The sequence below is a fragment of the Vicia villosa genome, linkage group LG5, assembly GCF_029867415.1.
Source record: "Vicia villosa cultivar HV-30 ecotype Madison, WI linkage group LG5, Vvil1.0, whole genome shotgun sequence".
In the NCBI taxonomy this organism is placed as follows: domain Eukaryota; kingdom Viridiplantae; phylum Streptophyta; class Magnoliopsida; order Fabales; family Fabaceae; genus Vicia; species Vicia villosa.
In genome coordinates, this window is record NC_081184.1 from 5,912,537 (window position 1) to 5,984,625 (window position 72,089).

At 34.5% G+C, this 72,089-nt stretch overlaps 1 protein-coding gene and 2 long non-coding RNA genes across 4 annotated transcripts; all 3 read left to right on the forward strand.

Moving 5' to 3' along the window:
• Positions 1-25,870: 25,870 nt before the first annotated feature.
• On the forward strand, positions 25,871-27,575 carry LOC131604098 (F-box/kelch-repeat protein At3g23880-like). Its single transcript, XM_058876587.1, has 3 exons — positions 25,871-26,569; positions 26,672-27,141; positions 27,527-27,575. Exons 1-3 carry the CDS (start codon positions 25,871-25,873, stop codon positions 27,573-27,575), a joined length of 1,218 nt encoding a protein of 405 aa, XP_058732570.1.
• Positions 27,576-31,389: 3,814 nt separating this feature from the next.
• Positions 31,390-34,226, forward strand: LOC131606182 (uncharacterized). 2 transcript variants are annotated; one of them, XR_009284755.1, is made up of 7 exons: positions 31,390-31,877; positions 32,289-32,363; positions 32,561-32,665; positions 32,766-32,807; positions 32,990-33,070; positions 33,701-33,779; positions 33,877-34,226. It is a non-coding gene; the product is annotated as an uncharacterized LOC131606182 (long non-coding RNA). The 2 variants fall into 2 exon arrangements; XR_009284754.1 differs by having other exon boundaries at positions 31,392-31,877; positions 32,279-32,363.
• A 1,482-nt stretch (positions 34,227-35,708) lies between these two features.
• Positions 35,709-50,743, forward strand: LOC131601235 (uncharacterized). The gene is made up of 7 exons (XR_009283597.1): positions 35,709-40,561; positions 44,793-47,550; positions 47,627-47,749; positions 47,839-48,104; positions 48,288-48,516; positions 49,149-49,981; positions 50,543-50,743. It is a non-coding gene; the product is annotated as an uncharacterized LOC131601235 (long non-coding RNA).
• Positions 50,744-72,089: the final 21,346 nt, after the last annotated feature.

Consider the following 72,089-nt stretch of genomic DNA (forward strand, 5'->3'; position numbering starts at 1 on the left):
TTGAATATCAGAGTCTTCAACATTGGTGCAGATGCAACTTCAGTCATCAGACTTTGGAAGTTATTTGTAGCGTGATACCATCAGATCTTCAGAGCCTTGTTCATGGTTTAAGAAACCACGGATATAAGGCTCAAAATTTATTTAACCCACCCCTTTCTCCTTGATGTTCTCCAATCCTAAAGTTCGTTTAATCCAATGAATGCATTTCATTTGCAAGAGAATTGTGTCAGTTCCAATGATGAGCAGAAGCATTAGTGAAGATCCAAGCACCGATGAAAAATGTTGTAGAGATCCAAGCATTGATGGGAAGCTTCGATGATTTAGTAGTCACGAGATTATCCTTTGTATTTTGCTTTTGTTTTTCTATCCCTTATTTTTGCATGAGCCAATTCCTTTAAATTTGATACATCGGGATGCCCTAACTTTTGCCTAAGTCATTTTTTTGTTTTCTTTTATGAAATTTTCCATTTTGACTTAGCAGGCGCTTTCCTCCTTTTATTTTGAATGCTCCTTTTGAAATATTGATCCTTGGATTTTGAATATTGTGACTGCCATATTGACTTTGATTTGTAAGCTTCGACTTTGATACGTCCTCGATGATGTATTAAGGAAGAAGATGTTGTGAATATTGTTTCCATTGCTTCCTCATTTTTTATGGATGCGAGGAAACAGATGTGCTTGCACCGTTTGCTTGATCCTTATGCTTGATCCTTTGTTTGAACCTTTGCTTGACCCTTTGCTTGACCCTTTGCTTGAACCTTTGCTTGGATTAGTTTATTCTCTTGACAACCAAATACACCATTGAATTTATCGAAATCTACCCCGCCCCTGGTTAAAATTAAGTTTTATTTGAAAAATAGAAACAAACTCCAACTCCTAGCTCGAGGGGTTGACTACAGATTATATCCTTATGTCTCCACTATTTAGGGATTTGAAACAATGCCTTACATCGTCGACTCGGTCTTACCTTAAAAGCATATGTTTAGCAAGATTTAGTTATTTGTTTTTCGTTATTCTCCTTTAAGTTTGTTAGTAATCGGATATCGAAATTAAAATAGAATAGAACGGTGCGAGTGGAAAGTCGTAGTAGTGATAGAATGAAGCGAATGAATTGACTCCAAAACCTGCATGGTTATCCCATTAGAATTGTTAATCATAAGGTACAACTTTTATCCCAGGTAACACTTAGCGATCGTAGGGGTTGCAATTTTGACATGATAAACACCTATTAGCCATAGGGACAATCTCCTTTGTTAATCTAATGACTTTGTTTTACTCCTTAGTTCCTAGACTTGTAGAAGTAAAGGGTAACCCCGAACTCTCCTTGGGCATGTCAAACCTGTCGGGAATAAATTGTTAGCGGTGAGTTTTCGTCGTTCGAAACTTCATGTGTTTCCTTTGACTGAACCTCTTTCACTTTTTCTAAGGGTAGTATCACATCGTTTGCAACCTTCAGTGTTTGTAAATTGATATGGAGAACCTACAACCATTTTTTCCCCTTGGTGGGGAGTTAACAATTGTCGCCTTCCCTCCATCATAATTATGCATCTTTGTTCAGGATATTGCCCCAGTTGGACTGACCCTTGCCCCCTAAGTTATCGTAGAGCATCCTTGTAAGTTTTGCTATGTTCTAAGATGAACCTCTTTATGACTAGATACCTCTTGAGTGTATCTACGGGGGAACTTCTTTGTGGAACTAATCCTTGCTCGATGATAACCTTTATTGTATTTACAATCCTTTTACGGAAAGGCATGGACATGTGGCGGTCATGGCGGAAGACATCCTTTTTTCTTCTTGTAAGACCAAGTTCATTTTCATCTCCTAATAATTTATCCTTCTCTCTTCATAGTTTGTGATCCTCTTGATTTTCTTCGTGAGTCTCGGGAAATCGCTAGCACGGTAAGTATGGACACGGGCGAAGGTAGAAATGCAAATGTATATGTATGAATGTAAATGCAAATGCATGCGTATGCAAAAGGCTCCTCTTTTTTTTTGTATATTATGACTCCTTATATGTAATGCAATACAGATGTGCGTCAGATATAACCCTAAGGATAGCCTATGCGGATTTAGAGGTGACATTAGACCCTAATGAAATCCCTGCAAGCTAGATGTTATGACGCGCCAATGGAAATCCCTTAGAGTAAGGAGTACGCAGAAGGTAGCAACTGGTGACCGTTCAAGACAGTCACCAAATCCCATGGCCATCGAGAGGCCGTTCGACGTGTACTAACAAAGTTGTCCCTCGTGAGAAGGTTCTCTATGCAGAACACAACCTATCTAAGGACGATGCCAGATGAAATGAAATCCCTACAAGCTAGGGATGAAAGATGTATAAATGTAAATACAAACCCTACGAGTTAGGGGGTACGCGGGAGAACGCATGGGGTGACCGTTCGAGACAGTCACTAGATCTCATGGCCATCGAGAGGCCAATTGACGTATGATAACAAAGTTATCCCTCGTGCGAAGAAGGCGATCTTAGAAGTAGAATCCCTACTGGCTAGAGAGTGCGTAGATGTAGGCACAGGGTGACTGTTCAAGACAGCCACTAGGTCTCATGACCATCGAGAGGCCAATTGACGTCCATAAATGGAGATGTCCTTCGTGGGAAGGACATGGTCTTGGAAATAGCATCCTTACGGGCTAGGGAACGCGTAGGAAGACATGCATGAATAAAACACAGATATTCGTAGTATATAAATTGCAAACATATAAAAAAAACTTAACCCTAAGTACATAGGTTCGACGTAACGGCTTAGGGAGTCTACCCTTCCCATTGGTATGTTCTAACAAGGGTCTCATGGGGCTGTTCGTAGCCTCCGAGACTTTTTGTCTCTTTGGATTTTAGAACAACTCATTTTCCCATGAGGTTCAAGTTTTAGGGGTAGGTTCTCAAAGAGATCAACCAAATACCCAGTCACGCCCTCAACAAAGTCAAGCATCGTTTTGGACATTTCCGAATATTCAACCCACTCTGAGTGGAATTATCAATAAGACTCGTAGGCAATGCAAGTCTCCTCTGGTCTTAAGGATAATTCCTACACTTAGGTATTAACAGCAATTTATATATAACCCAAGAAATAACAAATATGCAATTAAACAAATGAATATTTATTTAAATTACTATAAAAAATTAATGTATATAAAAAACTGTAAATAAATAAATAAATAGAGAAATAAATATTTAAAAAAACCTAAACCATAACCCCAAGATCCTAACCCTGAAAATTTAGCCAAACCCTGATAATTAACCTGTACCCAAAACCTTAAACCACACCTAGGAGCATAATAATTCACCATTTTTGTTTTATCCCCAGCAAAGTCTCGAGCTGTAGTAACCTGCCCTAAATATTAAAGAATTTTAGAGTCGCCACCTATTCTACCAGGGCGAATAGGAAATCCTACGAAGTTATTAAGAATTCTGGGTAAGTTATTATAATCAGGTCAAGGGAAGGTGTTAGGAACCCTTAACCCTTTCCTAAGGTTTGCATTTAAGGTTTATAAGAGTATTATGGTAAGGTTTGTGTTTTATGGCTAATGACAGAAAGTGAATAGGGTTAAAAGTGAGATTTAAACCTAATTGAGATTTTGGGGAAGGAGACTCACCTTGTTGCCAAGTGCCTACGTACCTCCTTAGGGAGGATCAGAGTCAACGTAGTTCGGGGCAGGGTTGTACGCCTTAGAATTAATATGAGGTTGTTTGAAGGTATTTTGAATTACCTTATCGCAGTTTTGAAATTCGTGGTTTGTAAGGTATTTTGAATTACCTTATCGCAGTATTGAAATTCATAATTTGAAATTTTGTAAAAAAGAAATTATGTTTTAATGTGGCGTACAACCTTGATTAATGTTTTAAACCTTTGTATTATTGTCATACCCCAAAATTTGCCCATCATATTTTTATATACTCAAGCTCATCCAAGTATCAACAAATCAAGATGCAAAGCTCCAAGGCACACTCTCCTAAACAATGCTCAGAAATTAGGGTTTTGTTGTTCTGAGAAGAAATTGATGGATCAAAACCTCCAAGGCCTCCCGTATGGTCTATGATACTCCACATCACCTCCATGACAAAGTTCAGGGCCCAAGTCAAAATATTGATCACTCAATTGCTCAGAAGGTCAACAGTCGACTAGGTTGACCTAAAAGTCAACTGTGGTCGAAGTACAGTCAAAACTCTTGATCTTTTGTCAACATCCTCATATTGAAGTATCATTCACCATTTGATCAAGAATTGATCATGGTTCATCAAGGAAAGATCAGAAATCAACAAATCCAAAAGATTCTAAATTAAGGTTTTCATAGGAGAAAGTCAACTGAACTTTGACCAGCCATAACTCCTTCATGGAACATCAGAAATTTTCCATCCAAAGCTCAGTTTGAAGGAAATTTGATTCTCTACAATTTTTTCTCTCACATGCCAAGTCTAAAAATGCTTCATTTGAGAGATATGGATCAAAACACTATAGATCCTTTTCAAAAGTCATCTTTTTCAAAAGAGCACACAAGGAGCATGGAAAATTATTTTGACATGAGACCAAAAACATCTGCTAGAGGACTCTTCAAGGTTTCCAAAAAGTTCTATAACTCCTCCATATCTTAAAAATTGAGGAAAATGCGCCTTGTCAAAGTTGGCCAATTTTTGGTAAACTACATGAAACAAATAAGGGCCTAAATTGTTTTTTTGCAAATGGGCCTGACTTTTCATAACCCAAACTTGATTCTAAGCCCATCCATGGTCCAAAACAATTTTTTCTTTACTTTTATTATTTTTTATTTATTTATTTATTTTATATTGGAATTTAATCACTTAAAAATCAATATAAATTAAATAAATAGTAAAAATAGTGAGAGATTGGTTTTGACTTATTTTTATCAAATATCTCATTCCATAATAAATTTTAAATCAAATCAAAAGAAATTGGAGAGAGATTGGATTCAAATGGACCAATTTTAGAAATCTTTCAATCAAATTTCATTCAAATTACCAATGATTGATTCATCAAGATTGAGTCAAGTTTTGTCACCCTAATTTGATCTATTATATATACATAACTTGTCAAGAGCATAAGGGGATTTTTTTCTGGAGATTTAGCGGCCAAGAACGCGAGAAAAAAGTTTGTTGTTCTTCACAAAAATTCAAATCGGTTTTTAAGTTGCAGAGAGGTTCAAGAGGTTTTGGAGATAAAATCGTATTCCTGGAGTCTCTCTGAATCGACCTGGGCCGGGATTGAAGCATAGAGCATCACGCGTACCAACATATGAACTCGGTTTGCAGTCTCTTTTTAAAAGTTTCGATTTCATTTATTTATGATTCATAAACATAATTTGATGGTATATTCATGCTTGTCTTGCCTTATGGAACGTTTCTGTATAATTTAATTGGTGTTTGAGTGCAAAAGCCATGAAACACCATGGCTAGGGTTCTTGGATGGTGAATTGGGGCTATGCAATTGGAGACCGAATTACCCTAAACCAGTGGCGTTAGCATGCTTAGGGAATAATATGTGACCGATCAGGGCTTTTAATTCAAGTTTTCCGTGTTCGTATGGTAGTTTTGAAAATTTGCAGGTTATGGCTACAAAAGGAATCGTAGCAAAACCATGATGAATTCGCAGGCAAAATAACCAGGCCGAGGGAAGAAGATGAAGAGCAAGCGCGCGAGTTCTGTTTGTTTCAAATTCTGGATCATTTATGTTTAATATATTATATTTCTTGACTGCATTATGTACAACTAGAAAGTGCAGCGCGAGCGGTAGCGCCTTTTGCTGGTCATCTTGGAGGCGCGAGTTCGATACCCATGTGGGACATGTTTTTACAAAACGTTTGTTCCCTGATCCGGTGCTTCTCGCGCGCATGGATCTATGGTACGATCCCGTCTCCCCACCACAGGATCTTGCTTAACATAAATCCAAGAGACAGAAGCGCTAGTCCACCACGCACCTTCAGCCATGCACCACATTCGATTCAAGCTAAGTTTTTGTGTTTCAAATTTTTCTTTCTTTCTTTTTTTTATTTATTCAACCGTTATTTCTCTTTATAATATGTAATATTATTTAACTTATTCAATATATTGCTTTTAAATATCTTTTTAATTCAAACTTTTTTTCTTTCTTCTCAAAAATTCCTTTTTTTTTTATCTAGAATAAATATCTATTTTGAAAATACTATTTTATAATTAAATTGTTAAATTTGATTTAAATTAATTTAAATTGTTTAAGTTTTCTAATTAATTATAAATACTTTTATCAATTGATTAAAATAAATATAATGTTAGGATTAGGTAATTTAATCGAAGTTTTATTTTTGGTCGATTTAATTAATTAGGTTGAAAACCAGTAATTAATTAATTTGGTTCTAATTATTCTATTAATCACGGTTAACTTGTGCCCTAATCAGGGTTTACGAGGATCATTCCTTACACTAAGAGTTTCCTGTTTCTTTGTGCATTCTTTTCAGAGTTATCTTTCAGATACCTCCCGACTACGCGCCTGGTCCAGATTCAAAGCTAAGTATTTATTTGTTTTAAAGTCTATTTTGTGTCCTTTTAATTAGGGTTTGCCTTTAAATAAATCTTGTCTGCATTCACTTTTCTGCCTCTTCTTTGCCATTTTTCAGGGTTAACCCCGAGGCTTCCCGCCAGCCATATCAGATCAAATTCGAAGCTAAGCGCCTATTTACTTTATTTATTTTAAATTTCTTTATCCTTTATTTTTAGGGTTAGTAACGTTTGTCTCCGAACGATAATGCACTCACCCTATTTCTGTTTGCCATTTTTCCACTTTTTCAGGGTTTGCCAAACGCCAAAGCTTCGCATAGTCAGTAACCCTAAACCCTAATTATTACTTATGTTAGACTTATTTGTTTATTATTCCGCTGGTTTCGATTCCCCTTTTCTCCGCTGGTTTCATTGTCCCCTTTACCTTTATTGCTTTGATTATCAATATTAATTGCTATGGTTAGTAACCCTAGGGAGTGCAATTTGTTAATTCAATTAGAATCACTTAAACTATAAGATAAATATCTGCTGATCACGTGATTGTTGCACCCACGCACGCTTTTGGGGTAACCTCTCTATTGCCTGTTGCCTGTTGCCTGTTGCCTGTTGCCGTGTTGCCTTGTGTTTTTGCAGAATAGCCAGTCCCTCAAATACAAGGATACCTCAGCCATGTTGCCTCAATAAAGATCATGGTCCCTAATGATGCTGCCTTCGATACACATGATCTCGACCCTCGGAAGTTGCCTACGAAAAGGCTGAGGTATCCTCTGGTTGCCTAAACGAAAGGCTGTTCTGGTTCTTCCCTCATACTACCTGCCTCTCTATGGCATGGGACAGTCTTATGGCGAACGAACTCTCGATGACCCTTCAACCTCCAAATGAAAGGCTTCCTGCCCTCTCATGGCAAGGATAGACCCTTTCACCCTGAAAGGCTAAAAGAACTTCTTTTTCAAACTATAAGGTAATTTGCCCTTAATTGCTTTGCCTTGCTCTGGCTAAAACTTTTTCATATTCTTTCTCATAAATCTTCAAAATGGCTACGCTCATTTACGAGCTAAAGTCCATATTCTTTTCTTCTACATTTCTGAAAACAAAGAGCAAAGCAATTAAGAGCACATGGAAAACCATGGATGCAAAGGGTGCCTTACACCTTCCCTTTGCATAATTACCCCCCAAACCCTATTTTATTTAAAAGGTTTTTCCTGTTCTTTTAGCCTTTCCGATATTTGGATAAAATAAAAGTCGGTGGCGACTCTTGCTATCCGCAACATTTCGATATAAAAGTCAGTTCACCATATTACAGAACTGGCGACTCTGCTGGGGATTTTCGATTAAAAGAGGGGTTACCTTAAAAGTTTAGGATTCATTTAAATGTTTTCTATTGTGTGCTTGGCTTGCTTTACTTTTCAGGGGCGTTTCGGGAATAACTGAAGGACGAATCATATACCCGGATTCAAGAACACTTAAGATTAGGAGTGGCATAGTCATGGCGACCTCTTTCACATATGTGGGAGATGAGTCAATATGAAGTTCACACTTGAGTTAGGACTCCATAGCATATGCACACCTTTCTCAAATGAGGGGGGTCTATGTATGTGTCTACGGGTGCGCCGGAGCTCAAGGACCTTTAGTTACCCTTAACCCATCCTGGCCTTTAGGAACGTAGTGGGGGGACTACTCTTGACAAATGTTGAGAACTAGTCGCTACCCGATGCTACAATTCAGATAGGTCCTTTCTCAAAGTATCATTGCATGATGCGAATGTATCATGTCCGAGGGTGCTTTAGAAGGGCTGACAATTCTTGATAACTTGTAGAACCTATTGCTGAAGTCTCCTTATCCATAGAAATACCCTTGGGAAGGACACCTGATCAGACTCCATGCAAGACAAGCCTAAGGATTGTGTGACTTGTGTGACTTGTTTGTGTTTGCTACTAACCTTCGTTTCTTTGCAGGTTTTGTTAAAAGGACTTGTTTGTCCTTACTATCTCACACTATGCCAAATGAACTTCATTCGCATAACATCATGACATCATGACATCATAAGCATAACATGATTTAACTAACTCTTTCAAGGATCTTAGGGATTTAGGGCGCACAATTTCAGGTGCCCTTATCAAAGACTGAATCCCTATCAAGGGGCAAGAGGATTTATTTTCCTCTGGCCACATACCTTCCAATTCAGAGACTCAGTACCTATCAAGAGGCAAGAGGATTTATTTTCCTCTGGCCACATACCTTCCAATTCATAGACTCAGTACCCATCAAGGGCAAGAGGATTTATTTTCCACTATCCATGTACCTTCAAATTCAGAAGTATCCCTAATCAGAGGCGATGACCCACTCGATATGGTGAGCTTGATTCTCAAAGAGGAACGTTCAAAGACGAAAGTCAGAATTCTTCAGACAAAGACGCAACCAAATCACTTTCTGATGTTGCCAACTAAATTCCTAAAGATCCTTGAAAAGATTGCATTTGCATTCATAACATCACATAGAACTAACTTTTCCTTTCAGGTCGACCAACTGGTCAGACAGATACCATCAACAAATCAATCTCTATCAGATGAACATTCTGGAAGCTTGACCCCCAGACTTCTGAAACATTCCAATCAGATATACATTCTGGAAGCTTGACCCCCGTATTTCTGAAACATTCCAATCAGATATACATTCTGGAAGCTTGACCCCCAGATTTCTGAAACATTCAAATCAGTTGAACATTCTGGAAGCTTGACCTTCAGACTTCTAAAACATTCCAATCAGATATACATTCTGGAAGCTTGACCCTCAGATTTCTGAAACATTCCAATCAGATATACATTCCGGAAGCTAGAACCCCGAACATTCTGAAAGTTCCAATCAGATAAACATGCTGGAAGCTTGATCCCCAGACTTCTGAAACATTCCAATCAGATATACATTCCGGAAGCTCGAACCCCGGACATTCTGAGAGTTCCAATCAGATGAACATGCTGGAAGCTTGATCCCTAGACTTCTGAAACATTCCAATCAGATATACATTCCGGAAGCTCGAACCCCAGACATTCTGAAACATTCTTATCAGATACACATTCCGGAAGATCGAACCCCGGATACTTTGAATCTCTACACCAATTCTACAACAACGAAGCAAGCCAGATGCACCTAGACGTCAATTCACAAAGATCAATATGTCGCTAGCTCAAGCCTTACAACATCTGCTAAAGGCAAATTTGATCATTCTGAGGGATCCTCCTAAGAACCCTAACACCTCTGCTCCTAGTTACAAGCCTAATGCAAGGTGCGCATATCATTCTAACAGTCCTGGACACGACACATAAAATTGTTGGCTGTTGAAGAATAAGATCCAAGATATGATCGACGCTGGTGAAATTGAGTTCGACCCTCCTACAACTCCTAATGTGATCACTGCTCCCATGCCTAATCACAACAAGATTGCTAATGTCGTGGATGGCTAGAAAGATAGACTTTTAGATCATTAGATTTACTTTCATTTGTAATTTCTTTCCTGTTTGTTTAAACATTTGACTTATGATAGACATTATCTATTTTAATAATCATCATCAGTGCATTGCATATGCTTGTCTTGAATTAATTATTTCGCTATCACTCATTTTAAAATATGTCTATACTTTGCATGTGTTTTGTGATATTCAAACTCCTGCTAAGCTGTAAGCCTTTTGAGGGAGGATGACGAAAACGATACCGCAACCTCATACAATATGCTTTTGAGCGGACTATGCTGACGATGTACAGGCATTGTTTCAATTCCTAAACAGTGGAGATATAAGGATGTTAATCCCTCGTCAACCCCTTTGAGCCTAAGAAGTAGAAGTTTCTTTCTTGTACTAATTAAAACCCTTGATCATAACCTGGGGCAGGGTAGTTCTCAGTTAATTTGGCTGTGCATTCTATTTTAAGAGAATCATTCAGTACACCTTTTAACAAAGGTTTCAATCACAAGCGTTCATCCGCACACATCAAAGAAGTGTTGAAGATGTCAATCAAAAGTCAATGACGGTTCATCAACCATTAAACAAGGCAGTCAATATCTTTCAAAAAAATGATGAAAAAACATATATACAAAGAAAAGCCTGCTAAGTCAAAAATCAAAAAGAAGACTTAGGCAAAAATCAATGCATCCCGCTGACTGTAAGCTCAAAATAGACAGTTCAGGCAAAAGTTAGGGATATCAAAAAGATGAAAACAGAGAAGTCAATAAATTCCTGAACAACACAATGTTGTGACTACCAAAAGGAAGAAGTGACTGCCATCTCAAAAAGTTCTCTTTGTTTGTGAACTATCATCATTATCAAGGGTGCAAATCCAAAAGTCTCTTGGAACCTGAATGCATAAGTTGAATTAACTGAGCTTAGGACTGAAGATCATCACGAAGAGGGGTGGGTACAATCAAATTTTGAGCCTCTATCCTTTGTTTCTTAATTCGTGAACCAAGCCACGTTACAACCCTTGAAAGTCCTAATTGAATCATGGTTAGTTCGAAAGCATACTGTCACCAAAAGGGTATCCTGACTCCTTAAAGTTTACCACAAATGCCGAGTTGATATCACGCTTTTACAAACATCACATTGTTACAAATATCATGTTTTATAAATATCACGCTTTTACATCTCTTGTTTTAATGTTTTTCAAAAACTCAAGACAAACGTATGCATGGCATCTCATGAATTCATTATTAAACAAATTCTGCTACATAATTTCAAATGTTAGCATCAGAAAGAACTTGCACAGGGTACAACTAATGACCGAAAGTTATCCCGACAGACAAGATTACTCTGAGAAGCAATGTCTCCTACGTATACAAGGGGCATGACACGTTTTTCCCAATCAATCTGGGGCAACCAAGTCAAGATTCCAAGAATCTCTCAAAAAACCAAACAGTCAGAGGCATCATCCTAAGTGTACAATTACTAGGGGCATGTCACTTATAATATACACTTCATAAAGTCCTCGCGAGGTGAATCCCTTCAAGTTCCTACTAGCTGGGGGCAAAGTACACAAGGCATGTTCAACGCTTCAATCAATATTTATTGGTGTTTTCCAATCAATACGAATCCAGGAATGGTAGTTACTATAATACTGGGGGCAATGTTCAGGGCATTCATGCCTTCCTGACTTCACAAGATCATATCCCCGCAGAGCAATCCTCAAGAAGATATCTTCAAATGCTCTCGTCCCGACGAAGACATAGCTCCTCAACAGAGTTCACATCTTTGACATCGTCTGTTCCCCGACCTGCTACTTTGCTCCAAACATGGTTTGTTAATATCTCTAATCCCCAGTCAGGGTATATCAAGTTACTGATCATCCCCAAGCAGAAATCATAAATCCCCAGCTGTGTATCTTCAAAACAAAATCAGGCATCAGAGTCGGAACGACCTAGAGATTTATTTTCTCAATCAAGATACTTCAAAATAGCATAACTCATGTTCATGTATCATATATCATAGTTAATTCATAACATACATACGTCTCATATGCATAACACTCTCATTCATTTCAAAAAATTACAATGCATGCATCATGAAATTGCATAAAACTAATGTTTCTTTTGCAGTCTACTTATACATCTTATAGATATAGTGCAGATATAATCAAGTCAACGATTTAATTCTGACACTCATTCAAGACTGAGATTTAGTTCTGACACCTAATTTTGGATATCTTCCAAAGATGGTTCAGATATAATCAAGACAGAGATTTAGTTCTGACACCTAATTTTGGATATCTTCCAAAGATGGTTCAGATATAATCAAGTTAGAGATTTACTTCTGACTCTTAATTTTGGATATCTTCCAAAGATAGCTCAAAGATAATCAAGATAGAGATTTACTTCTAACTCTTAATTTTGGATACCTTCCAGAGATAGTTCAAGAAATAATCAAGACGAAGATTTAATTCTGATACTTAATTTTGGGTTTCCTCCAGAGATAGTTCAGAAATAATCAAGACGAAGATTTAATTCTGATACTTAATTTTGGGTTTCCTCCAGAGATAGTTCAAGAAATAATCAAGACGAAGATTTAATTCTGATACTTAATTTTGGATTTCCTCCAAAGATAGTTCATAAATAATCAAAACGAAGATTTAATTCTGATACTTAGTTCCGGGTATTCTCCAGAGATAGTTCAGAGATAATCAAGACGAAAATTTAATTCTCATACTTAGTTCCGGGTATTCTCCAGAGATAGTTCAGAAATAATCACCCTTCCCAAGTCTAATTCAGTTACTACGAACGGTGCTGACACGATCAATCTCCAACAAACACTTCTCAACATACTAAGCTCCCTCAACCTAACACACGGTTTTCCAGACATCTACGGATGCAATTTGGATTTAGTCTAACGCACGACTCATCCTTCAGCCTAACGCACGGCCTTCCAGACATCTACGGATGCAAATTGGATTCAGTCTAACATACGACACATCCTCCAGCCTAACGCACGGTTTTCCAGACATCTGCTGATGCAAACTAGACCCAGTCTAACATACGACTCAATCTAAGTCTATTCCTCAGAAACAGTCTAACGTACGACACATTCTGGCTGTCAAGTATGTCAAGTTGGATGGCATCTTCAAGCCCATCTCAATCATATATATTTTCCAAACACCTGGATGGAATCTTCAAGCCCATCTCCGACAAAAGTCTCTACTTCAGCTAGGGCAAATTCCTGGGTATTCTAGTGTTCAATCCTCTTCTACCTTCAGATTCCGACAGGCACACATACCAATCTACATCCTCAGATATAAGAAGATTGAACAGGGGCAGCTGTCTTACCCCAAAATTTGCCCTTCATATTTTTATATACTCAAGCTCATCCAAGTATCAACAAATCAAGATGCAAAGCTCCAAGGCACACTCTCCTAAACAATGCTCAGAAATTAGGGTTTTGTTGTTCTGAGAAGAAATCGATGGATCAAAAGCTCCAAGGCCTCCCGTATGGTCTATGATACTCCACATCACCTCCATGACAAATTTCAGGGCCCAAGTCAAAAGATTGATCACTCAATTGCTTAGAAGGTCAATAGTCGACTAGGTTGACCTAAAAGTCAACTGTGGTCGAAGTACAGTCAAAACTCTTGATCTTTTGTCAACATCCTCATATTGAAGTATCATTCACCATTTGATCAAGAATTGATCATGGTTCATCAAGGAAAGATCAGAAATCAACAGATCCAAAAGATTCTAAATTAAGGTTTTCATAGGAGAAAGTCAACTGAACTTTGACCAGCCATAACTCCTTCATGGAACATCAGAAATTTTCCATCCAAAGCTCAGTTTGAAGGAAATTTGATTCTCTACAATTTTGTCTCTCACATGCCAAGTCTAAAAATGCTTCATTTGAGAGATATGGATCAAAACACTATAGGTCCTTTTCAAAAGTCATCTTTTTCAAAAGAGCACACAAGGAGCATGGAAAATTATTTTGACATGAGACCAAAAACATTGGCTAGAGGACTCTTCAAGGTTTCCAAAAAGTTCTAAAACTCCTCCATATCTTAAAAATTGAGGAAAATGCGCCTTGTCAAAGTTGGCAAATTTTTGGTAAACTACATGAAACAAATAAGGGCCTAAATTGTTTTTTTTGCAAATGGGCCTGACTTTTCATAACCCAAACTTGATTCTAAGCCCATCCATGGTCCAAAAGCATTTTTTCTTTACTTTTATTATTTTTTATTTATTTATTTATTTTATATTGGAATTTAATCACTTAAAAATCAATATAAATTAAATAAATAGTAAAAATAGTGAGACATTGGTTTTGACTTATTTTTATCAAATATCTCATTCCATAATAAAGTTTAAATCAGATCAAAAGAAATTGGAGAGAGATTGGATTCAAATGGACCAATTTTAGAAATCTTTCAATCAAATTTCATTCAAATTACCAATGATTGATTCATCAAGATTGAGTCAAGTTTTGTCACCCTAATTTGATCTATTATATATACATAACTTGTCAAGAGCATAAGGGGATTTTTTTCTGGAGATTTAGCGGCCAAGAACGCGAGAAAAAAGTTTGTTGTTCTTCACAAAAATTCAAATCGGTTTTTAAGTTGCAGAGAGGTTCAAGAGGTTTTGGAGATAAAATCGTATTCCTGGAGTCTCTCTGAATCGACCTGGGCCGGGATTGAAGCATAGAGCATCACGCATACCAACATATGAACTCGGTTTGCAGTCTCTTTTTAAAAGTTTCGATTTCATTTATTTATGATTCATAAACGTAATTTGATGGTATATTCATGCTTGTCTTGCCTTATGGAACGTTTCTGTATAATTTAATTGGTGTTTGAGTGCAAAAGCCATGAAACACCATGGCTAGGGTTCTTGGATGGTGAATTGGGGCTATGCAATTAGAGACCGAATTACCCTAAACCAGTGGCGTTAGCATGCTTAGGGATTAATATATGACCGATCTGGGCTTTCAATTCAAGTTTTCCGTGTTCGTATGGTAGTTTTGAGAATTTGCAGGTTATGGCTACAAAAGGAATTGTAGCAAAACCATGATGAATTCGCAGGCAAAATAACCAGGCCGAGGGAAGAAGATGAAGAGCAAGCGCGCGAGTTCTGTTTGTTTCAAATTCTGGATCATTTATGTTTAATATATTATATTTCTTGACTGCATTATGTACAACTGGAAAGTGCAGCACGAGCGGTAGCGCCTTTTGCTGGTCATCTTGGAGGCGCGAGTTCGATACCCATGTGGGACATGTTTTTACAAAACGTTTGTTCCCCGATCCGGTGCTTCTCGCGCGCATGGATCTATGGTACGATCCCGTCTCCCCACCACAGGATCCTGCTTAACATAAATCCAAGAGACAGAAACGCTAGTCCACCACGCACCTTCAGCCATGCACCACATTCGATTCAAGGTAAGTTTTTGTGTTTCAAATTTTTCTTTCTTTCTTTTTTTTTATTTATTCAAACGTTATTTCTCTTTATAATATGTAATATTATTTAACTTATTCAATATATTGCTTTTAAATATCTTTTTAATTCAAACTTTTTTTATTTCTTCTCAAAAATTCCTTTTTTTTTATCTAGAATAAATATCTATTTTGAAGATACTATTTTATAATTAAATTGTTAAATTTGATTTAAATTAATTTAAATTGTTTAAGTTTTCTAATTAATTATAAATACTTTTATCAATTGATTAAAATAAATATAATATTAGGATTAGGTAATTTAATCGAAGTTTTATTTTTGGTCGATTTAATTAATTAGGTTGAAAACCAATAATTAATTAATTTGGTTCTAATTATTCTATTAATCACGGTTAACTTGTGCCCTAATCAGGGTTTACGAGGATCATTCCTTACACTAAGAGTTTCCTGTTTCTTTGTGCATTCTTTTCAGAGTTATCTTTCAGATACCTCCCGACTACGCGCCTGGTCAAGATTCAAAGCTAAGTATTTATTTGTTTTAAAGTTTATTTTGTGTCCTTTTAATTAGGGTTTGCCTTTAAATAAATCTTGCCTGCATTCACTTTTCTGCCTCTTCTTTGCCATTTTTCAGGGTTAACCCCGAGGCTTCCCGCCAGCCATATCAGATCAAATTCGAAGCTAAGCGCCTATTTACTTTATTTATTTTAAATTTCTTTATCCTTTATTTTTAGGGTTAGTAACATTTGTCTCCGAACGATAATGCACTCACCCTATTTTTGTTTGCCATTTTTCCACTTTTTCAGGGTTTGCCAAACGCCAAAGCTTCGCATAGTCAGTAACCCTAAACCCTAATTATTACTTATGTTAGACTTATTTGTTTATTATTCCGCTGGTTTCGATTCCCCTTTCCTCCGCTGGTTTCATTGTCCCCTTTCCCTTTATTGCTTTGATTATCAATATTAATTGCTATGGTTAGTAACCCTAGGGAGTGCAATTTGTTAATTCAATTAGAATCACTTAAACTATAAGATAAATATCTGCTGATCACGTGATTATTGCACCCACGCACGCTTTTGGGGTAACCTCTCTGTTGCCTGTTGCCTTGTTGCCTTGTGTTTTTGCAGAATAGCCAGTCCCTCGAATACGAGGATACCTCAGCCATGTTGCCTCGATTAAGATCATGGTCCCTAATGATGCTGCCTTCGATACACATGATCTCGACCCTCGGAAGTTGCCTACGAAAAGGCTGAGGTATCCTCTGGTTGCCTAAACGAAAGGCTGTCCTGGTTCTTCCCTCAGACTACCTGCCTCTCTATGGCATGGGACAGTCTTATGGCGAACGAACTCTTGATGACCCTTCAACCTCCAAATGAAAGGCTTCCTGCCCTCTCATGGCAAGGATAGACCCTTTCACCCTGAAAGGCTAAAAGAACTTCTTTTTCAAACTATAAGGTAATTTGCCCTTAATTGCTTTGCCTTGCTCTGGCTAAAACTTCTTCATATTCTTTCTCATAAATCTTCAAAATGGCTACGCTCATTTACGAGCTAAAGTCCATATTCTTTTCTTCTACATTTCTGAAAACAAAGAGCAAAGCAATTAAGAGCCCATGGAAAACCATGGATGCAAAGGGTGCCTTACATCTTCCCTCTGCATAATTACCCCCCGAACCCTATTTTATTTAAAAGGTTTTTCCTGTTCTTTTAGCCTTTCCGATATTTGGATAAAATAAAAGTCGGTGGCGACTCTTGCTATCCGCAACATTTCGATATAAAAGTCAGTTCACCATATTACAATTGTTAATCGCGATGATCAATAGGTTTGATCACCATAATTAACAAATAAAATAAAAAAATTCTAATTATTCTAATCCATTGTTTCGATTATCACCATTAGCAAATAAATGTGTTTTAATAGATTATTTGAATTGTTTTGGGAATTGAATTATTTTATTATTACCAATTAGTTTGGTTAAAACGATTAATAAATTAACGAAGGATTGTTAATTATCCTAATCGATCGGTTCGATTATAACCAGTAACAAATTGATTGTATTTTAAATGGATTATTAATATGAAGAAATTAATTATCGTTAATTATTGTAATCAAAAGGTTTGATTAAAACAATCAACGAATTAAACCTGATTATAATTATTAACCTAACATTAAATCTTAAATTAGATTAATTAAACTAAAATCTAAATTATTAATAAAATACTAATCCTAATTTTATTAAATTAGAAAAAGGAACTAATCAATTAAATAGACCATAATTCTAATTTTGTCCATTGGTTATTAACTAATTAAACTAATTTAAATTAATTAACAAAATAATTAAAAAAAAATAATAGAAAAAATAGTTAGCTAAAAAAAATAATGAAAACAAATAAAACAAAAAAACCTGGGCGCCTGATTGTGTGTGGTTGTCTCCTGAGTATCCATGGTGAGGACTGCATGCTAGGTCCTTTAGATCTGGCTAGAGGATGATCCAATGGTGGAAGCCTGAGGGCCTATAGTACGTGTGTGTGGGACTGTACGCACACAATTCTTCAGTTTGTTATTTCATAAAAATTATGTGGCATGAGTGGGAATCAAACGCGCCCCCCGTTGCTTCACATCTAACCTTGCCAACCCAACCAAGTTCCTTTGTTGTTATTACTACGTGCTTGTATAATGACGTAGCATGCAAATGGCTTTTGAATAAAAAACCGTGCGCAATTTGAATGGGCCAACAGGATCTCGCCAACGCATCATCTTCTCCAATAGTCCGTGGTTTTAGACATCTCTTTTCCCTACGGACACCTTCTGTAGCGACAAACCCTGCAACCTTCAAAAAACCATACAAGCCATGATAAACGCCAATAAAAACCATAATCCAATCGGAATCCACGTCCTGAGAACAATAACACTGGTGATTTATCCCAATTTCACCTATTTTGAGGGACCCCAATTTGAAGCTTGGAACCCTAAAAATGGAAAATCGTGATACCTGCGCTTAAACCTGAATTAAACAGTCCAGAAACTTTGCATACATCACCATAAACATGTAGATGTGTTCAAATAATATTTATGATGTAAGAATGAACGAAATTGATTGTAAAATTGGGAGATTCAAACCGTTTCCGTTTCTGGCGATTCCGAGCGCTACAATCAGTGGTGGTGATGCAATTGGTTTCACAAGAGAGCGAGGAATCTTCTTGGCTGCGTGCGAGAGCTTGAATTGGCCTCAAAATTCGTTTGCCATGGCACCTGATTTCATGTCTTTTGGAAGCTTAGAATAGGACTTCTCCTGCCGTAATTTCCCCCCTGGTCATTAGGATTCCTTGTCCATATATAGTAGATGAATTTTAGGTCATAACTTGAATCAAATCCCCTTTAATTAAGGTATTGAAATTTGATTGAAAATCAATCTTGAAACTTCCTAAAATTGGCATAAATCTAATCTCCTCTTACCAATCCTATTTTCCACGAAATTGCATCAAATATATGGCATGATTAATGACTGGATCTAATTAGAATACTTTCTTCAATCAAATCTTGGTTTACCATCTTAATTATTTGACTTATATCATATTTTAAATGAATAAAATTCACTATAAAATCAAATACTCATCATAAATTCGTGGCCTTGGATATGGACCTCATTGGTGACTTGTGGAGCAAGATTGGATCATGAGAACTTAGGCCCATTTGCAAGAAAACTCAATTTGGACCATATTTACTTCACATTTTCCACTCAAATTTGTTCAACTTTGACGAGGCATAACTCCCTCAATTTTTAAGATATGGAAGAGTTCTAGGACTTTTTGGAAGCCTCAAGATGTCCTCTATAATCCACTTTAGAACCTTTTTTCCATTTGAAGATTTTATCTTGATGATATGGCCTTTGACAAAAAACTGCTTTTGGTATACTTTTGAAAAGGACCTATAATCTTTTGTACCATATCTCTTAGATGAAGCATTTCTGGCCTTGACATGTGAGAGACAAAGTCGTAGGGAATTCAATTTCCTTCAAAATAGGCTTTGAGCGAGAAATTTATGATATTCCATGTGAAAGTTATGGCTGGTAAAAGTCCAGTTGACTTTTTAAATCAAAACCCTAATTTAGCAACTTTGAACCTTGTTGATTTTGAAGCTTTTCCTTGATGAATCATGATCAACCTTTGATCAGATGATGAATTAAAATAAGAAAAATTCTTAGAAATAATAAAAATATGCAAATTTTCAAAAAATCAGTTGCATGTGTTGACCTAAGGTTGCATGTGTTGACCTAAGGTTGCATGTGTTGATGCATGTGTCAACATGTATTTGGTTGTGAGTGAACACATAAAACATAAGCTATAGGCTTTAAAACTGTAGCACATGTGTCGACTTGAAATACGTATGTGTTGACACATAGTGGCGATTTTGAAAGCATGTGTCGAACTAAAAGCTTGTATATGTCCATACATTCAAACAGAAGCTACAAGTTTCATTCTTGCAGTACATGTGTCGACCTAAAGAGCATATGTGTCAACACATGCACTTGTGATTTAAGTAAAATGTGATTTTTGAAGCCTGTATTTTAATTTTAAAGCCTTGTAACTGGTTTTTAATGCATGATATTTATTTCAAACATGTTCTAAGTGTAATCTAAGATTCCTAATGCAAGGGTGCATAGATAATTACTATAATTTTTCCTAAATTTTGACATCATGCAAAACATCTAATGGGCAAGTGCACTCACAATTATATTTTTGAACTTAATTATATTTTGTGTTTGTTTTGTAAAAAATTAGATTGAAATATCTTTCACTCCAAAATATTTTATTATATAGGATTCAAAAAATTATTTAGAAAAAGAAACAGTTGACTTATTTTAAAAAGAAATACTCGAGATCTATAAATATTTATTATTTCATTAAAAATTTATGTGTTTTGAAGATATTAACTAAGTATTATATTATTTATAAATATTATTAATTAGAAATATCTCATCACTTGTTTATCTATAATCTAATGGTTAGATTTTACCTTTCTAAAGGTCAAACAAGAAGGACGTCACGAGTTCGAACTCGGACCCTAGATCAAATGTCTATCATAATTACCAAATGAGTTGTCTACGAGGGCACATTTTGTTTCAAATATTCTATACACTTCTATTTTATTTTTAAATTTAACTCTAAGAAATTCATCATTGATTTTTATTTATAACTTATTGCTAGGGATGTCAATTTGCATATGTTGATGGAGATCCCTGTGGGGATTATTTGTTTTGAGCATCGAAGTTGGAGATTTTTTTTCCGCGAGAACAGGGATGGAGGGAAAAGTTTTCCCGATGACACTTTGGAGCGTGGATTGGGAAAGTACCCCTGCCCCGTGGATTCCCCAACTCCGACCGTATTATTTAACTTTTATATTTTGTATATTATATAATATATAATTATAAAAGTTTACATAAAAAATATTAATGTATTAGAAAATGAAGAGTCATTACTGTAACATTTTATTTTTATGTGTTATTGTATAATGTATTGTTTCACAACCCAAGTACCTAACTCTAGAAAGTGCACCCAATGCATAAAATGTACACACCGTCTTCTCATTTACTTTTCTCAATTATCTTTGTCTCCTCCATTCATAATCTTCTCCGTTCTCTTCGTCATCACCATAACAACCACTCTCTTTGTTTATTGTACTTATGGTAATTACTCTTCAAATATATAGTAATAACGAAATACTAGTGTCATAATTTTGAACAAAAAGTATAGAAATTTTTTTAAGATTCGATATTCGTGGATCTCTGTGCGGGTCCGCAGGGATGGGGATGAGGGGAATATCCCTCCGTTGTGGAGATTGGGGATAGAGACGGGGAATAGATTAGGGGTGGAGCGGAGAGCGGAGATGCATCTTCCGAGCATTCCCTGCCCCATTAACATCCCTACTTATTGCTTTACATTCAAGACACTATTATTCACTGCATTTAAAAAATGAACATTATTATTCTTAATTAAAATAGATCACTTAATAATAATAATAATAATAATAATAATAATAATAATAATAATAATAATAATAATAATAATAATAATAATAATAACTTAATAAGATAAACAAATTATATTACTTACTATTAAAAAACTTAACTATATTATTACATAAAAATAAATATCATTAGTAAAAAATAACAAATAAAATTATTCTTTTGTAAAAAACTAGATACAGTGGAGCTTGTCCTCAGAGGTGAGGAAAGCTGGGAAACTGGTTGTTATTGTGATAAGCTTTAAGGATTTGGAAGCAGTGAGCGATGCACTTTATTTCAAGAGAAGTGTCTTGCTTATCCCTCTGTCGGGAATCCCTTTTTATAGTGATATCCATGGTCTAATGACCATTAATCATCTTTGTAACGTTTTATAACTGTCCATAAATACTTGTAACATCCTCATTCATTATGAGTAACTGACTCCAGATGCTCTAATAACAGCTCATAACTCGACATCCAGTTAAGCACCCGATTTCTGCCTACATGCATTTCCCAGCTGAATTAATGTTTATCCGGTAGGACATAGTGCTCGACTATATGCACATTTCACGCTATAGGTCGCGTCTTCATAAATATCCCGAATATGAAAGAAAAATAATATAATAACATTACACATATAAGTAGACTTTGTAAAAAAACATCAAATTAAATAAAAAATTAAATATTATGTATAATGATTCACGAACATATTATTATTTTTTTATTTCTTTTTGAAGAAAATAAAATATAAAATAATTTAATAGCATTGCACAATATAAAACTGAATATATAAAATTTTAATTAAAAATTCATTAAATTAAATCAAAACTAAATATCATGCATCATGCTTCTTTAACTTATTATAATTTTTTGTTTTGGTTTAATTGGATGAATCTTAAAATAAGGGAAAATATGCTTATCCAAAGATTGAGGTTGAAGTGGCTCAACAACGGTAATTGCAATAGCAAGTTCTTCCACGCGGTTATGAAGAAAGGAATGAGGCGTAATTTCTTAGGTCCAATCTCTTCTTCTCGGGGGGTTGCTAAGCTCGGTGGAGGATATTAAGGAAGAAGTTTTTGATCACTTTGAGGCTAAATTTAAGGAGAGTGATGTGAATCGTCCGGTGTTAGAATGGGAGGTTTTCAAGTCTCTTAGCGAGGAAGATAGAATCTTTCTTGTTTCTCCTTTTGAGGAAAGTGAGATCAAAGAAGAGGTGTGGAGTTGCGATGGTTACAAGAGCCCGGGTCCAGACGGATATTCCATATTGTTTTTTAAGAAGTGTTGGGACTTATCAAGAAGGATGTGTTCTCTTGTTTTAGGGACTTCCATTCCGGGGCTGATCTTTCAAAATCTATTACATCATCCTTCATGGCTTTGGTTCCGAAGTCTAACAACCCGTTAGATTTGGATGATTACCATCCCATTTGCTTGATAGGTTGCATTCATAAGATCATATCCAAAGCGTTGGCGGGAAGAATTAAAAAATTTATAGAAGTGTTATATCCAAGAGTCAAAGCTCGTTTGTGCCCGGGAGACAAATGGTGGATGGGGTTCTCATGACAAACGAATTAGTGGATTTTTCTACCAAGGAAAACAAAAGTTGCTTGATTTTCAAAGTTGAATACGAAAAGGCGTACGGTAGAGTTAATTGGTCTTTGCTTCGAGTAGTGATGGATAGAATGGGTTTTGGAGAGACATGGATCCGGTGGACGAACACTTTGGTCTTTAGTAGTAGTATGTCGGTTATGGTAAATGGGAGTCCAACCAAAGAGTTAAAGGTGGAGAGGGGATTAAGGCAAGTCGATCCCATTTCTCCTTTTTTATTTGTCATCGTAACCGAAGCTTTGAAAGGTTTGGTGAATATAGCAGTGAAGAACGGTGATTTTGCGGGATTTGCTTTCAACGGGAATTATTTTGTAGATGTCTTACAGTTTGCGGACGACACGCTCTTGGTTGGAGGTGGTAGTTGGACTCACCTTTGGGATATTAAGTCGGTTCTAAGAGCTTTTGAAATGATTTCAGGGCTTGGTATCAACTTCCATAAAAGTAAGCTTATTGGAATTAATATTTCTTCCAACTTCATGGAGGTAGCTATTAATTTTCTAGGGTGTAGGAGGGAAGGTAAAGAGTTTACTTTTTTGGGTATTCCTATAGGTAGCAATCCTAGAAGAATCTCCACTTGGGAGCCATTGATGTTGAAAATTAAGAAACGGTTGGCAAGTTGGAAAGGTAAATTTTGTAGTTTCAACGGAAGACTCACTCTTATCAAAGCGGTTCTTGGTAGCCTTGCTATTTTCTTGTTTTCATTTTATAATGCGCCTAAGAAAATCATCAAGGACATAATCAAAATCCAAAGTAATTTCTTATGGGGATGAACGGAAGACAAGAGGTGTGTTCATTGGGCGAGTTAGGATGTCGTGTGCCTTTCGATTGAGAAGGGAGGTTTGGGAGTCAAACGAATTGAGGAATTTAATTTAGCTCTCTTATGCAAATGGAAGTGGCAGATTCTCGAACATCCTGAGTCCCTATGGTATGGGGTTTTGAAAGCGAGATATGGTGATGTTATTCATAGTGTGTCTCATAGTGGTAGTGGGGCCAAGGGGGAGGACCGTAAATCGTATTGGTGGAGGGATTTTTTATCATTGAATTTGCTTAAGCCTTGGGATTTATTTAACACTAATAGTAGCATTTTGGTGGAAAATGGATTGACTTCATCCTTTTGGCACTCAAACTGGACGGGTCTTGGAATTCTTAAAGATTGTTTTCCTTTATTATTCTTTGTTTCTCTTTTGCAGGTTGTTACCATGGCCCTCATGAGAGGGTGGCAAAATGGTGAATGGGTGTGGGGAGACTTTGGCTTCCCTCCAATTCTCTGGAACAACATCGTTCCTGGTGCAGGCCCAACCGTTGTGCCTGCCTTCTGGTGCAACATATTCTCAAAATCAATGGAATAGTTATGGTCTTGCTACCTTCACAGCAGCGATTTCCTCCGTAGCAGCAATGGATTCGCCCTTAGCGCCTGCTGCCGATCCTTTTTGCAGCAACAGTTTGCTCAAAGACTTGTTGCGGCTGCAACAGGTGGTTTCTTCGATTAAATTGGACTTTAATAAGGCTGATATGGTGTTCTGGCAGGCTGAATCGGAGGGAATCTTTTCAGTTAAATCTTGTTACAATCTGATCAATGCTAAGCATATTCCATATGGTTCTTTGGGCGAATTTGATAAGGTTTTTTCTTTTGTTTGGAAGACGGATGTTCCAATGAAGATTAAAGCTTTTGGTTGGATTAGTTTCACATATAGACTTCCCACGAGAGGAGCTTTATCAAAAAGAGGTATTATGTCTCAATCCAACTCTTCTTGTGTTTTCTGTTGCATAAGGGAGGAGTCTCTAGCTCATTTGTTTTTAACGTGTCATAATGCGGAATTAGTATGGAGGGATATTGCGGAATGGATTGGTTTTGATAAGTACAAGGCGACAGGTATGAAGGAGAGTTTCTTGAGTTAGTACTTGTATGGAAGAAAGAATAAAGTTAGAAAGGGTAAGGAGGGAGTGGTATGGTTGGCGGTTGTTTGGTCTCTTTGGACGGTTAGGAACATAATCATCTTTAGGGGAGATACCTGGAACATATCTGATATAGTTTGGGGGATAAAAGCGTTAGTTTGGCGTTGGGCTTTTGCGGAAAAAATTATACAACCCAATTGTAATTTTTACGAGTTTAGTAGGTTACCGCTTTACTATTTGTCGTAAGAGGCAATTGGCGTTTAATTTTCCTTCTCGTGCTTTTTAGCCGGGTCTTTTTTTATCTTGTTTCGAGAACTGTGCTTCTCTGATTAATATATTCCTTGCTTAAAAAAACACTGTTATATAGCGAAATTCGCTTTTCTCCTTGTAAAAAAAAATTTCAAACACCCCCTGAAATATATAAATATTATGTCTTTTGTCCCCTAAGTGTAAAGTTTATCCCTGTAATATATTTTTTGTTTGATTTTCCCTTCAGATTTAGTGTTTAAATTGCACGCTTAGGGGGTAATCCAAAAAAAAAACTATTACAGGAGTAAATTAAAAAAATATATTACCAAAAAATAAAACGAATTATTTCGCCTATAAAAGTGATATTAATTTTTTTTTAATTTCTTATAATTTTCAATGTGGTATATTCTCTAGAAAATAATATTTAAGATAAAGCCCTAGTTCCTAAACTTTTAGATCCTTAAGCATAAGTTGGAACCAAATTTGAAAAGGTCATAGGGAATTGAACACACACGCTAGACTAATTAACGTGCTTGCATTGAGCGGACTAGGTTAATTGAAAATTAGGGTTAAGGCAATTAGGTTACAATTTTAGGTTACAATAGGATCTATATATAGTAGAATAGAATTTGTTATTGATAGACAACAATTACTTCAATACGTTCCTATTGTATTGGAAGTGTACCTATGAATACAAAATCAGCCATGTCGAAGAAGACTCTGTCCCCGTCCGGTGTTCTTCACGATGAACTCATCACCGAGATCCTTTTGTTACTTCCTATAAAAGCTCTTCTTCAATTAAAGTGTGTAAGTCATTCTTGGAACACTCTTATTTCCGATTCTGCTTTTGAGAAATTTCATCTCAAGAGATCTACAACATCACAGAATACACACTTCACGCTAATCACTCAGCACTTCATACCTGTCGAGGGAGAAAGTTATTGCCACCGTTATAACACTGTCATTCCATGCCCTATAACTCATTTATTTGATAATCCCGCGTCTACCTTTGTCGCTGATTCTCATTACCTTTTAAACAATGACGATCACCCTCCCTTTATTATTGTTGGTTCCTGCAATGGATTGATCTGTTTGCTTTATCTTGATTTCACTTACACCCATGAAGAGTACTGGTTCCAATTATGGAACCCAACCACTAGAAAAATATCTCAAGATCTGGGATATTCTCGTCATTCAAAATTAGGCTTTATTTTCAATTTTGGTTGTGATGATTCTACCGGCACTTTTAAAGTGGTTGCCTACCGCTTCATTCCTGAAGGAAATACAAGTGAGGTGAAAGTTTTCACGGTTGGCGATAATGCTTGGAGAAAAATTGAAAGTTTCCCAATTACTCCTCTTGCTTATTCGTTGTTTTCACAATTTATGGGTAATAGGTCTGATGGTGTGTTTTTAAATAGCACTCTTAACTAGTTGGCTCTTCACAAGCACATCCAGAAGGACCACGGATATTATGATTACGATTACAACTGGGCTTGTCTTATGAAGGAAATTAGTGTTGAGGACCTTGTTATTGTTTCTCTTGATCTGGGGACAGAGACATATAATCGGTATCTATTGCCTCAGGGTTTTGATGAGTTGTCGTCTGGAAAGCCAACCATTAGTGTATTGGGGGAATGTCTTTGCTTTTCTTATTTTCACACGGGAACCGGTATTGTCATGTGGCAGATGAAGAAATTTGGTGTTGAAGAGTCTTGGATTCAATTTCTTAAAATTAGCTATCATGTTGTTCAATTATACTATGACTTTACTTACAATCATTTTCAATTATTGCCATTGTTTCTTTCTAAGGATGGTGATTCATTGATATTGTGCAGTAATGCTATGGATGGGGTTAATGGGGGAGCAATTATATATAATTGCAAAGATAATATTGTGCAGAAAATAAGAGTTAATGTGAAAAAAACTATTACTGATGATGAAAGTGATAATATTTTATACTTGGATTTGGCCGTGGGGTATGTTGAAAGCCTAATTTCGATTTTCTGAAAGTAAGTAAATGATCCATGGTTTACTTGTTTGAATTTATTGGTTTTATGATTGCTTAGTTATTTATTGACTATATGTTGGTCATTGTTAATTGAGTTGACAATTCTCTTAATGTACTGAATTTGTTTTCTTTTTTATATGAAATGAAATATTATGTTTTCTTGTTGTGGTTTTAGCCATTAGTTATAGTTCATGTGGTATACTTGTTTAGACTTCAGCTTTCACTTTATTCAATCATTGTTATGTCCTGCTGTTGAAAACTAAGGATTAGATAACCTGCATGGTCACTTATTCTGTTGAAAATACAGTATATCAAGGACTATGTCATTTCTGTCTAATTCATAAGATTATCAGGTATAGTTTCGGGTATAGTGTTCATAAACAGATAGAAGAATATGGATGAGATGATTTCTTATAAATAAACCAAGTCCCATTTCAGTACCAACAAATTATCTTCCTAAAAGCATGCCTCAGAGGGATTTTGCTGCTTCACTGTAAAAACATTGAATATTCTTGAGTAATTCTTTTCCGCCCAATAATGAAACATCTTGAGTAATTCTTGACAATTTCTTCCACCACCAACCAAGAAAGCTGATAAAACAAACAAAAAGTAAAAAAGTGTAAACAAGGAGTTGCAATCCATTTACATAGCAATCACCAACTAGTAAGATCAGTGAAATGTGTGAAAGTAGAAAAATATCAATCAACGCTTTAAACAAAATCAACATAAATGTACTCAAAAAGTAACCATGTATCATATACTTACTTTCAACAAATTGAAATTAAGCTTTCAACATAACCCTTGGCAGAGTACCAGCGTAAAGTATTAATATTTCTATCATCAATAATAGTTGTGTGCACATTAACTCCTATTCGATGCGCACTATTATCTTTGCAATTATAAATAATTGCTTCCCCATCGGCAGCAGTACTACACAATATCAATGAATCCTCATCCTTAGAAAGAAACAATGGCAATAATCGAATATGATTGTAACTAAAGTCATAGTCTAATTGAAGAATGTCATTGCTAATTTTAATAAATTGAATCCAAGACTCTTCTTCAACTCCAAATTTTTATATCTGCCATATAACAATATCATTTTCCCGGTGAAAATAAGAAATACAAAGACATTCCCGTAACACACTAATAATTGGCTCTACACGAGGCAGCTCATCAAAACCCCGAGGCAACAGATACTGATTGTATGTCTCTGTTCCCAAATCAAGCGAAACAATAACAAGGTCCTCAACAATAGTGTCCATCATAAGACAAGCCCAACTGTCATGGAGGTCCTTCTTGATATTCTTGTGAATAGCCAACCAGTTAAGAGAGCTATTTGAAAACACACAACCATCGTACCTATCTGAAAACTTAAAAGCTAAAGGAACAATCGAGAAACTTTCAATCTTTCTCCAAACATTATCACCAATAGTGAAAATTTTCACCTCACTTGTAAATCCATCATGAATGAAGCGGTACGCAACCACTTTAAAAGTGCTTGTGGAATCATCACAACCAAAATTGAAGTTAAAGCCTAACTTTGAATGACGAGAATAACCAAATTTGGGTTTGGAAGTCGATTAGGTATTAGCTCCTCTCACATCCATTGTATTCAATGGAAACCGTTTAGTTATATCTTTACGAATAAAAGTGTTAGATTAAGGTATTTAATTTCTTCTAATTATTATGTTGGATATTTTCAAAAGGAAAGAAATAGAAAATTTATATAGAAGATGGAGAACTCAAATCTACGTAGTTCTTAGTAGCCTAAACATCAGTTAGTCGAAATGGATGCATATGGTTTAGATTATTCCATTAGGAAAACTTAGATATCAAATACCTAAAGGGTATGACTCAGTTAGCAGACAGTGTTAGACAAGTCAAACACTTGAAGGCAAAGAAGGGTAGTTCAAATTGACACCCTAGGAAGGAAAAGATTGCCTACATAGAAACAAATGATAGTAATCAAGAACTCAACGTATTTTTTGAGTGTGCCGAGAAAAATGACATTAATCTGGCAGAATTAAAGCTAGGGCATCCGTATGTTTGTAAAGATTTAAGACCTTCTAATGGAAAAAATCATGTTGAACCAAGTAGAAAAATTAGTTATAAAAGCTTATACTTTTTATGTATAACTAAGCGTGATGAAATTTTTTATCTTATGATTGTCGATGGTCAAATAGACCCAAAAGGCATAAAGATGCTACCAATGGAACAAAAAAAGAAAAATGGTTTTTGTAAATATTAGAATTTCTTTGGTAAAAAAGGATCTTAATCAAAGGGTCGCAGAGCTGAATGTGGGAGATTACTCTAAAAGAGTCAAGAAGGTGTATCCAAAAGTTGAAGAAGATCTAATATATTTCCTGAATCGCTGCAAGATCAAAGATTATGAAGTGATGTTGTGCCCTCGTTGTAGTGTAGTTTATTACGACAAGGAATCAACAAAGGTGGATATATGGTATTAGTGAGAGTTAAGGGGAGTTTATGGATGAATAAAAATAGTAGGGTTTTATTTAAATAGAGAAAGAAACTAGAGTTAGGAGCTGTTTGGAAAGAATAAGTTGTCAGCAGAGTCAGAGAGAACCCTAGCAGAGCAAGAAGTATGAGAAAAAAGATCTCGTTATTGTAACTTGAAGTTTTCTACGAATTTGAGGTAACAGGGTAATTGTTAATATTATGGGTGTTTATACATGAAGGACAAAGAGGATTCCTTATCCTCTTTTCCTTTTCCCTTTTTATTTGTTTCAATTGATGAACTTTGTGAATCTTGAGATGGTTTGGGCAAAATCTCTATTGATTGATGTGTTATAATGTTAAATTTGTGCTCTGCTGATAAATAATTTTTGTTGGAGGCACACCACATCTCCACCTAAAACCTTAAGGTGATAGGTGTGTAGGTTCTCTTACTTATAAAGTGTTCATTCTTTCCTTTTTTAACAATTGTGAGACTTCTTCCTTACACTTGATTCTCAACACTCCCCCTCAAGTGTGAGTCCACAATGCTCCCCCTCATGTGAAAGCTTTCTCTTCCACACTCACTTGTATCTGTTGACTTTCTTCAACTACAAATAAGTCGGTCCCTTTCTCAAAACCAAAGGCTCATGATACCACTGTTAGAGGAAACTCGGAGGTTTTAGGTGGAGATGTGGTGTGTCTCTCACAAAGTGTGTCCTAAGTAAAGTGCTCCCTTGTTGACCCCCTCGAGTTGCCTCCAACAGTGGTATCAGAGTCTCGTTGACACACTTTTGTGAGAGACACGCCGCATCTCCACCTAAAACCTTAAGGTGAGGTGTGTGAGTTCTCTCACTTATAAAGTGTTCATTCTTTACTTTTTTTAACCAATGTAGGACTTCTTACTCACACTTGATTCTCAACAATTTTGTATGAGTAATTCTAACACTACTACAAAACACACATTTAACCCTGGACGTATGAGCATTCAAATCTCTAAAATCTATGCAAACTCTCGATGTTCCATTCTTTTTAATTATTGGAACTATATTATTCCAACGAAAAAATATCACAAACAACTTGATAAAACACAGAAGACATGAAAAGCCATGAAAAACCATCCAAACGGGCTACAGAGAGGAAAAGGAGAACATAAGAGAGTAATGAAGTAACCCAGGTAGGTGCAATTCTTAGAAGCTTGGAGATATCCACGTTTTGTCAAGAGACAGGTTTCTTACTGGTGGATGATTATCGTGGAAGGGTTGGAGGCGAAAGGTCTCTCCAAGCGACGAGAGAGAGGAAACGAAAAAAGGTTGGAAGGGAGAGAGATAGATTTGTGAAAATGTGGGGGGAGAATGAGTTGTTTTGTCTTGTTTGTAAGGAATTGGGGGAAGTTATGGGACAAAGGCTTTATCAGGCAGATATTGTTGAGTACCCAGGAAATTTGAAAAATTGTGTGAGCCACTTGGACCATTGAAAGCTTTTGATTGGTTTGAAAATTTTAATTTTGTCAATTACGAAAAAAAAAAGACATTTCCATGTGTAAAATGAAAAGTGCTTAAAGGGTAGATTTGTTGAATGGCACTATCATTTAGCATCATTCTTATGGACCAACCACTCATACTAATACACATTTACATTATTGGAAGAGAACTTGTCTATGTAGCACATCACAGATGCTGCGAATCCACACATTTTATTCTTTAATTGATTGGTCAAACTTTCAACATCCTTTTCGTTGAAAAACATGAGAGAGTAATTGGAAAGTTAAGAAACCTTTTTATAGGATAACTATTTTTTAGTAAAATTTGTTCGCTATTTTCATACTCTAATTTTGCTTCTCGATTAATAAATCAATGCATTGAAACCTATTCATTTTCATTTTCATTTTCATTTTGAAACCTATTCCTCTCTCTCTTCTTCCTTATTTCCCAATTGAAAACCTAAAGCATAGCCCTGAACAAAAGCTCTCACGACCACCGCAGACCCTCTTTACCCAAATCGATTCCCCCATTCTCAAATCTATTTGTATTTTCTCTCAATCTTTGTTTCGAAATCAAAACTCAACCCCGAATCAATTTTATTTTCACCTCAGAACCCTAATCTAAAACTCAATCCAAATCAATATTGTCACCGGTTGTATTGCGGCAAGTGTTTCGTCGGTTGTGTTCTTGTGGGTGTCCTGTTGGTCGTCGTGTTGTTGCGAGTGTGTCGGTTGTGTTGCTGCCATCTTCATTTCTTCTTTTTTCGGTAAGTGTTTATATGTGATTGTGTTGTTGTTGTGAGTGAGTGAGGAATGAGTCGTGCTGTCGTCTTCATGAATATGTTTACACCGCCATTTCAGTGTTTAAGCTTTTCTATTATGATCTTATAAAATTTTATGTGTTTTACTTTCTGACATCTTTATGTTTATGACCTGATTTTTCAAGTCCATGTACTTTGTTTTCACTTTGATATTGTTTTCATCTAAGTTTTCACTACTCATATTCATTCACGTTTGCAGTAAGTATATGTTTTTTATGATTCTTTGTTTATGAATTCTAATTTTTTTTATCTTCGTATTATAATTCTTTGTTTTTTATGTCTAATCTTTTTATCTTCTCATTATGATTCTTTGTTTTTTAATATATTTTGATTCATTTTATGTGTAGTTTTTTCCAGATCTGAAAAATTAGGTAGGATATTTCGCGGCGCCACTGTCGTGTTGTTCCAGCTGTAGCTGATTTCTGTCCTAAGGTAATTCTTTATATGTTCTTAATTGATGAAGTGAGATTGAATTTTTTCGGTTTTTGAAATTGAATGTTGTGTTTTAAGAATTGTGTTCCTTCATCAATTTTGAATGTCAAGTAGTTCTTTAAATGTTCCTTCAAGAATTTTTTAAGAAAAAGAATTGTTTAAAAGGTTCATAATTGTTTTCATTTTGTATGATTCAGATTGGATTTAGTGCTCCTCAAGCCCCTGGAAAGATTTATGTTCAAATTTTCAGGAACTCTGCAACAATATCGATAGATGATTTCTTTTTTACGGCTGAAGATTAGGTATATATAATACATTTTCAAAGATGTTGTTTTTTCGGTTAATACTCTCATGTTGTTCTTTTAATTTTGGAGTAACAATTAAATTGTATTTGGATTGTAGAATAAACTACGAGAAACTAATCCAGGAAATGCACTTCTTGAGGTAATTCTACAAGTATATGAGAATTGTTTATCGAAATCACGTCTAGGGCACTATGAATTGTTCTGGTTAGACCATATTGTTTTAATTATCCAATGGAAAAGGACTTCCCACTCAACTAATAAATTGACCAAACTGTCTGTTTTGCCAAGTTTGTTTTGACATTGGTTTTTATTTGTTACTAGGAATTGAGAAGCCATCATTTGCCACTGAGTTGAACTTAACCTTATCTGCTGATCATCGCGTCTTTGATGGCAAAGTTGGAGGTATGTGTAATTAATATGCTTCAATTATCCAATGGAAAATATGGTTTTTATTATGTGGTTTAACTCAAATTTGCAGGCACATTTCTCTCTGCTCTGTAGTCAAACTTCAATTATATAAAATGACTTCTTTTATAATGACATACACCAAACTTTCTGGTGTTTGATTATTGTGCTTCTCATGAAAAATCATGTTGGTTAACCACAACCTGGCTTGGAGTTGCAAAACCTTTAACTGTTACTAAAATCTGAAACAAGTTGCTTAAAAAAAAACCAACCATACATATCCTAACTACAAGTTTAACATGTACTACAACTGACACATTCGTACTTATCTCCTTAATTGTTTAAAAAATAATATTATTAGTGTTCTATATAGTTAAACATAAATTTCCTTTGGATTCATTAGTGTTTTTAATTTGTCAATAGAATTTATTTGTTCATTTTGCTATTTAACTTCGATTCAATGTTTGTATTTGTATATCTAAAATAGTTTTTTATAATGGCAAATGAACACATTTCTCTGTGTGGTTCTAGACGAATTCCTGTCTTATTTTATCTTGATTGTCTTCATGCTATAATGTAAGTTTCTACTGTCCTAATAATTTAAACTTTCATTTTTTCTGTGTGAAGCATTTACATATCTTTATACTAGGGGAATAGCATCCAAGCAATTACTTTTCCCAAGAACTCGGAAACTTATTTGCACAGGGTATGTTCGATTTATGCTCACTTTAAAGAAGTTGTTTGCTTATTTTGTGTGTATCAATTACATGTACATGTTCTGATGGATAATCTGCTTTTGATAGGTTGGTCGTTGTTCAGGAAGATTTGGCCATCTTGGTTTAGCGGTGAAGTTGATCACTTATGAGGACCGCTTTAATTTCTATGTAATGTTGTTGGTGTTGAATAAGTTTTATAGATTCTGGCTGTAGGTTGCTGATATGTTTCATCTTTTGTTTAGATATAGGCTGTAGGCTGTAGGTTGCTGATATGTTCCATCTTTTGTTTATATATATATCTTAAAGTCTGCTACATATATAATTTTAGATATCCGTAGAATGGAGAATAAATGAACGATAGTTTGCTGTAGATAATATATTATATGTGAATCAAACTGAAGATTGTGAGGTTACAATATATGTATCAGTTCTCACAACTATGCATGTGCTCTTCCATTTCCATTGTAGCTTCATGTTTTTTCAAAATTTATTTTTCCTCTTCTTAACTGTTATATCAGTAACTTAAATTATAACACTATTTTTAATATTTTGACTCTATTAATATCCACTGTACACAATTATGCTCAGTAATTAAAAGAATAAAACTTTTAAGTTATTAACACCATTTATAATTATTTTGATGAATTGGCCATGTTTATTTATTTAAATCATATTGGATTTGTCATGTTGGTGAGTTGCTATTTATTTTAAATATTTGCAATTATAATAATTTTATAATAACAATTATATAATTAAGAACAACCAAATTTTATACATTGATTTAAAATATGAGTGTACTTACCTGGGTCTCTTACTTGCTTACTAATATTATTAAATTGACCACAGATTAAATTGCCCTTCACTCCAAAATACTAGCTTATTAATATTATTAGATTGACCAAACAGACTAAATTGCCCTTCACTCCAAAATCATTTACAAACAACAAGGGTAATTATGTAACTAACAATATAAAATATTATGTTTCTATTTTTCAACAACCACAAGTCAATTGTTGGTCTCTCATTGGTCCACTTTTTCTACTTTTTTATATGGTTATTTAGTATATTTTAATTTTTATGATTATTATTCATTTATAATTAAATCATTCATTTTAAATTTACATGTTTCTAAATATATTTTATACAATATTAAATAAATCTACATCTTATTAGACTGTATTTTACGGGTCACTATCAACAAAATACATATTTTACTTATTTTTTCAAATGTTGAAATTCTTTTTATTCTCTTTTCGTCTCATGGTCAATTTTTTTTCTTTATATAATTATTTAATAATTAAATAATTCATAATTATTATTTAAAAATTCTAAATTACTATTTTTATTTATTATTTACACAATAACATAATTAAATTACCCGTGCGGAAGCACGGGTCTCTGACTACTTTTTTAGTAAAATTTGTTCGCTATTTTCATACTCTAATTTTGCTTCTCGATTAATAAATCAATGCATTGATCAAACATTCGCATTATCAGCATATTATGGCATACATTTTATCTCGCATAAAGTATAAAATATCAGCCAGAATAAATGTTCAGATCTACAAAGAGATTAGTTGAATCCAATTTCAAATGTACTTAAAATTAGCGGGCAAAATTTTCAAAATTAAGCTTGCAGATGGTAGTTTTATTAATCCACATGTCACATAATTCAACCTGACATGATCGTTTAAATTATTTTATTATTTTTTTGCGGACATTTTTAAAAGGATATTTGTATTGCAAAATTTGATCAAAACCTCTCTATTTTTTCGAAAGAATATATCTCTGATTTTAATTCATTTTGGGTCTTTTTTTTTTTTACATGTTCGACATAATTAAATAAAATTAAATGTACTTTTAGTTTGATTTTATTTTGATTATTTTAGAGAGTATACTTTTATTTGAGAAATTTTGTTTGAATCTGAAAACCAAATTTGAATTGGTCATTCACTTTCCTTCCGACTTTACCTCTCCTTCACACGTTGGAGATTGATTTTGGCTTCAAAGACTTTTTCTTTTTCTCTCCATCATTCATCAATTTCATAACCAAAACATAATAACAACAAACCACAATTCTCTACAATAACCTGCTTTCATCCATCACTCCAACAACAATACAAACACCTTCAATAAACCATAAACAACCATGTTCATCATCAATTAAGCATCTCTTGAGTTGAGGTTAGTTGTATTACTAATAGAATGTTCATGGTAAAAATTAAGTTCATTTTTTTAATAGTGACAGTTTAGCTTAGAGGTTTGATTTAAATCTTTATTTAAGTAAATTGTTGTTTTATCAAAATTAGTTTTAAAATACAAAAAGAGAGATTTCTTCTTTAATTTTTTTAAGGTATTATTCTTGTGCATGCTTGTGTGGTTTATCACGTTGTTTTAATGCTTAATCCTTTGTTTGTATTGTTATTTACTTGGACAATATCGGTTGTTAAGAAAAATAAAAGCATGTGCTCAATAAAATCGATCTTTTAAGATAAGTCTCAAAAGCTCAATCCAATATCGAATATCTTTTTTAGATATTCATCTTCCTAAATAAAACACTTAATAAAGCGAATCCGGATTCGCCTTACAGTTTCAAAAACAAAACTTTTGGAGAAAAAGATGTTTTGGATTTAGATTCTTTCGCTTATCAAGTATTCATATATTATTGTAGTACTCCTTGTTTGGACATTAGTCTCCACATAAAAACAACCTCAACTCATCAAACTTACTTTTTCGACCTTGCGCTTGAATATTTTTCGCGCCGCAACAGTTATATTAAGTATTTCTCTTATCGGAATTCGTTGAATGCAAGATTAGTACTATCATTTATATCAAAACAAATTTACATTATTGGAATTCGTTCAAAGCAAGATTAATATTAACATTACTTCGTGGCTAAATTCTAATTTCAGTTGTACGTCGTTAGAAACTTGGTAAGCCCATTTTTCCTTAATCATTTTTATTTAAGCAAGTTTCATTAAAGAGAACAAAAGTGATAGATTTTAATTGAATCTATAGATACAAACTATAGTATATTATAATATTATAAAGTAATCAAGAACAATTATAACGATGTACCTTTTAGAATTGAGAGACTGTCAAAGAATGAGTATGAGAGGATTACTACCCTCATTGCCGTTTAGAGTTTTTACAGTATGTTAATCGTCTAATGGGGCAACGCTTAAATAGCTAGACGGTTGAGGGCAGAGACCTCTCATTGGACTTAACTGAATGGTCCAATCCATCACGGTCCATTCAGGCACAAAGCCCAATCAAACAACCCATCAATAATTAGTGTTTAATAACATTTGACCATAATATAATTAATTAATAATTAATTATTTCAATCCATATTTGATTAATTAAATAATTAATCTAACAATCTCCCACTTGGATGACAATAATTAATTATTAAAAATATTGATTCTAATATTAGAATACCAATAATGGTCAAACACTAATCAATCCAAAGAAAAGTAAATTTCAACACTGCAGAAATTGTATCCGATTGGGAAGACAAATCATACAAGTTAAAACTCACAACTTAAATCAACAACGATGAATTTAGAGTAACATATTTAAGTTAAGAGTAATATGTTATAAACAATGGCCCAAGCATATGAAAATGCTATTAATAAACTCCCACTAACCCAAAATATCATAAGACTTACTCATGTGTATAAGTCTTGGGAAGTGATTATACTAATGAGTTTTAAATTATAGGTCATAGAATATCCACATAGGTCTACGAATAGTAATTACATATAGGAATATCCTATTACAAGAGTAATTACATTTAATCATAAGTACCTTCATAATACAATATCATACTCGATAGGAGTATGAATATTTACTTGTACTTTCATATTATGACCAGACAAGAGTGGACTATTGAAGATAGAATAACACAATATTATTGCATGCTAAGGAATTATTGTGTCTTTTCAATATCGACCCAAACATTCAATTATGATGTTTCCTGAGATTAAGAGAATAATATATATCTCAGTATACTAGAATAAGACTTCTTAGAGTTATTGTACATTTTGAAGTCTTTTTAGAATATGTCATATTTTATATTGCATAAAAGAATATATGACAATATGAAAATAATAATCTATTTCTTTTTCTTTTGGATTATATTATTTTGTGTACACATGCACTCCCACTGATCCAATATAAAACAATGGATATACATTTATCAGAGTCCACTAATATTAAATACTCTGATTATTCAATGGGATACTAATTTTATTTTTAGTGCAAAACTATACAGAGAAGTGGTTGTATAATATATCATCACTAGAGTTTTACAAACTCAACCACATATTTTGCACATAAACAGAATATATCATTATAGATATAATTTCACATGAAACAATATGATGGTCATATAAAAGGTTTACCATCATTTGAGTGACGTCAAATCCATATAATTTTAAATATAGGATTATATACAACATATTAATAATTCTCTCAAAACTCAGATGCTACAAATATAACTACACACATTTGTGAAACATAATATGTTATACGCAGTGGAAAAATGAGACTTTAATTCAATTAATATTTTGAGGATACAACACAAGTAGTCGTAAATTTCTTTCAATAACACAAGACTACACTATCCTCAATATAAGTCTCCATAAAATAATATTATGTTAAATAAATAATATTTATTTCTCATTTCTATACAATTGACATGTTAAATTCTCCCACTTGATAGAGGATAATATTTGAATTATTAAATAAATTTTTTTTAAAAAAAAACTATAAACAAATATTCAACTATTTTCTCTATCACATAATTATCATGTCAAGTAATATCACACCGATAGGGTGTGTCAATCACTTACATAACAATGTACAAATATTATATTACCAAAATTCTAATACCGATAAGGTACTCGAACCATATATTATTGATATATCAAATTATAAGTACATTTATCAATTAACAATATAATATATTAACAATAACATACAGATAGGGTACGACTATCATCAATATAATATTAAATATAATTAAAATATTGTATTTATTTTACTAAGCAAGATTTGCATAATAAATGACAAAATTATATTAATCGTATGTGTCTGTGCAATCGTCGTTTGAAGCATACTTCGTATTACACCTCAACTCAACATTCCTGTTACTTTTCTCACCATGCAAACTCCAAACTGTATAACTTCTATCAGTTCCAAACCGTAGTAAATGCGATGCCAATTGTTTCCCGTCAACCTTATCCCCATAACAGCAAACCAAGCAAGGACACGTCATTCGAATCGGGTCTTCGGAGTGCGCAACCGTAAACTTAACGAATTCCCATACCCCTTTCTTGTACTCTTTCGACAACCGGTTTGAATTCATCCATGTCTTATCCATGTCTTAATTAAGCTAAACAAATGCTTCTTGGTTTCTCTATCAGGTACTAAGGAATTCTGTCAAGATAATAAATAGCTATCATCATTATGTCTTGATCAGAATACCTAATGAGATCCTATAAAGTGTGAATAATAGAATGTTATGCAACTATAGTACAAAAATATAATACTGTGAATAAGCAACACTTATTTCAGCCTACCCCCGATTTCTTAAAGAAGACATCACCTTATTTCAAGGTAATATAAGTCCACAAACCAAAAAACTGATTGAGAGACACTAAATTGAAATTAAATAGAACCATAAACAATAAACTATAAGCAGAAAACAACAAACTATAAGCAAGAAGAAAGGGCTAGTAACCTGAGTTGGACTTGATGTGGGAGACGGGTAGGTTTGAATCCGCGTTGTACAAGTAGAAACCAGAGGCTTCAAAGTAACTGTAAAATTAAACACACACACGATGCAGTTAAATACACCACTACTAACACAATATCAAAAAACCCCAATCTAGATTGAACATATTAAAGTTAGTTTCTATACTGCAAAATTCATCATAATACAAGTAATTTGAGAAAGAAATTTACCTCGGATGTTACCGAACTCAAGAAAACGCCAAACGTCGAACTAGGCCGGGAAACGATCAAAATTTCACTCTACACAAGTTACCCCTATAGCAAATTCACAAAGTTAGTAACCACTAAGACAAAATTGATTGAAAGATTCTAAAAGAACCTACATCCTAATAGACACATGAAATTCAGTCCTTCAAATTCTAATTTAAACATATAGAAAAGAAAATGTAAAAAAAAAACTCAAATATACTTTGAAGATGCAATCGGGTATTCCTCCAATTGAAAATCATATGGATTAATTCAATAGGTCGATACTTGATCTTGAAAACATAAAAATCAAGCTAGATAATGAACATTACATCATGAACTCTTACTGATCATGTTATTAACTAGTTCCTATGTAATCAATATGATAGAAAATTTAAGGATCTTAGGAGTGAAAATAGCCTTGAGTATTTAAATGAAGAGTTCAATGAATATTGTAAAATAAATTGCTTATCCAGAACAATGCAGAGAGTAGAAAATCCTAAAAAGGAAAAGAAGGTCCTTCTTATATGGCATGAATATAACTCTACATGGTTATAATAAGTCTATATTTTCATGTTTTAAATTTTTTGAAAGTACATGATAAATGATCATATAATACTTCAATCACACTTGATTTATTTTAAAAAACATCTAAAAGTGTCCTTCATGCTAACAGGAGAAGGATATTGAGGAAATAAAACAGCGACTGCTAGATGGCTATGAGAACAACTTTTGGACTTGTAGTGTTTCTAAGCTTGGTTATTCTGGAACAGCAATAATTTCAAGGGTGTGTTCACTATGTTCATACTCATTCTTTATACTTAGTTAAACTTTTGCTACATAGTGTTAAATTCATTAATACAGAAAACCCATTCATTAAAACCTAACACAAAACCCTAAAACTACAACAGACCCATTCATTAATACAGAAAATTCTTATTCAAGAATGAAAAAGTTGAAACATGAATTTCGCTAACCTTCACAAAGAGAAACTGGAATATAGAACGGCGGCGGCGGCGAGAAGACGTTGAGTGGTGGTCGGTGTTGTGGAGGTTGGCGGCGGCGAGCAGACGTGTGGTGGTCGGCTCTGTGGAGGTTGGCGTTGTAGCGTTTGTTAACAGTGAGAACAGTACTGAGGGAAAGAAGAACGATGAAGAATAATGAAAGACAAACGCGTCTGTTTTAATTTGTTTTAAAAAATTTAATTTTAAAATGAGCTACGCCAGCGCTTTTCAAAAGCGCTTTCATAGGTTCCCTATACTAGCGTTTTTTCCCTAAAAGCGCTTTCGTACCCTATACCTATACCAGCGTTTTTAGAAGCGCTTTCATATCTACCCCTATATCAGCGCTTTTATAAAGCGCTTTCGTAAGGTGCCCTATATCAGCGCTTTTAGAAAGCGCTTTTGTAGACATACCCTATACCAGCGCTTTTTTAGTGTTTTTTTATTATGTTTTTAGCGAAGCCTATACCAGCGCTTTTTCCTAAAAGCGCTTTCGTAGGGGTGCTGCTAAAAGACAAATTTGGCATAGTGAATTCAAGAATATAAAGTAGTTGGTGTCTGAATCAACAAAATTAAGGATAAAATAAATTTAAAATGTAATACTTTATTAAAATAATTCAAAAAAGTGTTACTATGAAAATAAGTTTTACACCAAATATTTTAGACTTCTCAATTTAATTAACATAGAAAATTTCCATAAATTTCACAAATAAATCTTCAATCCAGAAATTAAGAATATAATATTAAAAAAATAAAATATTCGTATTAATTATGGAAAAACTACTCTGGCCATAAGTAAAATCATAATTTCTTTCTATAAATAAAATAAAATATCAAATCAACTTATTATAAAATCAAAACTAATCGATATCTATGATAACACATACTATCAATGTCATAATAAATCTCTATAAAATATTTGACACAACTTTGAGATTGTAATATTAAAATATAATTTAAATTGTATATGATTCTATTATCAAGCCAAAACAATTTCAGAAAAGAATGGTTTTCCATTATAGAAATTTTGTTATTTTAATTTAATGTCAAATAATTGCACATATGTCGCACTTATATACCACTAATTCAAAACTTTATTTCAGATCTTCTCTTGGTGCCAAAATTCCAAATATCATACCAAAATGACCTTGTATTTAACAATAATAAATTTGATCAAAATAAATAAATAAATAAAATGGAACACGCTCTCTTACGCACGAGAATCTGTAAATGGGCATTACATAGTTTCCTGAATCTTCCTTACCCATTTTTATTTTCAAAGAAAGTTAGGTCAAATTGATCAATATGCATCCTTATTTAATAGAATTAATATATATCTTTTGGACACAAATCAATATACATAAAAGGTCTGTCATAACACACATGAGACATAACATGATTATAGAACGACCATCTATCATATTTTGACGGGAAATTGAACACTAGCTATAAAATCATCATATTTCACATGAACCCTAATTTAAAATTTAATCGATATACGTACTTTATTCCCCAAATTTTATCAATTTTATAATACATACTATATTTGAGGATTTAATTCACAACAAACTAATGATTTCTAAAATCATCAACAATTTATAATAAGCACACATGAAAGCGTAATTGAATAAAATAAATATGATTTATACAATTATCAATAACTATAAAATGTATCTATAAGGCTCTGATACCAATTGATAGATTTTAATTGAATCTATGGATACAAATTATAGTATATTATAATATTATAAAGTAATCAAGAATAATTAGAACGGTGTACCTTTTAGAATTGAGAGACCGTCAAAGAGAATGAGTATGAGAGGATTACTACCCTCATTGCCGTTTAGAGTTTTCACAGTATGTTAATCGTCTAATGGGGAAACGGTTAAATAACTAAACAGTTGAGGGCAGAGACCTCTCATTGGGCTTAACTGAATGGTCCAACCCATCACGGTCCATCCAGACACAAAGCCCAATCAAACAATCCATCAATAATTAGTGTTTAATAACATTTGACCATAATATAATTAATTAATAATTAATTATTTCAATCCATATTTGATTAATTAAATAATTAATCTAACAAAAAGTTCATGGAACGAGATTACAAAAGACACGGGCAAAGCCACGGAAGGAAAACTACCCACCAATTGAAACCTAACTTTAGTAATACAAAGGGTTTTTGTCAAACTCATAAAAGTTACAATTCGTATGGGGAATATTCCCAATAAAAGACTACCTCCATAAGAGTGCTTCCTTATCACTATAAAACTCTTTGAGCTTTTTTTTTTGCATACATATATATTTACATTAATGTTTTTCTATTTTCATAATCATGAAAAAAGAATAGTTTTTAAAACAATCAACTCCATTTCTACCTTAAACACTACTAAGTTCCGAGGAAAGTTATGAGAATATGAGCGAGATTGAAACACATCCATTTGTTGATGTGTGGTGATACTTATTGTATGAAATGCCATAGTTATTTAAAAGAAGATGCGAATGATGAGAAAAGATATCAAAATTTGAAGGAAAAAAATACCTAAGATCAGATCTTGATTTTCTATTCTCATCATCTTTTAAATAACTAGGACATTCCATGAAATAACGATCTGTGCACATTACATATTTTTCCGACATCAACAAATGGACGTGTTCTCTATCTCGCTCATTATTTCTGTAACTTTCATCGGATCTTAGTTGTGTTTCCGATAGAAATGAAGTTTGACCGTTATAAAAACTATTCATTTTTTTAATGTTTTTGAAAATAGAAACTCATCAATATAAATATAAATATATATATATATATATATATATATATATATATATATATATATATATATATATATATATATATATATATATATATATATATATATATATATATATATATATATACGGAAAAAAATGACAAAGAGTTTTATAGTGATAGGAAATATGCTTAAGAAAAAATGGGATTATCGCCACGGAGCAATATTAAATGATACTAATCTTGCATCAACAAATTTCAATAATGTAAGTTTTGATACTAATCTTGCATTGAATGAATTCGAACAATGTAAATTTGTTTTGATATAAATGATATGTACTAATCTTGCATTCAAGGAATTCCAATACAAGAAATGTTGAATAGTGAATAGATTTCCGTGAAAAATAGTGATTGTGTAAAAAGGTTTTTCAATAAAAAGAATGTTGAAAGTTTGACCAATCTATTAAAAAACATGTGTGGTTTCGCGACATTCGTGATGCCAATCTTTCGCTACATAGACCGGATCTCTTCCAATAATGTAAATTTGTTCTACCCTTATCGCCAATTCTAATTATTTTTTAAATAATAACGATCACCCTGACTTTTGTCTTGTTGATTCCTGCAATGGATTGATCTGTTTGGTTCATCTTGATTTTACTTACACCCGTGAGGAGTATTGGTTCCGATTATAGAATCCATGCACTAGAAAAACAACTCAAATTTTGGTTGTGATGATTCCATCGGCACTTTTAAATATACGAGAGGTGAAAGTTTTTTATCGTTAGTGACAGTGTTTGGAGAAAAATTGAAAAATTCCCCATTGTTCCTTTAGCTTTTCTGTTAAGTTGTTTTCACATCTTATGGGTAATATGTGTGATGGTATGTTTTTAAATATCACTCTTAACTGGTTGGCTATTAACAAGTACATCCATAAGGACCTCCACGAAGATTGGGATTAGGCTTGTCTTAGGAAGGAATTTACTTTTGAGGACATTGTTATTGTTTCGCTTGATCTGGGGACAGAGACATACAATTGGTATCTATTGCCTAAGGGTTCCGATGAGTTGCCGCTTGTAGAGCCGACCATTAGTGTGTTGGGGGAATGCTTTTTTTTTCTTATTTTCACCGGTATTGTCATAAGGAAAATGAAGAAATTTGGAGTTGAAGAGTCTTGGATTCAATTTCTTAAAATTAGTTATCACGTTCTTCAATTATACTATGACATTAGTTACAATTGTCCTCAATTATTGACATTGTTTCTTTCTTAGGAGGGTGATTCACTGATATTGTGCAGTACTGCTAGTGATGGAGATGAATAGGGAGCAATTATTTATAATTGGAAAGATAATAGCGTGCAGGCAATATCCTTATACGATGATAATGCTAGTAAATTATCCGAAAGAACAAATGAAGTATTAGAGATATAGATAAATATAGATTAGGTGTTCCAAATCCTCTTGATCCAAATACTGAAGCACGCATCACTAAGAGTGCATTCTGTATCGACATTTTTATCTCCATTTTTTGTTCAACTCAGGTTTGACAAATTTCTTGGTTGCAAATATTTTGTCATTGGAAGATTATGAGAGAGTTCACTTTGTATTGAAAGTGTCTCCATATTGTAAATATATTGTAAAAAAGATAATCTTAGATCTTTTTGTGAACCATTTCAAAGATCTCAAATTATTTGTGAAAAGTGTTTTTTCGAAGTTGGAAATGCAAGTGTTGCTGCTACAAAACAGTTGCTACCAATTGGAAGTAATATGAAGCTCCCATTTTTACTATATTTTGGAACAATGTCAATTGCATTATTAATTATGGATGCTTACTACCAGTTTTCTCTTATTGTGAATGCTTACTACCAGTTTTCTCTTATTGTGAAGATTGAAGACTAGTTTGAGTTCTTTGATCTACTCTTTTGTTGCCCTGATTTATACTTTTTGCATTTGGTTGATTTCTGATTGACTAGTTGGTTTTTGATGTGCTATTTCATCTCGAGCACAACATTGGTATTGTTGCTTCATTCTCAAACCATCAACCATGCTACTTAATCGTTTTCTAGTTGAATTGTTAGTCCTTTGACGTGCTATGTAATGCCTCAGTTTTTAAATTATTTTATTTTATTTGAGTTTAAAGTGCTTATATTATTTATTTGAGTGCTCTTACTATTTTTGTGGTATTCTTTGAGGTTGGGTAGAATTTTATTTAAAATAATTAGTATTTTTAGTTAATTAAAAATAATAGAAATAATGAGAGATTATGTTTTGGGAGAAAAATAGAGCTTTTAGTAACTTTGAGGAAAAGGGTGGAATTTGTGAGAATTAAGGGGAGTTGGTAAATTAATAAAAGATGTTAGGATTTTATTTAAATAGATAGAGGAATTAGAGTTAGTGGGAGGTTTTGGAGAAAACATTGTAGCAAAGTCAGAAAGAGCTCTAGAAAAGTAAAAAGTAAGAGAAAAGAGAGATTCCATAGTTGTAGATTTAAGGTTTACTATAATTTGAGGTAAGAGGGAATTATTTATCTATGGGTGTATTGTGCATAAAGGATAGAGAGGGATCCTTACCTTCTTCCTTGTTCCTTTTTCTTTTTCTCCATTGATGAGGTTTTGGACCTTGAGATGGTTGTGCAAATCTCTATAGATCATTCACTAGTAAAAAAAGATCAATATAATTTTAAAATTTACACCCAATATACTAAAAACGGGTGTAAATTAAAAATGCGGTGGCAATTTTGTAAATAACATGTCATTTTAAACATTATCAGGTGATAATATACACCCTATTTTCTAAAAACGGGTTTAAATTAAAAAAATTATCATAATCAAAGTTCAATTACTCCTTTTAAACAAAAAAACGAGTGTAAATTTATATAAAAAAAATTTTGTTTAAATTTATAATTCAAAATATATAACCTATATAACATATTAATAAATAAATTAATGAATAAATATTAATGGGTCTAAATTTATTAAGTAAATAAAATAGTTTAAACATTATACAAAAACTCTTTAGTAAGTGAAACATTATCTTTAAACATAATTCTTTAAATTTATTAACATAATAAAATACTTTCTCATTTTCTATTCAACTCTTTCATGAAACTCATTTTCAACTCTTACAGAAAACCCATTTTTCAATCTAACTCTGTTCCACTCATGCATTTCGCGCTGCTTCAGAAAACCCATCTCTCGATTCACCTTTCCTTATCCCCCTTTCAATCCTTCTCCTCGACAGTTTCTGCTTCTTTTTTACCTATTCTCATTCTCTACTCCAAAGCTTCGATCTCTTGTTCTCTGCCTCTGCTCCGAAACTTGTTCGATTTCACATTCCTTCACCCACTTTTTCAGCAGTCATTCACCAAGGTGTAATAGCTGACGAAGGTGAACCCTAATCCCCTATTTCATTCTCAGCATAATGTATTCCTCTTCTAAGTGTTTCTGTTGGTTCTAATCGGAACCCTAACTTTTTCGGTATTCAATGGGTATAGATGAAGTTGAGCTTGATATGGATGAGAGAGAGGATGGAGAAGAATTGGAAGAGGGAGGTGGAGATATCGACAAGGATGGTGAGGATGAAGAAGAAGGTATGAATTTAGATTGTTCCGAATTTTTGTATATTCGCTGTTTACCATGTGGCTGGAGGTAAGTTTTTAGAATACTGGGGATTTCAAATTAGGGTTTCCTATGTGGCATTGTTTGATATTGGTATGAACTAGTGTTAAGTGCTAGAAAGGAAAACAAATTTGGAATAATATTTTTCCGACTTTGTCGTGTTTTTGGGAAAATACTCAGATGAACTGAGGTTAGGCTGTTTGGTAGTTTCGTATGGAAATTGTGATGCTTATTTTCGAGTTATGTTTTAGTTAGTTCAAATGATGACGGTGTAACTTTTCTTTTCCATGTTTCCATTGATTAAGATATTTCATTTTGTTTTATTTTCCGATGGGCGAGATTAAGATGGAAGACATATCGCTACCGACGCAAGGAAGGGATCCACGCAACCGCCAGAGTTTGGTGTTGACCAGGTACACCATGTGTTTTCTTCATTTTTTATAATAGTTTTGTGCTTCATAACTGAGTGTGGGTTTTTGGTTGGAGCAGGAGCTTGTGAAGAAGGAATGCTAGTCTCTGAATAAATGCGGTGTTAGGTGTTGGGGAGTCTTGGAAAAGTAATGCTCTTAATCACAGCGTTGTGCCTGCTGCAAGTCATGGAGTTCAGAATGGGTACAGTGATGAATATATACTCAATTTTTCTCTTTTAATATTTTGATGCAAAAGAATAATTGATTAACTCTCATACTATTATTATGCAGGTTCTGAAGTCTACTTATATGACAAGTCTACTTATATGACATAGATTAGGAACTCACCTTATGTTACAAGGTGAGTTAAAATGTTACGAAGAATTGCCTCTGCTGACCGTGTCGTTTCCTTCGTCGCCTTGTTCACCGCTGCTCGTAATCCTTCCGATGCCGCTGATTGCGACGAGTTCCTCGACCATTTCCTTCATTTCCTCCTTGTTGCTATGGCGGCGGCTGATAAGACTGTTAGATTCAGAGCCTGCCAGATTTTCTCAGAGGTAACGGATTGATCTAAGTTCAACTTAATCATTTTTTGTGTTATTTTAGTGTGTTAGGTTTTACATTTGAACATTTAATTTCTGCAACTAATGTGTCATTGAATTGTTGAGTTTGAAAGAAATATTACGGTTATAACTTATGAACATTTAATTTCCTCGATTATTTTGGTTCTGATTTTGTAGATAATATTGCGGTTACCAGATGATGCAGAAGTGAGCAATGACCTATGGGACGAGGTGATAGAGGGCATGAAGGTTAGGGTACGAGACAAGATCTATTTGGTGCGTACGAGACAAGATCTATTTGGTGCGTACTTTTGCGGTTAGGGCACTTTCACGTTTCGTGAATGACTCTTCTAATGTTGACATTCTTGATTTGTTCCTTGAGATGCTTCCTTTGGAGCAAAATGCGGTGAGTGTCCTAATTTGATCAATCAATTTTGTTTCCTTTTTAATTTCCCCCATGCCTGTGCTATTTTCTGTGTATTGTAATATTGTACTTATGGTTATTGCTTCTGTCTCTGTCTGAACTTTTCGTCATTTCACTATAAAATTCTATAGGACAACGGATTAAGCTCTTCTGTCTTGTTATTTTCCTACTCTGAAACAACTTCATCTCCTCACCATGTGCACCTTTCTAGAGATCCGTTATGCAGCCTTCCAGTGGCCCTTTCTGTGGCTTACTAGCAACCATCGTCATATTGGACATAATTGTCCCTTTAAAGGAATCACTTGTATTTGTTTTAATTGCTTAGATGAGTAATTTGAAGTTTTGGTGGCTAAAGCTTATTTACTTTATTCTAGTAGGTATGAATATTGATAGTAATGTTATAATTATGTTTGTCTCTATATTAAAATTCAGCTTTCATGATTCTTTTACTTGTAAGTATTCAAATGCTATCTATCCTTTTGTTTTGAAACTATTACTATTTTGAACTTTCAAAAATTTATGTGATCATATTAGATTAAAATAAATAAAATATATTGTTATAGAGGCATGAGATGAAATTATGATAATGTTTGACATTTGAAAGCTCTGTTTAGGTGCTATGAGATCGACTGGAGATCAAGGATTATAACTGTGAAGGAATCATATGTAGTTTTGGATAAACCTGCTGGCACTTCAGTATGTAATCAGTCTTACACTATGTACTCAGAAATAGTTATTAATCTCGTATAGGATTCTTATAGAATTGTTTTTAAATTTTAGATAGTAAACAACAACAGTCGTAAGTCCTGTCATTTTCATATCCAATGGACATGTTCTACATTGCATGAGTAATTAATTGTCATCTGAATTCAGCTTATTGGTTATTATGATGATGGGTTCTAACAGAAATTCAAGCCAGTAGGAATTAGATTTTGAAGAAAATGATGTTCAGTGCTTCTTGTCAAGTTAGATTAGGTTGGTCAGCTGTAATATATTTTAGGAGATAGCATGAAACATGAGAAGAAAATAAACCAAAGTTGTACACCCAGGCTTCCTTAATTATCACCTAACTGAGAAGAGGAATTCTTCGCGCTATGAAGATATAGAGCACCTTTTCTTATCTTCTCTGTTTCGAAACGGATTTGCATGCGGCATGTGGCTGGATTGGTGCGACATTTCTCTTTAAGTTTAGTTATACACATTAAAAAAACTAAGAAATCTTGAGTCATGAATACTAATTATAAAATTACTGAAACAACTAATAAATATTTTGTAATGCATGAGTGAAAGTTGCAAGTGGGTTGAAATGTTTGAAGATGTTAGAGCTGTCGTCTTTTGCGTTTCCCTAAGTGACTACGATCAGTTAACTCTTGCCCCAGACATCAACGGCAACGGAACACTTCTCCAAAACAAGATGATACAAAGCAAGGAGCTTTTCGAAACAATAGTGAGACACCCTTTTCAAAGGCACCCCTTTAATACTAGTTCTTTGCTTGTGAAGACTCACAATGTAAGTTTCCTGCTTTTAGTCTTTTTGCTCTGATAATGATTTAGGTTATTAGCTTAAAAGTAATTTGTAACATGTTCTTCTGAGTTCTGAGCACTTAGACTTGGTTATAGACTTATAGTTGATCTCATGTTTATAGCTTAAGAAAGGTAGAGACTAGAGAAGATACTTAGTTTTGATTATTTTTAGCTGTATTCCTGCGGCTAGAGAAGGTGGGTTATATGCTTTGATTATTTTTAGTTGATCTCATGTATGTATGGTTCTTTCTGTTTGGACTTTTCTGTTGCGTTAGTCCGGTAGCTGAAATTAGGAAGTGGATGGTTTTGAGGAGGATGTTATTTAGTTAGACAGTTTAGTAGTTAATTGTTACTGTCAATTGAGAATGGCTTAGCGAAACTCATGTTGAATTGTTTAGTGTGCATGCTTGGTTTATGCATTGATTGAATTGGCTTTTGGAATGAAGTATATGGTTGTTTGTGTAGCTGGCATGAATGGTGGCAGGTTTGTGATGGTGGCATAGTTGCTTGGAGTTGGCTATTGAGCATTAGTTGTTGAGGCTTGGAGGTATGAGGTGTTTTTGTGTTAATTGGAGGTATGAGGTATTGAGCATAGTCGCGATATATGAACCTGTTGGTTATTATTGTGTATGGTTTGTGATATGTTTTGGTTCCATGCCTTTTAACTCATGCAAAATAGGCTGGTTTTTGGTGTTTGAATATGCAGGTTAGCAGGAAGATTCTGGTAAAAAAGTGATAGATGTTTTTCATCATTTTACCAAAAATTAATCTTTTGTCTTTTATTTTCATTCTGGCACACCTAATGAAAAGCATATATATATATATATATATATATATATATATATATATATATATATATATATATATATATATAAGATAATGTGAATTATCATTGTTTCCTTTAACTAAATGTTTCTTATATATTTGTCAAAAAAAAAAATGTTTCTTATATTTATTGTATGTTTTATTCTTTATCATCTAACACTGATTTTTTTGTTGTTGTATTTTATAGTGTCTTTTTTTTGCAGAAGATAATTTTCATCTCCTTCCTGCATTTAATGATTTAAAACGTCTTGATGTGAGTTATGGATATGTTATTGGTTATACAAATGCATTTCTAATGGAATTTCTGAAAAAGACTCCAAAACTTGAAGCACTTGAGATTCCTAATGTATGTTTATATATCTTGTTTCAATGCTTGCATTTGCCGTGTTTTTTAAGGTAGGTTAGAAGAAGTACTATTTTTGTTCATTGACTTGTTTATTGGTATTTATTCAGGGATTTGATCCAATCATTTGCATGGAAGGTGGAGAGTGGATATTGAATTCAGTGCCTTATTGTTTCAAAACTTGTCTCAATTTATTTTCCTTTGCTAATTTTGATGGAGATGAAGCTGAAATTCAATTCCTGAAGTTTATATTAGAAAATGCCCCAATTTTAAAAAACACTCATATATATGGTTCTGACAGTCTATTAGCTGATTTGAAGAAGAAGACTGCTGATGTTTGCAACAGAATGGAGTCTATGGGTCTAGAAAATTGGAACATAGCGTGAAATCATGAAAGAATGGGTGTAACTTTTGGTTTTTTGTGTGACTGCTATAGTTTTCGGTTGTTTTGACCTAGGAAGGTATTCCTTGTACCTAACTAATACCTTTTCCTATTATTTTGTAGTTCTGTTAGATTATTTTAGTTATTTTGTTCATTTGTTTTTTAGAGATGCTTTTATTTATATAAATATATTTGTTTTTTTTAATAAGAGAATATCTTTTGTCTTTTATTTTCATTCTGGCACACCTAATATGTTGGTCAATCTTTCAGGGTTGTTGCTACTGCAGTTACTTACATAAGGCGTGTTTACACAAGGTATCTCTGGTGCTTCGATTCCGGCCCAAGGGCTTTTGGGCTTCAGGTGTTTTCTCTTACTGTCTTCCAAGGTTCTAAGGAGGAGATCATCAATTCAATATCTGCAGCAGGATTCCAGTTCATCTGTTCCGATTTCTGTGAAACCAAACATGAATTTTCATGTTCGATTCTTTAGAAGCCACGAGTATCCGCGACATCAGCAACAGCAGCAACAGTATGGTTCTCTTCTTGCATTTCCTGTGTTCGAAAGAGGAAGTGGAACATATCTAGGTGTCATTGAGTTTGTTATCGCCAATCAAAACCTCATCAATTATCGTCCACAACTCGATCATCTCTCCAATGCTCTCGAGGTTTGTAGTTTCTCAATTAATTGCATTAGTACTAGTTTAATAATATTACCGTAATTTAAAACATGTGATTGATGGATCTATCTATCTTTGGTGCAGGCTGTTGATTTTAGAAGTAGCCACAACATGAATATTCCACCAGCAGTAAAGGTAAGGAAGCATTCCATCATTCATCAAATCAATACTAGATTCAATTCTTGACCTAATTGTTTTACATATGATAATGAATAATTAGATTTTTGAGGAGTTGTACGAAGCAGCGGTGAATGAGATCGTAGAGGTGTTGGCGTCTGTATGCAAGACTCGCAATTTGCCACTAGCGCTAACATGGGCTCCTTGCATACAACAACAAGGAGGAAAAGGTACTACCGGTGGTGGTGGATGCAGTGTTTCGATTACAGTTCCAACGGATCAGATGAACAATAATAATCGTATGATGATGAGTTGCATATCGACTGTTGATTCAGCTTGTTATGTTGGTGACATGGAGATGTTAAGATTTCAAGATCAAATGCAAATGGTTGAAGAGGATAAAAACATAGAAATGTTGCCAAAACAAAAATAAAAGAAGAAGAAAACTTATATATGAAGAAAGTGTTATGACTTAGTTAAAATATGATTTTTATGTGTATGATTTTAGAGTACTTGAAATATTATGACTGCACATGATTTTGTATACTTTTTGCCTAATATTAAAAATATTTTGACTTAGTTAAAATATGATTTTTATGTGTATGATTTTATAGTATTTGCAATATTATGACTAAAAATGAAATATAACTAAATGGTGTATATGAAATAGGGTGTAAATAGTTTTAAATATAATATAATTGTTCATTCATAAATGGCGTATTTACACCCAATTTTTATTAAAATAGTGTAATTAAGAACGTATTTACACCCGATTTTTATTAAAACAGGGTGTAATTAAAACGTAATTACGCTCAATTACACCCGATTTTTATTAAAACAGAGTGTAATTAAAACGTAATTATGCTCAATTACACCCGATTTTTATTAAAATAGGGTGTAATTAAAACGTAATTACGCTCAATTACACCCGATTTTTATTAAAACAGAGTGTAATTAAAAACGTAATTACGCCTAATTACACCCGATTTTTATTAAAACAGGGTGTAATTAAAAACGTAATTACGCCCAATTACACCTGATTTGTAGAACGTATTTACACCCGATATTTTTAAAATAAGGAGTAATTACGAACGTATTTACACCTGTTTTAAACGGGTATAAAACGGGTGTAAATGCGTTAGACATTTCTCACCCTGTGGATATACATGTTAGGTGCCAAATTGTGTTTATATTTAGTTTAATTAATGGCACCTTTCGACCGTTTTTATCGGATATTCGTACAATTCCCTGAAGTTTTAGATAATTATTTATAGTTTATAATATTAAGCTTTCATTTTATGTTAATATGTGTTTTAGTTATGATTTTGTAGGTTTTAGCCAATTTTGGGGAAGTTTGGAGCTTGTTTTGAGCTTTGCAAGAGAGTGCCTGGCAGAAGTTAGCGCGCGTCGCGCGGAGATGTGGGCGCGTCGCGCCCTGGGCAAGATATTTTGGAGCTTCAAAGCAGAGAGTTGCGCGCGTCACGCGCATGGGCGGTTTAAATTTCTTTAGTGTAATGGCGCGAAGCGCGCTGGAGGGCGCGACGCGCCCTGGACAGAAAATGGTTTTACTATATAAAGAGTAATTCTGATTTTTGGAAAAAACACATTACATTCTTAAGAGCTCAAAAACCCTAATCACTGTAGCAAACTAAGAATTGAAGATTGGAAGCTTTGATTGTCGATTAATCGCCTTTGATGCTTGTTGATCTTCATCCTTTACTTCTTGAGCAAGCTACCATTCTCATGGATAGCTAAATCTCTTTTGTATCAAGATAAGATGTAATCTTCCTAGCCTTTTGTAGGTTTTTCTTGTGAATATATGTGTATGAACAAGTGATGATCAATATAGATGGTTTAGTTTGTTTATTAAAGCTTTTTCTTTGGTATAAGTGTTTGAGACATCAATATTTGTATCTAGATCTAACTTTATCATCCATCAAACTATAAATTGCAGACATGGATTTAGCGTTTGATGTTTACTTAGTATCGGTTTTAAAACGTTATTTGTATTCTTTAAAGGATGGAGAAATTGTCGGTTAAACAATACGGTAAATCTAACTATATCATTGCGGACACGGATGATATAGGCGTCGATACGTAATTATGTTGATCGGTACCATGTTCATATACGTATATTTATAAGGAGACATACAAATTTAGGTCGATAAAATCAAATCTTGATACATTTTCTTTAACTTAGAACTTTCATTACTTTACTCTTTGCTACTAAAAGTGTTGAATGATCTTTTGCAAACCCAAATTTAAAGTAACATTAACTCAAGACAAAATAGGCTATAGAACGGCGGTGATATCGCAATAATCCCTGTGGATACGATAATAACGAAAAGTACACCACAATACTCTTTCAACAATACACCCGATTTTTATTAAAAATAATGGGTGTAAATTTAATAAAAAACGGGTGTAAATTAATATTTTTGCACTAGTGATTGTGTTATAATACTATTTTTATATTGTGTTGATTACTGAAAATTTCGTGTGAATTGATGTGTGAAATTCTGATTTTTGATGTTCATAAGAATGTATGATGTTTTTGATAAATTATGATTATGGTTCATGATAAACTCCTATTATAAATGTCAAATTTATGTCTTTTATTGTAATTAAATGTTAAATCTATGTGTAATTAAAATCACATTTCTACTGCGATGACAGGCATCACCCTTGGTGACGGTCAGACCGTCGTCGCATTGGGGAAGAACACCCTTTGGAATGAGCTGACGGGCGTCAGCCAGCTGACAGTCCGACCGTCAACGTGTTGCGAAGGGCGCTTCTCGCCCCAACTGTAAGCAATTGACGGGCAATCGAAAGAGGGAGGTGACGGGTAGGGTGACGAATGTCAGCCCTGTGAGGGGTTGGCCGTCAGCCTTGGGTTGACCGATTATGGGTCGTTGACTTGATTTTTCGAGTAAATTATGTTTTCGATGTTTATTTGTTGTTGTTTTGATGAGTTTGATGAGTTGAGTCAATATGTTTAGAGTTGTGTGAATAAAGTGGGTGATTTTGAGTTATCTGATTTATTCAGAGTTGAATTGATGACTAGTTGAGTTGAGGTTAGAGTATGCCCCGTGACTCTTAATTCCTGATTAAAAAGTGAAAGAGTTATTTGTGACTTCAGTTGAGTTATGAGCTAATCCGATTGAATATTGATGGTTAGGTGATGCTATTTTGCTACCCTGTTGGCGAGCATTGTTGAGTAATTATATAATTATATATTATATTGAGTTACAATTATATATTATGTTGAGTTATAATTATATATTTTTGTTCATTTAGACCAAGACGAATTATAACTTATTGTTTGGCCGAGAAAAGATTCACGGGGCTAGAGCAGTTCCTTCGATGTTGTAGCAAAGGATCTTGATTTGGAGATCTGATGGGATTGTCGAGAATATTGAGGCAGATCAGAGTTATTTCGTAACCGAAGTAAACCATATAGATAAGAGAAACTTTGATTGACAATTGGCGAACATTTTTCCATGTACGCCTGCTAAAACAAGGTTTTCCCTTGTATGGAGATGTATATTATTCAATAAAGTAACATCCTACATATGGATCCATGTGGGGGTATGAGGCCATCGGATGTCATAATGAATGGTTAGAGCCAGATGATAACGATGACTGAGTCGAGCGCACTTGTTCAAATTTTGGCCTATATGGCTAAAAATAGAATAAAAGTGGCCTTAGAGGCCGAATCCCCACAAAAAATGGTTGTCCAAGCCACTATAGTCAAAGCTAATAAAATAGAAGAAATTGGTCAGGTCACAGTTTTAGACAGCCAAAGGCTCGATTGTATTTATAATGATGAGCCTTTAGGATTCGAGAAAGATCATTTGGTTTCAAACAAGAGGATTCAGGCTCAAGATCCTTTGGATGAAGTTGATTGGGGAAATGGAGCAATCAACTGGTTGGCTAGTCTTAAGTTCATCGATTGGGAAGTTTATGATCATCACCTTAGTGTTGAGGATCTTATTATTTTTTTGCTTGATCTAGGGACTGAGACATAAAATTAGTATCGGCTGCCTCAGGGTTTTGATGAGGTCCCACCTAAAGAGCCAATTATTGGTGTGTTAGAGGAATGTCTTTGTTTGTGTTATTCTTATAAGGGAAACAATATTGTTATATGGTAGATTAAGAAATTTGGGGTTGAAGAGTCTTGGATTCAATTTCTTAATATTAGTCATTACGATCTTCAATTAAACTATGATATTTCATTCTTGTCATTGTTTCTTTCTCAGGATGGTGATACACTGGTCTTGTGTAGTTCTAATAATAGGGAAACAATTCTTTATAATCAGAGAGATAATAGTATGCAGCGAATATAAGTTGAAGTGCTCAAAACTACTATTGATGTGAAAAGTTGCAATTATTTAATGTTGAGCATGGCAGATGGTTATGTTGAAAGCTTATTTTCAATTTGTTGAAAGTAAGTAGATGAATCATTGTTTACTTGTTTGAATTTATGTAAATACATATATGTTATTTTATGTGATTGATATTTTTATATTTATGGATAAGACTCTTCCGAAATAATTCAGTTATGTAATAGAGATATTTTCGAAAATGCACTTCCAAAATAATGTATGTGAGTTTCGGAAATGCATTTTCGAAGCAACGCAGTATTTTGATTTAACATTCAACACCAATAAAAGAAAATGTTGGATGAAATGGTGAAAGCTTACTTGAAATTAAAGTTTTTTATGTTGTCTTTGACATGATAAACCACTTGAAATTTGATTTGAAGAAGAAAAATGAATGAGGATGGATGAAGTTTTTGAATGGTTTTTGGTTGTGAAGTGAAAAGAGGAGAATGAAATAGTTCTTCAGCAAGATGGTATATACTGATTTATTTCGGAAATACATCTCAAAAAATATCCTATTGATTTATTTTCGAGATACATTTCTGAAAATACCCCTGAATGTTTAAATTTAACGTTCAAATGAAAATAAGGTATTTTCGGAGATACATCTCCGAAATGCCTTAAAATTTGATATGAGGTATGTTTAGAAATGCATCTATGGGTGATTTTCACCATCACCAGGTGGAATGAGAAATGGAATTTTCTTTACCCACCTCCTTACTTTCTTGGTCACCCCTGGTGAAATCTCCAAAATACCCCCTGTTTCGGAAATGCATTTGCGAAAACGTGTTTTTTTTGAAAAAAAGGTGGTTTCGGAAATGTATTTCCGAAAACGTGTTTTTTTATGAAAAGAACTTATTTCGGAAATGTACATCCGAAATAATGTTTTTTTTCAGAAAATAGGTGAATTCGGAAGTGCATCTCCGAATTCACCCCCCCCTTGGAAGAATTCGGAAATGTACTTCTGAAATAAGGTCTGGACAGAAGGAAAATAACAAACAACAACGATTCGATTTATTTAACGGATGAAGATTACATCGATCACGTTACATAAGATTAAAGTTACATATTGTTAAACACGGGTAGGTGAGGATGCGTCAACATTTTGATAACATCGGCCCCCGATCTTTGAAGTTTCGCATCCAACTCGATCGGACCCTTCGAAGAAAATCGATCGAAAGTTGTCCACAAAACCGCTAAATCTTCGTCGTTCTTGATCTCAAAAGGTGTGAACTCAACTTCTCCGTCATCGTTAAGCGATGGCAAGCGGTACTCGAGCTTGACAACCTTTCGATTTTCCGGATATTGTAATAGCGTGTTGAGCGATGTTATCAAGTCCGTAAACGGCGTGTCGCGCGAGAAGCGGAATCGGAACGGCATCGGGTAGCCACTGGTGAAGTAGACGAATGCTAGGTAGGGGTAGGTTTGTGTCATTTGTGTTTTGTGGTGTGCAGAGGATGAAGAAGAGTGTGTTGTATTTATAGACTTATTGGAGTAATAATGGCCCAACAAACCTTATCCTGCATTTAGTGGAAGTTTCGGAAATGAACTTCCGAAATTGGTCTGAAAACATGTATATTTCGGAAGTTCATTTCTGAATTATGCAGAAACAGAGGTGAATTTTTCGTTTTGTGCATTGCATTCTATTTTATATTAACAATACCAAAAGCATACAAAATAGGCATAAAATAGGCAATGACAACATAAAACATACTTATATTATATATGTATCGAATCGGTCCGATTTTATATGGTAAACGACAATACATACAAAAAAGACATGCACCGGTCATTACAAACAAAAAACGGCCCGGTAAAAACTAAAATTCGCCGAACGAATCGGTGGCGCCTAAATCTAAAATAGGTATGTTCTTCGACCGCTCTCTATTTTGCTCACGCTCTTGGCTCATCATTTGTTCAAACTCCACCATTCTTGAAACGAAAGGATCCGGCTAAGTCTCCACCTCATTTGAATGATGTGCTGCCCATTGATTTTGGAATCATTTTCTTTTGGAAGGTCAAAATCATCAAAACGAAGCTTCTTCCAATGGTCGATTACCTCATCCATGCGTATCGGTGAATTCAACTTCATTTTTTTTGAAAGTATACAAGCACATGGAAGGCCGTATGTCTTTCTAATGGTGCACCCACATTTAGAACTATCCGGGCCCGTTGTTTCCGCCCGCTTCGCTTCATGAAACATAAAATTCAAACCCGAACGGGATATGTTGTAAATCAATTGGGAGAATAGAATTTGATCCTTAAACCGATGTTCCATAACCGTCTTGCTCCGACCGAACGATGTTTGAATTTCATTGTGTTGATTTTGGAGCATTTGGTTCACGGTGTCTCATCCCCGACACAAATCTCCACAAATCTCCCTTGCTATCACCCAACCACCTCTTCAAGACCGCATGTGCGGATTCAACTCGGTTAGTCGTGGTGCAACCAAGATGTCTTACTCGATCCGTCCAAGCACAAACAACTTTTTCCTTTACTTTGTCAAGGATGGTGGATTCGACATAATGACAAAAAGTCTTAATGGAAACGCACAAAGACCTAAAGTGTACCAATTTCTTGGTATACACCTCTTCGGAGTGTGCATCTAAAATCTCCCTCCATGCGGCCATAATCCTATCCACCACAACACCGGCTTTGATAACTTTACCGTTTTCATCCGGCCTATCTTTTGTCCCAACCGCGGGTTTGAGCTTACTTTTCACGTTGCAAGTTATGTGATACCGGCAAAGTAATGCGGTCGATGTCGGGAAGACGGTATCGACCGCATTCATCAAAGCATTGTCCCGGTCGGTAACAATGACATTTGGCATAACCTTTTGATCAACCAACAAAGACTTTCATATTCCCAAAGCCCATGTAAAGTTATCTTCTTTTTCACACTCCAAAAAAGCAAACCCGACCGAATATGTCTTGTCCGTTGAGGTCACACCGACAATTTCTAGAAGAGGAAGCCTATACTTGTTGGTCTTGTACGTCAAATCCATCACAAGAACGGTTGGAAATGTGTTGAAAAATTTGATACTTTCGGGATGAGTCCAAAAAATGTCATGCACTGTAACTTTGTCCTCGGACGTTCGGAAGCTTGACACATATTGGTTATCGCCTAATAGTTTCAAAAGTTGTTGCATTTCCGACCGAGGGCCCACAGGTTGAGGTCTTTCAAAAGTTGGTATTGAATGCATTTCTGGATTAGCAAACTGAGGACCACAGAAAGCAGGATAAGGAATCTCTGTATGAGGAGGTGGAGTAGGAAATGGGCAAGGAGGCCCAGTCATAGTTGGCACTCCAAAAGTTACAGGTATAGGTCCTCCTTGGTTTGAAGCTCCAAGAGTATCAGTAGTCATAAAGCTAAATGGAATTCCAAGGGTAGCATTATTCCTTGGTTGGAACTCAGGTGGATTAGTAGAAGGTGAAATGACAACATGTTGAATGCCTTCAGGTTGACTAGCAGCAAGTTGATTAGCAACAATAGGAATCTCTTGCACAACAGGAACCCTTTCAGCTCTTAAGGCTTGGATAGCTTCCAAAATAGCATCAACTTTGCCTTTCATTTGGTCCATCCTAATGGCAGCTTGATCTTGTTCATAGTTCTCCATGATTCTTTGTCTATGAGCTCTTGTCAGATATCAGTGTGGAGGAATCGTCTTGACTGATCTGATGGAGAGGAAGAGTGGTAAGAGTCTTGGTAACCATGGATGCATATGCATGAATGAAAAAATGTTAATGAAGATGCAAATGTATCATAAATCAGGATCAAGGCCTCTTGGATAACAGCTTCTCATGGTCAATAAGATATGGTCGAACCCTCCAGATTCAGAAGTTCAACGTTGCTTTCTGGATAAATAGCTCGTGCATAAGTCAAAGATGGTCGAACCCTCCAGATTCAAAGGTTCGGCGTTGATTATGATAGATAACTGATGTAGAACTTCTGTATAAGTCAAAGATGGTGGAATCCTCCAGATTCATAGGTTCGACGTTGATTCAGGATAGATAACCTTTGCATAAGTCACATAAGGTCGAACCCTCCAGATTCAGAGGTTCGACGTTGATTATGATAGATAGTCTGAACGGGCATAGGGTGGGATGGAGGCATGTTTTCCTGCAAAACAAAATTTCCCAACCCATCTCACAGGTGTGATCTAGTACAAGGTAGGTCAAAAGGTCTCCAGCGTTAACAGTTCTCCTGAGACACCATCATTGTTGCAAATACATGCCAACAATGGTGTCCTATTTGAACCTCCACTGGTCGTGGGTCTCATGATTGCAATCAACAGAACCTGACATTCTGTTGGCGTCATGACTATCCACTCTGTCCTAGGTAGCCTAAGTATCACTCTGGCCTAGGTATTGGGCCTTTTACCTCAAATCAGTAACATCCCATCCCAACAGACAGCATAATAATAATCATAGTATATGAAAATAGAATGTGATACATAAAGAAATAAAGCAACAAAGCCATAAAGCAATAAAGCAATAAAGCAATAAAGCAATAAATAAACACCCAAAGAAAAGAAAACAAAACAGAAACTAGGATCGACTAAGCTTCCCCAGCAGAGTCGCCAGTTGTCGCACGCTCGCGAAATATGAACAGAGTCGCCACCAATATATTTATCCCATAGAGGGAAAGGAATATCAGAAAACCTAGAATAAGGAATGGATAAGAAAAGGTCTTGCGACCAAAGATCGGGTAAGAAGTCGGTTACGCGAGGGGAAGGTATTAGCACCCCTCACGTTTGTGGTACTCCACAGGATCCACTTATGTTTGTTCTATTCTAAGGGTGTATAAAGCTAAAGCTTAGTTACAAAGGGAATGCATGCAAATGAAAGAAGAAGAAACACGGGGAAAATAAGGTTTATAAATAGTTGTGCTCGCTTAGGCCCCGCGACCCAATGCCTACGTATCCTTTTCAGGAATCAGAGCGCCGTAGTTCGGCTCTTTAGTTTTTGTTTGTTTTTGTGCTTTTTTTTAGTTGAACAGTTACATTCGCACTCCGCTACTCGACCTCTGGAGTCTTAAGCTGGGAATGAAGCGGAAATAACGTGTCCGATTAGTAGAAAGAGTGCCCTGTGTAACACCCCTTTTATACCCCAAAATAAATAACCATATAATCAGAGAATAAGCATGCATATAATTCAAAAGGGCGTCACATCGACGTTTTCAAAAACTTAAAGCTTTTAAAAATCGACAGCATTTATCTACAATATACGATACACCTGGTCATTTCAAATAACACTTAAACATTTAATTACAATTCACACAGAATATGCATTCACAACGGAAAATACTAAAATACTCATGTATTTTATAAAATGATTCATATCCCATACCATGATCATATCTCAATAATCATCTCAACATAAAGTAAATCATAATCAGAATATTTGGCTTGAAAGCCTCTCAAACAAAAAGTAGCCAAATAACAAGTTCTCAAGTCATAAACATAATACATAACCAAATAGAAACATGAGTTCAACACGACTAGTCTACCCAGTGTTACATGACCAGAGCATCGACTCACTACCTAATCTCCAACAAACACGGAAGAAAACTCCGGATAGATCGCGCACGAGCTACTAAACCTCAGAACCTGCATGTCGTCAAACGAGGGCACATTAAAACAGAAGGGTGAGAATACGAATCATTATGAAGAAAGTATAACGGAATACAATGGTTAAATCAACACTTCAAGTAATTAATCACACTATGTATAACCATGTAGATAATAGTAATCAACCCATATTTCACATGTTATCAAGTATACAACAAACTTAAAGAGTATAATTTTTCAATTCTACTATTATATTCTCAATTTACATACACAACCATAATTATCGCATATTCACACATTTAATCAAATATGTATTCAAACCTCACTCGTTTCAATTATCAAACTCATACACATATCACAACTACATCAACTTCACATATTCAATTATCGCATAATTTTAATGTGACTCAATGCAAGATATGTGACGCTATGCATGTGGTACTAAATTGTGAACCCAAAGTTTCACCGCCTCCCGATTCAATATCTAGAATCTAGGCCACGCTTCCGATCCGGACAAGACCAAATCCCACCAAAATGTAAACATATAGTTTACCGCTTCCGATTCACTCTAGAATCTAAGCCTCGCTTTTGTTTCAAAGCAAACCACCTTTGTTTCAAGGCACACCATGACATGAATGTATGTACAATGTTAACAAACATATGCAATTAAGATTATCTCATCAATCTTAACTTATCGCGTACCCATAATAATTCAACTATATGAATTATATATCAAATTGTACACAACATTCACAACACATTGATATCAATCCACATAATAGAAACAATATTCAATTATGATTCACCAAAATACAATTAACACTAGCAAACCATACTATCTCATGTTAATTCATATCGTAACAAAATATAAGAATACACTTCTAAACCAAGTATCAATTCATTAGTATTTGGTCAAAATACAATTACGATCAACTTTCCAAAATACCGTAAGTTACCGACAACCGAATAATCAATTTCAATACTTATTATAATCCAATCAATTATACTTATTGAAATTAATTCAACTATTAAGTAAATCAACTAATTTATAATTACACTACATTAGTTCCAAGTTTCTAATTCAATTTCTATTCCAAAACTAATATTTAATATAAAAGATATTTAAATCTACACTATTTCGGTCGGTTCGTAAATATCACATTTTCAACAAAATAACACCACCATGTTAATCTACTAATTAAACTTAGCTACCACGTAAATTTTCATTAAATTCCAGACAACTAACTAATTATACCGCTTAATTCGGCTATTTCGATCAAACGGGACTGTTTTGCATTTCATTTTGTTTTCTAACTTACACAATTCAATATACTATTCTTGTTTCCATTATATTTCAATTTATAATGGTGCATTTCCAATTTCTATTATATATATAATTCTAGAAGTGGGGCTACAGTACTGTTTCAATTAAACCAAGACAGTATAATTTTATACTACTACGCTCATGATAGAATAGAAAGTGAAGTAGCATAGAATCTTTTAAGATGCTACAAGTATCAAAATTAAGTAGACAGCATGTGAAGATTTTACCTAATCACTATATATTATATTTAATTTAAAGAAAAGAAACACCATTCATATGATACTTCTAGAAGTGGTGTTGGTATACCTGTTCACACCAAGTTATTATACCCTTATCAAAAGTTAAAGTTTTTCAATAAATCTAAACTATTCAAAGAGTAATATTAAGTAGTAGGCTCTATTAAAAGTTTAAATTGTCAATATATCTATCCGAAAAGAAGCAGTTTATGATAGTTTCAAAAATTCCATAACATACAGGTGGCATTCGGTGAATAATGTAGTCTAAATAAATAAGTAACATTCCATTGCCAGCAAATATAACATCATCACTATCCATTCTCATGTCAAGATTGACTACATAATTATTTATGATAAATCACAGACATGAGAGACAGTAGCGATAATAGATTACCGGTACTTGTCCGAATGCAAAATCAAGAAACATAAAGAACAACAATGCTTATATATTATGGACATAACCACAACATTCATCAGTCTAAACACAATTAATCATCATATATTAAGGATTACTCATCAAAATCTAACAATGTCAAAACCATACAAATTAGGGATTTACTCCTAAACATGTTTCTACCCATTAACCCAATTATACTAACCCATAATAATAAGGATTCTCCCCCTTACCTCTTTGATTCTTCAAACCCTAGCTTGTGTTCTTGTTCTTCTCCTCTTCTCCTCTCTTTCTATTCTCTTCTCAAAAATTCAGCAAATGAAAATGAAATGTTATGACTACTCTCTCCCACATTTACTATCTTATGCCATATTGGGCTTAAAAAATAACACCCCCTATTTACTTCTAACTCTAATAAATCGGCCCAATTAAATATAACCTCTTAATATCTCTATTTAGTTCAATAAATTAAATAAACACCAATACACACAAAGTTAATTAATTCAATTAACTATTATATCTCATAACAATTAAATAATTATTTAACACACCAAGTAAAATAAAATAATATAATAAAATAAATACGGATAAAATCCTCTAATAACTCAATGTCTCATATTTCCGGTCTAATATTAATTACTCGGAAAATTCCCAAAACGCTAAATATTAACTCATTAATATTTCTAATACTAAAAATATTAAAATTTTCGATTAAATATTGATCCGCTATCCCGAACTAGTACCGACTAAATCGTCCCAAAACGCGAAAATTTCAATAAACATCAGAAATGACTAAATTAAGCAAATAATTATTAAAAACACCAAATAATACAATTACTAATATAATTAATAAAATATTAATAAAAATCGGGATGTTACACCCTGAAGGCAAGAGAAAGAATAGATGATTGTTTTGTGTTTTTTTATGGTAATTCCATGATGAACAAAACCCAATACAAGGCTTCACACCACTTCATTACTTTGTTTAGGTCTGAGCCTTTATTAAGTATTTTGAAATGTTTTTGATTGGTGATTTTTAAGGGAATTAATCTGCGAGTTGAATCACATAAGAGTGTATAATGGTAGAGAAACAGATTAGGGAATGAATCCCACTCATTTCTCTACATAATGATTGTGAAACAGATTAGGGAATGAATCCCACTCATTTCTCTACATATCGATCGAGAAACAGATTAGGGAATGAATCCCACTCATTTCTCTACATAGTGATCGAGAAACAGATTAGGGAATTAATCCCACTCATTTCTCTCCCAATAAGTGATTGAGAAACAGATTAGGGACTAAATCCCACTCATTTCTCTCCCACTTTTAGTGAAGTGTGATCCGCCTCTTCCTTTATTAAATGTCTTAAAGTTGAAAATAAAAAGGGAAAGAAAGCTAGCCTAAAATGAATAACGAGCTTAATGTTATGAAGGGAACTTCTAAGTCCTAATGTTGGCATGGTTTCTACCTAAAGGTTAGGAATAAAGGAACATGAAAATAAAGTCACAATTAGAAGTCATAAGTAAGATACATGAGCAAAATTGAGTAAGGATACAATGATACAAAATTATACACAAGCATGAAGTAACAAGCCAAAAAATATAGTACAAGAGTGGCCTAAAAATACTACTATTTTTATATTGATTTTTATGAGAGGAATTGAATTACAAATCAAGTAAAAGACTAAAACAAATAGCCTAAAACTAATATTTTTTATGTACATTTTTTATGTGTTAAAAATTATGTATTAAAGTCTCAAGATTAATAGGAAAAAATTAGCTTTTTATTACTCAAAGAAATGACAAAAAACTAATAGAACCTAAAAATATTAATTGAAAACAACATTACCCAGGGGGTGCAAAGTGAAATGTGTGGTGTGATTAGAAACTGGGCGCAGGGCCCATAGTGATTTGGCCCAGGAGCGTTTTTTTGTGATTCAGATCTTATGCCAAAAATGCAATGGGCTCGGGTGGTGCAGAAAGCAAAACAGCCCAAGGGATTGTATGTTGCAGATTTTTCTTACATGCCAAAAAGATGCTATGGGTCGCAGGGGGGTGAACTCAGAAATTCGGTGGCCTAAGAGGGATGACATAATCCAGATTGTTGTTTTCAGACTTTTTTGTAGTGAGAGAAAAATGGTACCTGGGCCTAAGGGGGTGATATCAGTTCGTGGCAGGCCCAATGTTATGATCCATTAGATTTTATTATTCAGAATTCATTTTCAATAAGAATTAATTAATTAAAAAAACAATTAATAAAAGAAATAGGAAATAATTGCAAAAAGGTAAATTAGGGTTCATTTTGTGACGTTCCAGCTTCTCACTCTCAGACTCATTCCTTCTCACATTTTCGCCGGAAATCGCTTCCGCCGCGCCGGAGGCGGCGGAGCGTGACGTTACACCTAATAACATACAAAATCACAACCTCTGTCTCCATCTGAACCCTACCCCGACCCCAATTTCACAGATAGAACGCTCTAATCGCCGCAGATCGACAAGGGGAAATATGAACCCTAAGTTCTTAGTATCAACGATTTGCAGAAACGCACGGGATTCAGGAATTTTAAAGAATGGCGAAGGATGGACTAGCATCAGCAATGATAAAGCATTAAGAACACGCAAGAAGGAGAGTTCTGAAGACTTACCTGAAGTTCCGAGAGATTTCGAGTTGAGAAAACCAGAGATGATCCAAGCCTGCACGCAATTGAAGGCGAGTAATCTTCAGGTGCAATCTTTAGTTCCTCGCTTCTCTTTGTTTTTGTTCTTTATTCACGACTCTTCTTCCTCTTCTTTGCTAAGCTTCTGTTCTGTTGTTGTGCAAGGGATTGGTGATGATGTTGATGTGTTTCGCAGATGAAAAGGAAATGGAGATTTGATGATTCGTTGATGAAGATGAATATGAAGATGATTCAAGATGGTGATCCAAGGACGATAATGGACGTGTAGCGTGGTTCGTACTATGGTGTGACTCTGGTCAAAGGTAATGAACGTGATGATTGATTGAAGATTGAAGTTGTTGGAGAAGATGAAAGTGAGAGGGTGATCGAATTAGAACTGGTGAAGAAGTGAAGAAGTGAAGAACTGAAGGGGAAGTGGTGGAGGATTGTGAAGTATTGGTGGTGAATCTTGAAGATTGAATTGAAGAAGGTGAAGGAGAGTGAGAGTGAAGATGAATGAAGAATCGTGGGAACCCTTGAATGAAGGTGGAGAATGAATATATAGGTTCACAGGTTAGGCTCCATCTCTGATTTTTTCTGTTAGATTTCAGTTAGGGATCTGTTTCTGTTAGTTGAAATGTTAGTTGGGCTGAAACTGAATTTGTTAAGTTAGTTTTGACAGTTGGGGAAGTTAGTTAGGAATTGTTGGGTGAGATTAAGGTAGTTAGGAAGTTAGTGACAGTTAGGAATTTGTTAATGTTATGAGGCTAGGGACTTTGGTTAAATCCTGTTGAGGATAGTTAGGGAATTGGAAGTTTTTGGAGGAAAGTGAGGTTTAGAAGTTTAAGGTTTGTTAGAAGCAGTTAGTTGGAACTGATTTTCTGTTATTGATGTTTGAAGTGTAGGGATTGACTTTCTATTGTGAGCTTGCTACACTGTTAGGATAGGTTATGTGGTGGTTAATAAATTCTATTATGCAGCTACAGAGGATTAATTTAAACATGATTTGAAACCATAACCTCTTCTTTCTATTTGCATGAAAGACCATATTTGTGAATGCCTTGACATGAACATTGCCTTTGAATTGATTGCATTGCGATAGGTAGATAATGATGGGCTATCTTGGAACAATGACCATGGCTCTGAACTTGGTTTAGATTTTCTCTGATTTTTCTCCCTTTTTCTGAGCTGAATCGATGCAGGGTTACTTCGTGAACAAGCTGAGTTTTTGTTGAATCTGCTTGCAATTTATAAACTCCCTTGTTTGGGGTTACATATGCCAATGTGAATGTGATTCCTTGTAATTTGCCGCAGCCTTCTCTCTTTTTTTTTTTGATAGTCTTGGTGCTGATTTTGAACTAAATAGGGCTGTTTTTTTTCATGTTTAGAAAGATATGTGAAGCTGATTTGGTTATTGTTGTTGCTGATTGTATGTTGATATATATGACTGGTGTGGCTTTTGAATTTCCATATTTTCTGTATTGGTTTTAAATGGAAGGTTTAGCTTGAATGTATTTAGGTTTTATGGTACTGATGTAGCACTTTTTGTGGTATAGGTGACAAGATTGGCTGTAGTTGCAGAGAATGACAAGGTAAAAAGGGATTAAGAACTGGAAGAAGCCGTGAAGTCCTAAAGTTGTTTGACTCAGCAAACTCAGATTTAAAGAGTTGCTGCTGCTAGTTTCTTTTCTCTTTCGTTTGGCGAATAATTTGTGGATTCTCTTCTATATTACTAGTGTATCGAATTAAACGCTGGCCCCTGTATATGCACATTTAACCCTTCAATAAATTCAGACCTTTGATTTTCGAATTTGAATTTTGAATGATGATGCTTGTAATACAAACTCTCGCAATGTTTTTATATTACTTTTATGATTTCTGCCTTGTGATTTGCACCTGACTCGATAAGAAAATCCAAGTTGAATCTTTCTTCCAAGTTTGACAAGAACCGAGTCTTAGTAGCATGATCAAACTTGTGTTCTTGCATGATTGGATTCATGAAATTGCTTAAACAAGCCTTGAACCATTTAGACTTGATAAGTTAACTTGAACGAATACTTCAATCCAATTCTAGCTCAATGGGGCCTTAATTCTTCAAATCATTTAAACTTGTTTGACAAGTAACAAGCGATCGAAAGAATAATGCTTATATATATTATCAACTCCTTAACAACACCTTGAAGGATCTTTGAGGATGAACTAGACTTGAAGTATAGAAATAATGAACCCTTAGTCCATCCTCAAATTAATGAACTTCAAACACACTTAAGCAGTGATCGATGAGGATGCTTATTGTAGCTTGATAATCTTGAATAGAGATGAGAGCCTCAAAACTATAGAGGAACCCTTATTGCTAAGATCCTTGATCCCATTTTTATTGACTAATGATGCATGAGGTTAGATGACCTAATGGAAACATGCAAATGAAATGTGTAGCTTAAGCCAACTAGAAATAAAATCAGGTGGGCAAATTTTGGGGTGCAACAGCTACCCCTATTTAATCGTCTTGGACCTGAAGGTGAGATTGGCGCTAGCCTTTCGATCATTCAAGGTGGGAGAAGATTAAATATCAATGGAACCTGAAAAATTTGTCTAAAGAAGTAGGGTCCACTGGGGGAAAAATGGTTTCAAATCCACTAAGGAAGAATTTATCAACTCTGCGTTGAACAAACTAACTCTGGGTTATAAATAAAATAAGCACCAACTCTGGGTCGAAAAAGAAAAGTAGGTCAACTCTGGGTCGAAGAATAAAGGGAAGTCAACTCGGGATTGAATAAGAGGTAAATGTCAAATATGGGTTGAGAACAGAAAGGGAAATCAGTATTTGTGGGACAAGATATAGGAAACAACTTTGGGTTGAAAAAGAAAGCGAGGAAATCAACTCTGGATTGAACAAGGTATTGGATAATGGGTTGATATAGGAAAGATGAACAATTAGAAGTAGCCGTCAACTCTGGGTTGAGTGGAGAACTACAAGAGATAACCGTCAACTCTGGGTTGAATGGGAAAAGGATAAAAAGATAACCGTCAACTCTGGGTTGAGTGAGAATTATGGAAAGATAACTGTCAACTTGGGGTTAAGCGGGAAAGGACAAGACATAACCGTCAACTCTGGGTTGAGTGGGAAAAAAAGAAAAGATAACCGTCAACTCTGGGTTGAGTCGGAAAAGACAAGACATAACCGTCAACTCTGGGTTGAGTGGGAAACGAGAAAAGATAATCGTCAACTCTGGGTTGAGTGAGCAATAAGAAATCAATGAGAAACATCCGTCAACTCTGGGTTGAGAGGGAAAAGGACAAAAGATATCCGTCAACTCTAGGTTGAGCGGGAAAAGAGAAATCAATTCTGGATTGAATAAAAGATATCTGTCAACTCTGGGTGAAAGGGAGAAGAAAAATGATGACCGTCAACTATGGGTTGAATGGGAAAATATAATTAACTCGGGGTTAAAAGATGAAAGGAAAATGAACTATGGGTTGAACACCAAAACATCAACTCTGGGTTGAAAAAAGGGATAACCGTCAACTCTGGGTGGAGTGGGAAGAGATAATTAACTCGGGGTTAAAAAATGAAAGGAAATTCAACTCTGGGTTGAACACAAAAACATCAACTCTAGGTTGAAGAAAGATGAACATGATTGACTTTGGGAGATGACACCATAATGGTAACTCTGAGTGATCCAATGGAATATCAATTGATTGCTTCTAGGGACCTCATCTGATGAGTAACTTGGCTTATGCTTCATATGCAATGTTTGATTTATTTGTGCACTTCTGGAGATGCGATGCAATGATTTCTATATGCAGTGTACTGATGGATTGTTCAGGGTTTCTGCTTTGCGTGGAATAGGTTAGGTGGAGTTCTGAAACTCTGCTTGCGATTCAAGGTAAGGGTGGATGCCCCTGCTTTATTGATGATTGGATCATGTGGGAAAAATGATAATGAGAATGCAATGATATGCACGATGATTGTATGATTATGAGTGTAATGATTGTTTCCAAGATATGAAGGACGGATGGAGAATGCCTTTGTGGAAAGTTCGTTGCTTGAAGGATAGAATCGGTGGAGGTGTTTGGCTTGACTCCTCGACACTTGTCTCGATATCTGACACTTGATTGAAGATGAGGAAATGATTTGTTTCTATCTTGCCCCAGCTTTTATGATCTTTTGATGTAGAACTCTGATAATGCTTGAATCATGGAGATTTGCGATGGACTGCCTCAGTGTTGATCATGGAATGATTGCCCAAGATTGAAAGGAACTCTTTCACCAAATGGATTCTTCAAATATTTGCTCAGTAGATGACCAACCTTTGCCTTTGTAAGACTACTCGATGGAATTTCACTGTTGAACTTTCCTTGGTATCAAGTACTTGCTTTTAGATTAGAGACAATTTTGTTTTGAAGAGGATAACGAGAATCCAATGCACATGTTAATCTCAAAGGAAAGTTCTATTTGTCAAAAGGTTATACTGATACTAATACAAGTGACACAGCAACATTAGGAGTCAGTTTGACAAGATCTTACAGTTTGTATGCTTTCGGAACGAACCCTGCTTCAATTAGGACTTTTGAGGGTTGTAACGTGGTCGGGTTCACGGTTTGAGAAACAAAGGATAAAGTCTAAAGTTCTACTTAACCCACCCCTTCTTCGTGATGTTCTCCAGTCCTACGTTCAGCTAGTTTGACACGAGTGTTCGCCTTTCAGGAAGGATTATGATCGATGAGGATCCTTTATGGCTTTGACGGAGGTGGTAGCCACCCTTTGGTGCTTTTTGTTGATGGTCATAACAACTTGTCCCTCGGAGGATTTTTCTTTTTCTTTGTCTTTTGCTATCCCTAACTTTTGCCTGGACAAAAAGTTTCTTTTGAATTTGGTTTTCGTTGTCCAACGGGATATGCCCTAATTTTGCCTAAGTCTTTTGCTTCCAAGCTTTTGTTTTTTCTTTTGACTTAGCGGGCTATTTTTCTTTCTTCTTTTTTTTTTGATCATGATCCATGACTTTCTTTTCATTCTTTTTTTGTCTCGTTCGGGAACAAGTTGTATGACATTTGTGATTGACTTGATGAAAAGGTTGTGACTGCCTTCTTCTTTGTGAATGAGAGGCTTTCATTGTGGATT

Bases quoted from the DNA above. Each gene is read 5' to 3' on its own strand.
- LOC131604098 (XM_058876587.1), top strand. From the start codon at position 25,871: ATGTCGAAGAAGACTCTGTCCCCGTCCGGTGTTCTTCACGATGAACTC. The intron at 26,570-26,671 runs GTGTTTTTAAAT...TGTCTTATGAAG, and splicing joins TGGGTAATAGGTCTGATGGT to GAAATTAGTGTTGAGGACCT. The intron at 27,142-27,526 runs GTATGTTGAAAG...TAAGATTATCAG, and splicing joins TACTTGGATTTGGCCGTGGG to GTATAGTTTCGGGTATAGTG.